General features: G+C 39.7%; 3 protein-coding genes across 5 annotated transcripts; 1 reads left to right on the top strand and 2 right to left on the bottom strand.

The window, feature by feature from the left end:
• Nucleotides 1-4148: 4148 nt before the first annotated feature.
• LOC309719548 (versican core protein-like) lies at nucleotides 4149-12388 on the bottom strand (the record flags this gene model as incomplete). Its single annotated transcript, XM_082555702.1, has 8 exons — nucleotides 4149-4154; nucleotides 4264-4871; nucleotides 7516-7809; nucleotides 9474-9601; nucleotides 9744-9918; nucleotides 10892-11275; nucleotides 12069-12147; nucleotides 12344-12388. The coding sequence occupies 8 exons, from the start codon at nucleotides 12386-12388 to the stop codon at nucleotides 4149-4151; spliced, it is 1719 nt and encodes a 572-aa protein (XP_082411828.1).
• A 21346-nt stretch (nucleotides 12389-33734) lies between these two features.
• Nucleotides 33735-59181, bottom strand: LOC309718951 (DNA repair protein XRCC4-like). Of its 3 annotated transcripts, XM_082554644.1 has the most exons (8): nucleotides 59023-59181; nucleotides 53379-53537; nucleotides 52402-52589; nucleotides 40879-41045; nucleotides 40245-40409; nucleotides 39221-39318; nucleotides 36961-37091; nucleotides 33735-35553 (listed from the first exon to the last, which is right to left on the bottom strand). In XM_082554644.1, exons 1-7 carry the CDS (start codon nucleotides 59174-59176, stop codon nucleotides 36964-36966), a joined length of 1059 nt encoding a protein of 352 aa, XP_082410770.1. In that variant the 5' UTR covers nucleotides 59177-59181; the 3' UTR covers nucleotides 33735-35553; nucleotides 36961-36963. The 3 variants fall into 3 exon arrangements, with proteins under 3 accessions (XP_082410770.1, XP_082410771.1, XP_082410769.1); XM_082554643.1 differs by lacking the exon at nucleotides 33735-35553 and having other exon boundaries at nucleotides 35588-37091; XM_082554645.1 differs by lacking the exons at nucleotides 33735-35553; nucleotides 53379-53537 and having other exon boundaries at nucleotides 35580-37091.
• On the top strand, nucleotides 59097-66733 carry tmem167a (transmembrane protein 167A). The gene is made up of 4 exons (XM_082554648.1): nucleotides 59097-59187; nucleotides 61659-61768; nucleotides 65914-65948; nucleotides 66067-66733. Exons 1-4 carry the CDS (start codon nucleotides 59185-59187, stop codon nucleotides 66135-66137), a joined length of 219 nt encoding a protein of 72 aa, XP_082410774.1. The 5' UTR covers nucleotides 59097-59184; the 3' UTR covers nucleotides 66138-66733.
• Nucleotides 66734-72089: the final 5356 nt, after the last annotated feature.

The following is a 72089-nucleotide window of genomic DNA, read 5'->3' as shown; positions in this document are numbered from 1 at the left end:
ATTGTGCACTTTGTTACCATGCATCCAGACGGCACACTCTTCCCAGTGCCACAATATTTTCCAAAAGCTTTTCCCACACAAACTGGGAGGGCAGAAAAGAGAGTGTCTCAGCTGAGCTACATCACATGATGTAGCAGTAAAAGTAGCTATAATCACCCACTTTGGTCAGGCAGCCTCCAGCTGTCCTGACAGAGAATGGAGACTGTGAGTTAGAAATGACATCATCTTTTGAGGTGGTGTCCAGTCTGCACTGAAGAAAGGCATCTGTGGTTACTCAGGTAGACTGCCAACACACCTCTGCTATTGCCAGGCTGGCTGTCAGCAAGCTGGTACGTGCACACACGAGGAGAGAAATACTGCAGCTGCATAGTTATTTGCAGTACAAATACAGAAGTACAGACAGAGTTTGTATTTCTTTCACAGAGAGGGCTCTCTTACACAAGCAATGTCATGTGCATTCTTGGCATCTAAACCAACAACACTGGATATACACAGTGCTTATGGCCACATTAGCACTTTCATTGTGTATAATTTGGAAAGCAGATCATTGCTCTCTCAGGTGGGCTTAGAACCTACCACAAAGTTATTCTCAGTTTCTGCAAAATGACCAGTTCATTCACTTGTATGCTTTCCAATTTAGCAGATCCCTACCCTTCAACACAGACTGCTCTCCAGGGACAAGAAATGAGTCACCATAACAATATTTGAAGCTCAGATGCAAAATTCATGGAGCAAAAAACGGTGCAGCTGCTGTTTGCATGTGAGATCATCCAATGTTGGCCCAATGAAGCCAGTATAGAGGAACACAGAAGTGCCACTGATGATTGCTTAATGAGTTCCCTGGCTGTAACTGACTCATACAACCAAATCACTGCTTGCTAAAAGATTTCACAACTAAGTGTAAGGATCAGATTTAAAGACTTCTTCATAAAGCTTTCATGTCTGCTTTGTGGCTTCTGATGTCCCCTGTGGTGAACAGCTCACAGCTCCTTACTATCATTCAGTCTGACTTTTGGAGCTTTATTAAAATAATAGACCATCATTTATCTTTAGAAATTTAGTTCTCTTGTGCTCGTGGTTGGGAAGTTATGCAAACAAGACCACCACTGAAAGCAACATTTAGTGATTTTCACGTTTTACTGTGACAAAATATATTTAAATTATTCCAACAATTTAAAACATAGTTTCAGTCTCAAACATTTGAATTATGCACAAAACCAGGTTATTTTATCTCACTATTAAATATAAACAGCTATAACAATAGAATTTACTGTTTTGGGAAATAATCCCATCAAAAACTGCAGTGAATCATTTATGATCAGCTTGTCCAAAGGCTTGGGCTTTAACTCACAGATGGCGCTGGTCACACTCTCTAAATGTCTCTCTTTGCTTCATATTATTATTATCTTTCTCTTCCTGTGTTTTTTTTTTTTTTTGTCAAAATCATCCTGAAATTACAGTGGGGCAAAAAAGTATTTAGTCAGCCACCGATTGTGCAAGTTCCCCCACTTAAAATGATGACAGAGGTCAGTAATTTGCACCAGAGGTACACTTCAACTGTGAGAGACAGAATGTGAAAAAAAAATCCATGAATCCACATGGTAGGATTTGTAAAGAATTTATTCGTAAATCAGGGTGGAAAATAAGTATTTGGTCACCTCAAACAAGGAAAATCTCTGGCTCTCACAGACCTGTAACGTCTTCTGTAAGAAGCTTTTCTGTCCCCCACTCGTTACCTGTATGAATGGCACCTGTTTGAACTCATCATCTGTATAAAAGACACCTGTCCACAGCCTCAAACAGTCAGACTCCAAACTCCGCCATGGCCAAGACCAAAGAGCATTCGAAGGACACCAGGAAAAGTATTGTAGACCTGCACCAGACTGGGAAGAGTGAATCTACAATAGGCAAGCAGCTTGGTGTGAAAAAATCAACTGTGGGAGCAATCATCAGAAAATGGAAGACATACAAGACCACTGATAATCTCCCTCGATCTGGGGCTCCACGCAAGATCTCATCCCGTGGGGTCAAAATGATCATGAGAACGTTGAGCAAAGATCCCAGTACCACACGGGGGGACCTGGTGAATGACCTGCAGAGAGCTGGGACCAAAGTAACAAAGGTCACCATCAGTAACACACTAGAACAGCAGGGAATCAAATCCCGCAGTGTCAGACGTGTTCCGCTGCTGAAGCCAGTGCATGTCCAGGCCCGTCTGAAGTTTGCCAGAGAGCACATGGATGATACAGCAGAGGATTGGGAGAATGTCATGTGGTCAGATGAAACCAAAGTAGAACTTTTTGGTATAAACTCAACTCGTCGTGTTTGGAGGAAGAAGAATACTGAGTTGCATCCCAAGAACACCATACCTACTGTGAAGCATGGGGGTGGAAACATCATGCTGTGGGGCTGTTTTTCTGCCAAGGGGACAGGACGACTGATCCGTGTTAAGGACAGAATGAATGGGGCCATGTATCGTGAGATTTTGAGCCAAAACCTCCTTCCATCCGTGAGAACTTTGAAGATGAAACGAGGCTGGGTCTTCCAACATGACAATGATCCAAAACACACCGCCCGGGCAACAAAGGAGTGGCTCCGTAAGAAGCATTTGAAAGTCCTGGAGTGGCCTAGCCAGTCTCCAGACCTCAACCCCATAGAAAATCTGTGGCGGGAGTTGAAAGTCCGTGTTGCTCGGCAACAGCCCCAAAACATCACTGCTCTCGAGAAGATCTGCATGGAGGAATGGGCCAAAATACCAGCTACTGTGTGTGCAAACCTGGTAAAGACCTATAGTAAACGTTTTACCTCTGTTATTGCCAACAAAGGTTATGTTACAAAGTATTGAGTTGTATTTTTGTTATTGACCAAATACTTCTTTTCCACCCTGATTTACGAATAAATTCTTTACAAATCCTACCATGTGAATTCATGGATTTTTTTTTCACATTCTGTCTCTCACAGTTGAAGTGTACCTCTGGTGCAAATTACTGACCTCTGTCATCATTTTAAGTGGGGGAACTTGCACAATCGGTGGCTGACTAAATACTTTTTTGCCCCACTGTATCTGGTTCCCTCAGGCAAAGCATGCCATTCAGCAGCAGTCACTGATAACACATAAACATGTGGTAGGGGTATCCCTCTTACTAAATGACTGAAGACTTACAACCAGTAATTTGAAACACCACAGAACCATGAGTACTCCCTCACTGTAACTAATTATGTTTGAGTCTATGCAAAGACCGTAGTTATATATTATCAAAATTCAGAGATCAAGTCCATTGAACCATAACTTAACCACTACTGTTAACGACCTTAATGGCTCGTACAAATAAGGACAGTAGATTTTAAGCCACCCATTCACCTGATGTAAACAAAATGCTAAAGAAGAAACCCTTTACAGTTGGCTTTGCTATATTCACATATCCGTTTTCTGCATTCTCTCCATAATTTTGTCTTTACAGACCCAAGAGGAACAACCAATTTGCAGCTACTCTACATCAGCAACATTACAATAAATGGGCCTAAAACACAGCAATGTGAACAAAGTGCAAAACTACACTTGTAACATCAGCCTTTCTTTTCATTTGTCACTCCTTTAATCTCACAACAAAACAGAGAAAAAAAACTGCACTGAACAGAAAAATTTCACAAGAAAGCTGAAATATTATGGTATTGTTGGAGCGTCTTACCTGATGCAGTCTGAATCTGCGTAGTGGTGGTCTGGTTATCTGTGATCACTGCAGCTGGATGGGCTGTTGTACTGGCCACCGTTGAAGTCGTTGGAGCAGATATAAAGAACTCTGTACCAAACTCTGCTGCTGTTTCGTCCTCCATCAAGGTGCTACCAATTCGCTCTGTCACCTGAGTGGAAGACTCATCAAAGACATGGACAGCTGCTGAAGATTTCACTTCCTCAGTTAACATTACACTGTCGATCAGGATGATTGTGCCTGGTGAAACTTCAGGTGTTGGTGGTGTCTCAACACTGCTGGCAGTATTTGGTGTCACTGTGGTGGTTACCTTCACCTCACTGACACGATGGGTGTTATTTAAAGGTGGAATGGCTGTGATTGTATCATCAATTCTATTGGTGTCTGAAGGGCTGGCTGAGCCATCTGGTTGGGATGCCCTAGTAGGTGGCTGACCCTCTAAACCTATTATAGGATAAATGTCATCGTAGCTCAAATTATCGTCTGTTGCTATATCACTGATTGAAGGTGATGGTGTTAATTGTGAGGAGCTAAGCATTTCCTCATGGCTAACTTCAGATGATTTGGTCGGAGTGTCAGTGAGATCAGAGATCGATGTGATGTTCCTAGGATCTATGACAGTTTCCTCTGTCTCCCCTTCAGCAAACATGAGCTCGTTGCGGAGAGAAGCATCTGGTATAGGGACGTCAGGCTGAATCGTGCTGACCTGAATTACTGATTGATCATCTGACTCATCATCAGACACTGTGGCATCAGTGCTTTCCACCGTGATCTTAGTTTCTGTGGCTGTGCCACCATGGGCAGCAGCAGTTTCCACAAAGGTTACATTTTGATCATCAGTGCGAGAATCTGGCGCAGCTGTTACATCATCATCGTCCTCATGGTCGTCTTTGATAGTGGGTGCAACTGTTGTGATTAACTCTTCCTCATGGCCTGCTGGGGTGGGGCGAGGTGGAGCCATGCTGGTTGAGAACATAGATGGAGGATCTGTAGAAGAATCTGGAGAAACGTCTGCCTCTGATGTTTTTTCAGATGTCGTAGTTGTCAGAATGGTGCTACTCTCCAGTAAAGGGATGGAGGTACTAGGACTGATGATGTTGGTGGTCATTTCTACCACAGATACATCCACAAAGGAAGTCTGGCTGAATACCATTCTCCTTCCTATACAACATACATAAGCACATGATCACAAAGTCAGAATGAATTTACGTATCAAACAGAGCTTTTGGTTGGCTAAAGTGACATTTCTATCACATTACTGATCTGGATAGCCAAGATTCATTGTTTCATTGTCAGCATTTCACAAACACCATATTGATGTACATTAAGAAGCCAAGATTACAAACAGTAATGTGATTCAGCAGGTCAATTTTAAGTCACCCTTAATAAGTTTGCGAGATAAGTCTAATGAGTCTGTTGCAGTCAATTCGCGATAGCAGCAAAAATAAGTGGCCACCCAATATTTAAATACCAAGTTTCCTAGAAACTTCCCTGTCAAAGGCTTCCTCTCTCATATCTAGCTTTAACAGTTATTCATTAAACTTCTTCAAATAAATTGTTGAAACCACAGTAACAAAGTTTTACTGTGCATTATAGGGCATGGAATCAGTGAGATTACCTCAATTTTATTTGAACAGCCAAGTGCACTTTAAATGTTTCTATGAGCGTGCTCTGTGGGAAAGGGCAACCATGTGTTTAACAGATGAATTAAACACCATATAAATCATAAGTAATCTAGTGTTGTGGTTTGGTCAAGAGCTACCCTGGCTTTTTTATTCGTGTATTCAACCCACCCGATTATCTGAAGAGCAGCCCTTGACTTGATCACTTGATTACAGTGATGGTGTTTAAAGTTTACTATTACAATTATTAAGACGTTCTTTTAACACTGGTTCTCCCCTGTCTTCCCAAGATCACTTTCATCAAAAGTTATTTCATTTACTCATAAACACCAGTGAAGCCGTTTTAGAAAGCTTTCCTCTGGGGCGCAGGCAGAATCTGTAAAGGCAGCTGTTGACCATTACGTAGCAGACCCCTTTCCTCATGAAACTATCTCTGATGTAAGGTGTGACATATGTTTTTCCCTTACAGGAAAAACTGTGCTTGCTCTCAGAGGGAGTGCATTATGTCACCAACGAGTTTGAGCTGTTCCCTTTATTCAGACCTTTGTTTTCTTTAGGCCACTCCAAAAATCAATCAGAGACTAATTTTCCAATTTTCCCACTGCACTACCTCTTCTCTCTTCGTCTTTTTGTCTAATCTAAGTAGAGTCGATTTACACAATATTCCTTTTATTAAGATATGATCAGGCGTGGGAATTCAGGAAATGATGGAGTGAATCCTGCCAAATTAGAGTACTTGAAAAGCACTTACGCTGGGAGTGTAAATACAACACGAGTGAGAGGGCTGACATGAAATACACAGAGCAGAAGCTGAAGGTGGCCCATTTGCGTGAACTCTGCAGGGACTTATCACCACGAGAGTTAGCATGGCCCAGGGGCAGTAAATGGCCAGGCAGTGGGCGGCTTATCTGTCCAACTTCTCATTTGTAAAGATGGAAAGGCCAGGTCAGAGGTCAGCAAGGATGACTGAATTTAGAAGTCCAGCAGTAGCTTTGTCCATTATCCAAACGTCTGCTCTGATAAGTACAAGTGAGAATGACAGACAGCAAACTGACAGAGGAAATGAGAGGTGAAAGATGGAAAGGTGGTAGATAGCGAGGCTAAAAAGGCTGACAGATGTGGCATTAGTTGCTTTTGGTGTTTCTCTAAATGGCAACTATCACCTGTCATTTTCTGTTGTTTTAAGAAAACCGATTAGTTAAGAACACTCACATTTTAAGGGATTAAATCTAATTCTGCCTACTTCCAGTCAACCATGAAACGTCACTATTTATAAAGATCTACAGCTATAATTCCTTTCCCTCTCATGGTCAGTAATTATCACAGTGTGCAGCAAGAGTTGGCGAAAAAAATTTTTTTTTTAAAAATCCTCATGATCTTATTTAGTGTTTAGGTTGATTCTTTGTTATAATGTGCAATTAATTTGACTTTATATATTACCAAGATTGATATCTTTAAATATTCAAAATTGCACTCAAGTGCATTAACTTGTTTTTGTTTGATTCACAATAACATTGAGGTTGTACGAGGGTAAAGCTTAAGAAACCTTGATTAGCCCAGCTGGAAGCAATAAAGAGTCAAACAGATATAAACTGTTCTCATTCTCTTAAGCAAACTTTTGGTCATTATTCCTCAATCAAGAAAAAAAAGTCAGTCTTTTGCTTTCAAAGAAAACAGAGTTTACCACTATGAATTCACTTTTCTCTTGGCTCGCTTTTTTGCCTCAGAAATGGGCGGGAGACAAACTTTGAGACAGTGAGGTCAACGGGATGCTGTAGTCTGGCACATGACATGCCGTGCTCAGAAGAAAATCCTCCCTCAGCATTGCTCATGTTGCTGTTACTGAAACTATGCAATCGCAAGGCGTGAAACAGACGCAAACTAAGAGGGAGGAAAGAGAGGCTTTCAGATATGTTAAAAAGGTCAATGTGATTCAGATATGGAAAAGTGTAATGTGGTGCAAAGACACAGAAAATCAAAGGGTGGAGAAGCAGGAGTGAATGTAGGAGATGAGATCATAGCTCCTTACAGTCAAGCATGGTTTTGTTAGGGAGTGGTCTGTGTCTTTGGTCACTTTCTGTCTCTTCTAACATATACGTCGCATATGTAGGTAACACTTTGTTCCATTACAAACTCCAAATGCAATAAGGAGTAGCAACAGGAATCTTGGAGTGAGTTTTTACCTTTAAAGCAGTAAGCCCCAAACTTTCTAGTTGGTTCTGGGAAGCCAGTCTGATTTCTGTAGCGATACATGGTCCTCACGCCGAGTTGGCCTCCGCCACACTTAGTTCTGGGGACTGCGACAGGATGCCGTACGCTGCCATCGGAGAGCCAGCCGTAGTCACATCTGTCCAGCCCCTGTCTCCAAGCAGCATGCAGCTGTCCGGGACTTGCCAGGACAGCTTTCCTCTTTTTACACTCTTCACTGGCTTCTTCAAAAGTCATCTTATGGGTCACGGGAGCATAAAAGACTTGACCTGATAAAAAATAATGAGAAACAGTGGCAAATGTAGATGCACATAGGCGAAATAGCAACAAATCATCTGTGGTCACAGCAACACAAAAAGAGGGTTTATTACCTAGTAGATCAGAAGTAATTTCTCCTTTAAAATGTATTTATTATTTTTAGATTGAAAACATACTGAAATAGCCTATACTTTAGATTTTTACTCCATTCTGACCTTTCAGAAAAGACCAACACAGCTAACATCAGTCACAGCTGTGCAGGGCAGAGACCCAAAACATCTCCCACCAATCATATTTAGGACAACAGTAGTTCTTTCATTATATTATTCTGAGGTGGGATAGCAATGCTGAAAATGTGCCTGGCCTGTCCATAAATATGTTTGTATTGCAGGACATTAGGTTTCCCCAAAGTGGGTAGAGCAAACACCTGCTGTTTCCTTCCTTCATGTTCATGTCAGAATCTCTGCAGAATGACCAGTGTGAACGTTTGTCTATGCTCACAGGATTATATAAATGAAAAGGGTACTAAAAGCCAAGATCTTAACTAAAACCAAACAACATTAAGAGACGATGGCAGACTGCCTATATGTTTTCAGTTAGTTTTGGGCGTAACGTTTCAAATATCCCTTGATGGTTTCATCCCATTGATTTACCATGGCATTGAGATTAGGAGATGTCGTTCACACAGGAATGTTTTCCCTTTTAAAAACAGATAACATACGTTATATCCTCAAAAAACCTATTTGATTTCAGTATTTTACACGGTGGTTTTACTGGACCCTTCCTGCTCTTTAGATATCATATTGATGACTGCTATAAGCATAAATGGAGTTCACATTTTGTTTAGCTATATTATAAGATCCCTGGAATTACATAACTATAGAAAAAAAGCAGTCAGTGTCTTGCAGCTCACTCATTAATTTTCATGGTTAATTTATGGCCAAGTTATTACACTTAACAACCTCGAACACATCAAACCACATCCGCCAAGCATGTCTGTTCCTAGATCATAAATGGTCAGAAAACTGAGACAATATTACAATATAATGGAAATGAATATTCAGGTTGTTGTGGGGTGCCAAAACTTTCCTTGTTCAGTTCCAGAGGAAGACCGCTGTAACATGTCAGTCATCTCTATCGATTTTGTCCTTTCATTTCTCGTCCATCTCTATTCTCTAATGCACACAATAATGATGAGGGGTGTGTATATGCATATGTGTATATGTCCTCAGTGGATGGGTTCACGTTTATGACTCGAAGACTGTGACAAATATATTTGAACATATATTGTGTTGACTAAGATGACTGTGCAGTACAAATCCTAAGGTAGCTGATAAAGCACTTTAGTAAATAACAGGAATAACAGGATGGACAGAGAAAAAAGACAAACTAAGACTTCCCATAAACTGGGCCAAAGACCTTTAATAACCCCATTATCACATTTTTGTTGGTGTCTCATTCAAAAACCACTGTAGAAAATATGTTTCAAGTCCCACTTATAAGGAAACTGGAAAAAGGTCACCCACATTCACCAGCTTTTATATTTAAACAAGAACAAAAGTGTGTTTCCAAACTGTAAAAATTAAATGTACTTAAGCACGGATGATGATTTGAAGGCTTCTTAAGTTCAGACTAAACATGGGTCAGTGCTACGGAAGGACAATCCACTACTTACCATCCAGTTTGCCTACATAACAGTACACATCGTAGGTCTCTGTAGGTTTTCTGGTTCCATACGACCTGACACCAGGTTTATTAGGAAGGTTGCCATGACAGCCCTCTCTTGGCCTTGTAATTGGGTATCTGTATAAAAAAAGAGAAACAAAGAGCCATTTTAAAGTCTTTGTCTTTCACATCACTCCAGAATTCAGTCGGACATATAGAGCATACGTGATTAAACAGCAGTGTTGTTGTCTCTGGGACAGGCAACTGAAATGCAGCTAACCTCACTGTCTGGTCAGCAATCCAACCGGCATCGCATTGATCAAAGCCGTCCTCATAGGCTGCTTTCAGTTGCTCATAGGTTGCAATGTTTGCTCCAACGTTTTCACAAGTTTGTACAGCTTTCTGGTAGTCCAAAGTGTACCTGCTGATGCTTGATCGGTAGTGAAAGACAACACCTAACGATAAGCAGTGAAAAATTAAAATTAAAATTAAAAACTCAGGCATAGAGTGATCTGGAAGTCATTAGTTTAACTTCAGCGCTGTAAATTATGGCAAACGTCCTATAAAGCACCCTCTATGTGTGATATAACTAGGTCACTCAGCTTCTTCGGAAAGAAGGATCTCTGCAATAAATGGAGGAGCGACACAAAATGCAGTTCACCACAAACAAACGAGAGAACTCCATATGATGCCATGGCCCTGAAATCCCCATATTTGTGGACAGTAAATAGACGCAAAAGATATGATTGATAGTCATAATTAACATTGCAGAGAGTTGGAAAAGAGGTTATGCAGATTGTAAACCAGTGAAAACCAAAACTATCTGAGTGTCCCCCCCCACCCATGTTTTCTACATGAGTTATATCTCCCAGCGTACTTCTCAAATGAGAGCATGTAGAATGCACATGACACTAGGTAAGGATTGATGACCCCACCCTCCACCTCACCACATCCCCTACCAGCATAAGGGCGCTATCATTTTTAGGATGCTGAAGAATACTGCCTCCCACAGACATACTAACGCTTCCTGTGTGCCCGTAAAATGAAATAAAAAATCTATACTGACACGGTGGCACCCAATATTACAGCAATGCACTGTGTTTGAATGGATAATGAACTGATAATCACTGGAACTAAGGCACTGCTGTGGCTGATATGGAAAATTACCAAAAAAAAGGTCATCTGACTCTTTTTCAAGAGAGCATCACCTCTAAAATAAAAGCTGTGGTTACTCTGCATGACTAACGGTTAGCTGCTGCTATCAATGTAAGCAAAAGGACGCCCATAACTTTCCCATCCTGTTTACATTTCTGTCAGCACTTGTGTGGCATTTCACTATTATTAAGTTTTGCAGCATCCCACCTCTACAATTTTAAAGTTTTTGTCTAATTCCACCATAATAGAGGAAGGATACTGGGAATCTCTTACCGCTGACATCAAGGTTAACAGTATCCTGGGTGTCTTCAATCCCGAACATGACCTCGCAACGATAAGTGCCAGCGTCACTGGCACGCAGCTTCACAATTGTGAGCGAGGCGTCACCGACAACTTCAGGGTGGCTGGGTACTGATACACGGTTCCTGTAGCTTGAGCCTAGCTTGATGATCCCATTTTGTGCCACCAGCACCGTGGACTCTGTTCGTCCCTGTATTTTGCTCCATTTGATCCGCAAGTAATCCTTGTTGTAAACGACTGTTCCACTGGGACTGATGACTGGTGCTGAGGTTGGGATTGTGGAAAAGTAGCAGGGAAGATTTACCTTCCCTGAGAGGGACCCTATGACTGGTTGGATGACTGATAATGCATTTGAGGCTGAAAGGCAAAAGGCCAGAGTTAGATGGAGTGCAAGTTCATTTAATGTTTCTATTTTAATGGCAACCTTCTTTATTGTTTTATTTTATTCAAAATGCACATATCTCCTCTTCAATTTTCACTCTTATCCTAACAGATCGAACCAGACAGTATGAAATGCACAAGTCATTTGCACTGATAGGGTGTGACCACTGCACCAAGCCTTTAAAAAAGCATCCATTATGACTTGACTCTTGGAAAGTTAAACCTCAACTTTAAAATGATGGGTGTGGGAACATATTCAACACAAGGGCAGTGTATGTGCAGCATGTCTGCATCAAGTTATAGATAATCAGGGAAAGAGGGAAAGTCATCATGGTTGTATTATTTCATGAAAGTTTGCTGCTAAGCTCTGTGCATGTTCCTGCTTTTTTAAAAAAAGGATAAACTAAATAAGCAAACCCACAAAAACAGAAGTATGTCAGTGAACAGTATTATGTGTATTCTGCATGTCAGATAAAGTTCTAAATGCAAATGGCAATAAGATGATTACAGTTATTTTGGATGGGGTAGAAAAGCATTCACAGGGAATAATGGGAGGAATGCTCCATGCGGACAGGCCAAGAGGTGTGAGTCTGTGTGCTTCAACAGAGGGTCTTATTAGGATGTGGGATGAAACCAGCTGTTCAGCTTCCAGACTGGAAGCAGAGTCTAATTGAAAGGTGTCCATCCCATACCCAGAGACAGAGACAAAGCTATGTGGACAAGTAGTATGCAGGTCCTAGATTGTAACCCTCAATTCCTCTTGACCTACCTCTAAGTAGAGTCTTGCAGGTTTCACACAGCAAAGACTGGAAGAAACTTATCAAACATGCTAAACAGTTGCTCTGGAGCTATAAGAAGAGTAGAGGAATACAAAGGGAAAAAAGGGCAGAGGCAGGGAGAAGAATGGAGGGAGGGATGTGGGTGGGGAGTGACTAAAAAAAAGAAAAACAGAGAAAATCCAAAACTTAGGCATGGAACCAGGGAGCAGGAGAAAGAGGAGTGACTAAAAAACAAGGGAGGAGAACTAACCCATTCAAAGCTTACCTGTTGCAGCTGCAGCTTCACAGAGGCAATATAACCACAGGACATGCTTTATATTCAGTATCATCTGTTGGAAAGAAGAAGAAAAAAGGAAAGGGAGTGCAGCTTAGGAAGCAAGAAATTTAAAGTTTAAATGTTAATTGCATCCACATTTGGCTTATGGAGAAATGCAACTCCTACAGTAGGTTATAACAGACAAGTCTGTTTAAGCACTTTTCTAACATTATGGTCTGTAGAGAAAAAAAATACTCCCCATTTATTAAGCATGTGTATTCGCAAAATATCCACATGAAAAAATAGATGTTCCAACGGGCTAAAGTGTGATTTTAATACGTTTAATACGTTGTGTTTATAATATCTAACATTACCAAGCATGATCTTTTATTCGTCTCTAACTAAGATGTTGAGCTTTGTATGTCTCGGGGGTTCAGATGTAAGACTCCCTGTGGGGTCGGAGTTGTGAGTTTGTGGAGACAGAAGGACAGGAGCACCGAGCCCCTCACCCTCATTTGCACCCCGCTGTATAAACACATGCGGTGGGTCGCAGTGCTAACTGAAAACTAGTATTGTTTGTTTTCAAAGGGAGACAATCTCGCACTAATGGCAACTGGCAGGTTCAAAAGATCATCCTCTAAAATACTGCAGGATGGCAGTCTGCGCCTTTAACTCCCACGAGCTCCACGTCGATTCAATTGAACCATTCTAACGGAAAATAAATGAGACTTTAAAAATATTTTAATACCATATATCGACGGAGGATATATTGCTCTTAGCTTAACGTGAAATAATTTAGTCATATTTACACAAAGACATGCATGACTTGATGTAATTGCTGAAGTTTTTTAAACCCTCTTTCTCTCTCTAAGAAAGCTGAAAAACGAACACAGATCAATACTGAAGCATCACAGGGAAACTAATTGGTTGCAGGCTTTTACAGTTCGAGCGCAGTTCAGGGATGTCCCTTGCTATGAAGCACAATCGTCCGCTTTAAGTACAGTTATTGATTCAAAACCTCACTTTTGGCAATAGCAACACTTTATGCGACGGTTCTTCTTCTCAGGAACACCTGTTGCTTCTGGACACTCCACAGAAATTATGACATGGGTGGCATGGTCACTCCAATTTCTAACAACTGACTGCGGAGTAATCTCCAGTCCACAGACTCGTTTTTCTGAATTGTTTGTCTTACTCGTCAAGAAACATCTGCACATCGGTGCAGGTTATCTGAGGACAACATCGTGGCGCGTGTGTTTGTCTTAAACGACTTGTGTTCTTAAAAGTTGCATTCATTTGATTTAATATTTGTTTAATGTTATAGCAAAATACACATTGAAAAAGCAACAAACCAACAATAGGAAATCAGTTATTTTGCAAAGAATTGTCTCAATTCTTCCTTAATTCAAAGATAACTATCCAAACAGAAATAAACTTACCTTTAAATGATTTTTATTCCATAAAATGTACAAAAATAGATTTACGTCCTTATACGGAATTAGTCCCGGTCCGCAACATGCGTGCGTAAAAAAGTGCCTAAATAGGTCTGTTCCACATTGGAAGCAGCACTTATCTTCCCCTTGATGCTCCGCAGTTGTAGTGTCCTGCTCTGGAATGATGGGCACACAGCGACTGAGACCGTGAAATGCTGGCACGGAACAGCTTCAATTTTACCTAAATCACGCGGTTATTTCGTCAGTGTCAAGAGGTGGGGCCCATAAAAAAAGTGAATGAGACAGAGTGGAGGAGGGAAAAAAAACTCTAATTTGACCGTGTGCCTTAGAGGTGTACCCTCTGCTTCTTTATCAAGGATCTTTTTGGCTGGTAACAAGAGTCCCATATGAGCGTCAGATAGCATAAAAGTAATCAAAACTAAGAGAATAGCAAATTAAAAGATATGTCATAGCTTTTTCATCTAAATATCAAGAAACAGATAAATCATCTACTGTAGGGAGCGCACCAATCAAGGCTGGGCGATGGAAACGGGGCGGTCCACACATGGATGGTTGAGTTTGAGTCACAGAAGATACTTCAGTCAACACTGTGAGGGAGTTTTCCCATCCATCCCACAGTCTCATCCGTCATGCGAGCATTTGGTGTGCTAGTATGAATGCAGTTTTTAAGGTGCTAAGACAAAAGTTCATGTGATCATCAAGAGAAACTGATGAGGTTGAATAAAAACGTGTCATTTCTGATCACTGTGCAAAACCGCCTAACTAAGAGTGAAACAATGGCGGTTAACTGAAGGCTTTGGTCTTGCTATTTTACATAAAGAGAGGGGGCAAGGCTTATAAAGTTGCCTGATGATCATCATTATTGGCTACTACAAAGCACACAGCAAAATCTCCAGTGTTAAATTAACACTAGAGAGTGTCTATATGGGTCCACACCTCTGAGTGTTAAATACAACACTGTTGAGTGTTAAATTAACACTTTTGACAGTGTTATATGTTTAAAAGTAACCGAGTCAGTTTTGAAGATTAAAATTTTCAAATTCAAATTCAAATTTTATTTGTCACATACACAGTCATACACAGTACGATACGCAGTGAAATGCTTAGACAACTGCTCGTGACCTAAAGAAAAAAAAAAGGAAAAAGCTATGAATAAGATAGGAAATAAATATGAAAAATTAAAAAATGTAAATTTAACTAGGAAGGAATAAAATATAAAAAAAATTAAGGTTAAAAATGAAATAACTGTACAACACAAATTAGAATGAAGGGTAAATTTAACTGGGAAAGAATAAGATAAAATATACAAATTAAAGTTGAAAATAAAATAACTGTACAACAAAATACACAATACACAGTATAGAACTATATAAGAATGTATGAAGAAATATAAATAAATAAATATATATATACGCACAATAACAGCAGCTGTACAAGTATTAACTGGAAATGAAGAATATAGTGACCAGTGTTGTACAATCCACATTATGTCTTGTGCAGTGCAAATATGCTTAAAGTGATTTAAGTGATGAAGTGAAAACAATGTCCAGAATGTCCAGTGTGTGTGTAAGAACTATATGTGTGGGTCAGTACTGTGTGGTGGTGTGATTGAGAGATCGTATCGCCTGCGGGAAGAAGCTCCTCCTCAGTCTCTCTCAGCAGTGCTGATTTTCTAACACTGGAAAATAACTCAAAATGTTAGAAATATTCCAGTGTTAGAAAATCAGCACTGCTCAGTGTTAGCCATTGTTAATCTTCAAAACTGACTAGGTTACTTTTAAACATATAACACTGTCAAAAGTGTTAATTTAACACTCAACAGTGTTGTATTTAACACTCAGAGGTGTGGACCCATATAGACACTCTCTAGTGTTAATTTAACACTGGGGCAAAAGTGTGTTACGGATTCAAATATTGGGGGTGGATACAAGAGGAAAAACCACAATAACAACACTGGTCCGGCCGGGTTGAGTCAAACGATGATTTTAATGATCACACGCGTGGGAGATGGACACCGTACGCAGACAGCATCAGATCTCAAAATGGTGGAGCATTGATCAAACTCTTATAGCCTCTAGTGGCCCCCACCTTATCATAAAAGCCTGAACATTCACATGCTTTCTCTCACTCAGCGCCTAAGCTACGACCTTGGCTCCCTGTTTATCTGCTCCTGCTGAGATGGGGCAGAAAACTCCAGTATGTTCTGTTCTCTTCTAATCAGACAAATAAGGCGATGACTTTCTGCGAACAGTATTTCTTATAACTCAGCAGTATAATGCATCATAAAACAATATCATTCATTCAAAATAAATCAGCAGTCTAATGTAATGCAAATCAGTTTAACAAAGGCAATAGTTATCACCTTCTAATTCAGGAGAATAATGCAAACTAAAACTACATAATAATTCACAATCTTTAATTAGGGGTCTAACATGGCATAAAATAATATTATAATCCAACACTCCCCCTGATGAGCTCTTTAGAATAAAGAGCTCACCTACACCCTGTAATCCAGTGTGGCCGGGTTCATTTCTTCTCACTCCTGAGGTCCTTTGTCCCCCTGTTGGGCGAACCATATGTGAGATGACCTCTGTGTTTGCGCAGTTCAGATGCAAGAAAAACTATTATTACAACAATAGCAGGTACAGATGACACTCCCCAGTTCTTCCACAGCTTTATTTTGGTGCTACCTTATACCCTTCAGACGTACTCAGACTAGAACCTCTGTCCGAGGAGCTTTTAGCCTTTATTTTATTGCTGCAGCCACCAGTGTCTTCCAGTTGGGTGATCCTCTGCTCTCCTTTCTTCAACCTCAGGGGTTAGACAACCCTTCAGCCGTGACACAGATCAGGGGATTATTCTGCCCCGATTTCCAACAACGATCTGTGTATCCTCGGGTCCTGTGTGTCCTGTGTATCCTCCAGAAAAAGGAACAGGAACGTGTCCCCCTTTTGCCCAAGAGCCTCTCGAACCTCGTTGGTCTGGTGTTCCTGGATTTCCGCCAACCCCTTCATGGTTATTGCTGTGTTTATGGGATCCATCCTTTTGAGGTGACTAATCAGAGCCCAAACGCCATGACACTTGAACCCAGTTGGTGTCTCGGCAGTCACTGTGTCTGTCTCTGCTGCGAAGGATCCTCGTATATCTGTGACCTCGTCTGGTGCCTGTTCCTTTCTCTGTAAGAGACAGAAAACCAAAACACCTCTCTTCCTAGCCCTAATAATCTAATGTTGTTATCTACTGATCTTCTGGTGATTCAGAATTGGTTTAGACTATTCAGAATGTCCCAGGGACTTATTCTAATCATATCCTATGTGTGTGTAAGCGTGTTTGCATTTAGCCCTCTGCACTCAAGGCATTTCCTACACTTTATCAGTCTGGACCATCACGCCGAACGAAGCTTATGACCTTCAAAAGACCGAGCGCCAACTCATTATAAGCACATTTGCAAGGTGTGTCTGGAAATTATTAAAACCACTCATTTTAACAAAAGACATCAAAAACAAATTAGCCATTTTTAATCCTAACATTTGCCCCCCCAAAAATCATGTGTTTGCTTCCGCCTACTGTCCCACGGTTTCCTCTCCAGTGTGGTACTCAGCTTCTCATGAACACAGGCATTTTATCTTCTAAACGCTATTCAGTTCACTTCAATGACTAATGCTTAAACATGGAAATAATGATTTATGCTTCTCACTGATTCTCTAAAAAAGTCCGGAAACCTCTTGGGTCACTATTAGCTTAAGCAACTAACCACTCTTATTAGATTGTATAGTGTCATCTCAATGAGAACAAATTGAGTTGTTGGATTTCGTACAGATCTTTAAAGCCTGAGGCAATTGTGTTAAATACACGCGAGATGCTTACGTAAACCCAAGGGCTGGCCCCTTTTTTCTTTTTTTTCTTTTTTCAGTGTGTTCCTCCTTCAATTAAATCTCAATCACAAAAATGTGGCGCTCCGAAATAAGGCTCACACCGTTAATTCATCATTTTCACTCTGTGCCACTGCTCCTTATCAGGCTATGTGAAGCACAGTAAACAATTCAGTGGAGGCCTTAAGCCATAAACAGGCATCACGCACAGACATTGTTTTCATAACCAAACTGCCTTAGACCTTGTCCCCTAAATCTACACAAATGCCCTCTGGGTGACATGAAATGCATTTAACCAATAAACAATCAATGGGTTCTTGTTGTTGTAACAGATTCTGTATTTGGATGTTTGTGTGCAGCATTTGTTAGTAAAGCGTTCTTCATTGCATCAGCGTGTGTGTGTATCACTCTTCATTGCACAAGCGTGTGCATGTGTGTGTGTGTTCATCACTTCTCAGTGAATTGAATCACCATTTCGATTTGTGTGCATGTGTGTGTGTCATTTCTCAGTGAATTGACTCAGCGTGTGTGTGTGTGTGTCAGTTCTCACTCAATCAACGAGTGCATATGTGTTCATATGTGTGTTTCTCTTCATTCTGAGTCAGTGTATGTAGATGTGTGTGTTTGTGTGTGTTTGTGTTCATTACTTTCCTGTTCTGGTGTTCTGGGTCCAACCGAAGAAAGTCCAACTTTTTTGTAATCAATTAACCAGTATCAGCCTCTAACTGTATCTGGCCTAATCTCTAAAGTCCCTAACTCAATTTAACAGTGTCCAAAAAAGCGCAGATACCGTTTAACACGGTAAGGAGCCTCTAACTCCTAGCTTATTCCAGGATGCCCTGTACCCCACAGTTAAGCCAAACTGAACTAACCCTGATCGCCGACAGGTCAAGGTCGCGCGTCCACGGCCAGGAGGGAGCGTAACCTCTGGGCTATGCGCTTCTTAGCAGCCTCTAACTGCCGTCCTATAATAATTTATAACACTTTGAAACAGCAGTCAACTCCTCGAAACAAGAGTATGACTGAGGCAGGTGCAACTTAGTGATCAATGGAGCCTCTAACTCACAAAATGACCAATTCCCTACCAAACTACTTGAGCCTCTAACTGCATTAATTTCTTAGCAGCCTCTAACTGCATTAACTCATGAGATTTTTTCATCAAAATCAAAACAGACATCTACCAGTAATTTCAGTGAGTAGACTTTAATTTTATCATGTCCAATTTGGCACACTTTGGAAATAGATTCAACAGGTAGTGCCTTACCTTTGTATAAGCTTGTGCCCACGCACGTCACACCACTGGCTCGTGCCTGTCCGTTCGACAACCTCGGACCGTCCAAACCTCCAACTTCCACCCCAATACCACAGGACGAGCCCCCAAACTGGAAGACACTGGTAGCTGCAGCAATAAAATAAAGGCTAAAAGCTCCTTGGACAGAGGTTCTAGTCTGAGTACGTCTGAAGGGTATAAGGTAGCACCAAAATAAAGCTGTGGGAGAATTGGGTAGTGTCATCTGTACCTGCTATTGTTGTAATAATAGTTTTTCTTGCATCTGAACTGCGCAAACACAGAGGTCATCTCACATATGGTTCGCCCAACAGGGGGACAAAGGGCCTCAGGAGTGAGAAGAAATGAACCCGGCCACACTGGATTACAGGGTGTAGGTGAGCTCTTTATTCTAAAGAGCTCATCAGGGGGAGTGTTGGATTATAATATTATTTTATGCCATGTTAGACCCCTAATTAAAGATTGTGAATTATTATGTAGTTTTAGTTTGCATTATTCTCCTGAATTAGAAGGTGATAACTATTGCCTTTGTTAAACTGATTTGCATTACATTAGACTGCTGATTTATTTTGAATGAATGATATTGTTTTATGATGCATTATACTGCTGAGTTATAAGAAATACTGTTCGCAGAAAGTCATCGCCTTATTTGTCTGATTAGAAGAGAACAGAACATACTGGAGTTTTCTGCCCCATCTCAGCAGGAGCAGATAAACAGGGAGCCAAGGTCGTAGCTTAGGCGCCGTGTGAGAGAAAGCATGTGATTGTTTAGGCTTTTATGATTAGGTGGGGCCACTAGAGGCTATAAGAGTTTGATCAATGCTCCACCATTTTGAGATCTGATGCTGTCTGCGTACGGTGTCCATCTCCCACGCGTGTGATCATTAAAATCATCGTTTGACTCAACCCGGCCGGACCAGTGTTGTTATTGTGGTTTTTCCTCTTGTATCCATCCCCAATATTTGAATCCGTAACACAACACAACATCATTTTCCTGTTTGTCTGTTTTTGTTTTGTTTTTGTTTTGTTTAGTTTTTTCTCTTTATGCTTGATTACAGGCTGCTTTGTCGGCCCTGAAAGCCGAGGCTGACCTGGACTCCTGCTCGCCCCTCTACCATCTTTGCTCACTCCTCTACCATCTTTGATGTGACCCTGACCAAATGCTACAGCAGCTGGACCCACAACAACAACCTACAAATGTCAACAGTGCTGCAGGAAAATGATCTCATGCAGCAGAGACGGAGAGCGTTAAATCCAAGGCCCGTTTCACTACACGGGGGAGATTTCCAGACAGCTTCAGCTGACAGAGCTGTGACGAGACGGCCATTAAGCCCGGATGAAAAGTGAGGCAGAGCAAAAGAATGCTGACCTTAACAACTCTGCATTAAAACTGTGCAGGACAGTGACGGACCAACACGGATGATCGGGCAGCAAAAAGGGCGTGCCAGAGACAGGAGGAGTAACTGAGGTCAGGAGGCACCTCAGAATGGACAAAAGCACAAGAAAAGAGCATGGCTCAGGAGGAGCTGGCTGATAATCGAACCCATCAGTCAGGCTTGGAGTCACAGACACAGGACTTGAAATCAGGCCGGAGCTTGCTGGAGCAGGAGGTCGCCAAACCTGACGAAAAAGCTCCAACAGCAGGAGCAAGCCCTGAAGGAGCTACAGAAGCAAAAGTGTCAAGTTAAGGAGGAGCTGGACAAGGAGAAGATGCAGGACACTGGAGAAAAGGACTGCCTCAATTGGGGCCACAACCAGTATGGACAGAACTTTGAGCAGCAGCACCAATGGATGCAAACAGGCTGAAATGGAGGAGGGCAGGACCCCAGGGCATGCTTCAGGCCGTGGTTTACCCAGAACACCAGAACAGGAAAGTGATGAACACAAACACACACAAACGCACACATCTACATACACTGATTCAGAATGAAGAGAAACACACATATGAACACATATGCACTCGTTGATTGAGTGAGAACTGACACACACACACGCGCTGAGTCAATTCACTGAGAAATGACACACACATGCACACGCTTGTGCAATGAAGAGTGATCCACACACACACACACACATGCACACGCTTGTGCAATGAAGAGTGATACACACACATGCACATGCACACGCTTGTGCAATGAAGAGTGATACACACACACGCTGATGCAATGAAGAACGCTTTACTAACAAATGCTGCACACAAACATCCAAATACAGAATCTGTTACAACAGCAAGAACCCATTGATTGTTTATTGGTTAAATGCATTTCATGTCACCCAGAGGGGATTTGTGTAGATTTAGGGGACAAGGTCTAAGGCAGTTTGGTTATGAAAACAATGTCTGTGTGTGATGCCTGTTTATGGCTTAAGGCCTCCACTGAATTGTTTACTGTGCTTCACACAGCCTGATAAGGAGCAGTGGTACAGAGTGAAAATGATGAATTAACGGTGTGAGCCTTATTTCGGAGCGCCACATTTTTGTGATTGAGATTTAATTGAAGGAGGAACACACTGAAAAAAGAAAAAAAAGAAAAAAGGGGCCAGCCCTTGGGTTTACGTAAGCATCTCGCGTGTATTTAACACAATTGCCTCAGGCTTTAAAGATCTGTACGAAATCCAACAACTCAATTTGTTCTCATTGAGATGACACTATACAATCCAATAAGAGTGGTTAGTTGCTGAACTCACGGAATTCACAACACCGCATAAGATTTCAAACTACAGGAAAATCACTGGAGTTATAAGAGGCAGACAACGACACACACACCCCATGCATGCTATTGCTATTTATTGTGGATTAACCTGTCAAGGGCAAGAACAAAAGAATTCTGCCTCAAATACAGGAAATCATAGCTTTTCTGTATTTCCTACATTGTTGGCATGCTGGTTAGTGCTGTTGCTTGACAGTAAGAAGCTCCTGGGTGCAAGTCCACAGTCTGGCTAGTTTGCAGTGGTTTCTCTTTGGGTATTCTGGTTTCCTGCCACAGTGAAAAGTCATGCAGTTATTAGAGCTAGGTTAATTGATGATTCTAAATTATCCATGAATGTAAGTGTAAACGGCTGTTTCTTTCTATCTGATAGACCGGTCAGCTGTCCGGGGTGTACCCTGCCTGGCAACCTATCACTTCAGGGTTATTTCCCAGCCCTGGTGCAACCAGGATAAAGATAGGAGGATGGTAGTTGTTGTAGACCCCTTCAATTTTTATGGTAACCAGAATCTAGACTTTGTTGAACCGCATGTAATATGAAGACAACATGTAGTATTTAAGTGACCAAGTAGTATTCGGATAAAAGTTATTGAATAGTGTTGAAATAAACTGACAGAATTGAAGGATTAAAATACTCCAGGAGCTCAACTTTCTCCATCTGAACATGTTTCAATCGTGTTTTATGAACACAAAATGCACAGGTTTACTGAATATGAAAAGGTTGTGTTGATTTAACTCAGTTGTTTAAGTTTCTGCCAAAGCAAAACATTTGTGTGCAACCAGTGTCCACTATTGAATTAAGTAAATCCAACATGTTTTTTGTCAGTGCAAAAAGGAGTTACGGTACCTGTATTCCTACACAATATTGTCCCGGGAGGGAGAAAAACTTTCTTGTGAAGTTTTGGTTGATTTTTGGGTTTTGCTTGACACTAGGTTGATTTTATCAGTGAGGTTTGGATTGTTTTCTTTCTCTAAGAGAGAGAAAGATGGTTTTATGCTTGGACATGTTTGCAATGGGCCTCAGTATTTGTTATTATATGAGTATTTTATTGGTTACGTTTGTTTTTGCTTTTGTTACAGTGCACTGAGATAAGAAAATCTGAGAGGTGTGATCCACCGGTGGTGATGTTTTGGTATTTTGTGAGTTCCTGATTTAACAAATCAGCTCTTTAATCCAGGCCTGAGAGATTGAACTTTAAAGCGCTATAAAATATTCTTACTGGAAACAGTTGCAAAGTATTTTTCTCCATGATTATAATGGGCTTGGGAGAAATTCACTTATATGGGACATTGATCACATGAGAAGTCCTGAGCCTAAAAGGATTGCAGCGAGTCAATCCAGTCCAAAAAACAAGGAACTGTTTTCCTTTAAAATGATGACGTCATCTTTTTAAAGGAAAACAGTTCCTTTTATATTATAAATATAATGTGCCAAACCACATGCGGATGGAGAGTTGGAATCGATAAGATGGTGAAATAACACGCAGTAAAATGTTGATCATGTTGATTATGTTTATTCCAGTGTGCAGAGCAAGGTTATTATTATTAACGAAAACAAATGAAATAACGAAAACTAGAAGTGAAAAAACATTTTCGTAACAAGTGTCAATGTGTAACAGCTGTTAAAATGAACATGGGGTGCTCTGTGATAACATGAATGCTGTTTAAACATGCTAATTATCACTTTATTTATTGAGAAATTGGATATAAGCATCCTCTAACACCCAGAGATCACAGTCTGTAGAGTCAGTGTCCTTTCCGGAGAATTTTCTCTGAACCACTCAAACATTATCTGCCTTAAAACAAAATTATTAAAACTGCATTTAGGTGCCATCAGTACTGTAGTAATAGCATTCCTTGACATGATCCGAAAGAGAGAACTATATAAGGTGAGTTGATCTAGAGTGCGTTTGCTGAAGCTAGAGAGGTTCATTCATTGTTCAAAATGATGGTGATGTGTGTCTGAAACCAGCTGAAGAGAGAGCTAAGGTGAAAAACCTCTTGTGAAAAGTCAGCCCCTGAGGGACCTTGTAAAAAGCTGTAAAAAAGGTGTATGTTCCATACCTGAGTGGACTGGTATTATCTCAGGGGCATTCAAACAGTTCCCCATAGAACAAATCTCTCCTGCAAAGTAGCAAAAGAAGAACTGAGCGAGTTGTCGAAGGAAAGTTGGCGGTAATGTGTTTCAATTTTAACTGATTTCTCTATCACACATCGACAACCGTCTGTGGAATTCTAAACATGGGAAGTCTGATGTTTAAACAGACCTGTAAAATTAACAGTCTGATAGCATGAAGAGCAAACCAAAGCGAAATTGATATTCTGACAAAGACAAACTGAAATAACTTTGATAACTTTTTATAAACTTTGTTTAAAGAAAAACACTGAACAAAGGGGGGGAATGCAACTTTATCTAAGCAGAATTAACATCTACTCAGTTGTAGCTGCAGGATTCATTTTACAGCTGAGTCAATGCTAAACTAAAATCTGCAAGTCACATAACATTCAACATTTCTCCTGCATGAGGTGCAGCTTTTCACTGTGTAAAAACCAGCGGGTTAAAGAGGCAATCAAAGAGTGTTTGATCCTGGTGATCTGTAGTGCAGGCTTCTGGGTGACCCACGTATCACATTGCCCGTAAAGGCAGTCGCCATCCGGCCCCATGCCACCTCAGACCGCATAAAAGCAGCTCCAGCCTAAAGAGATCTGTCTTACCTGAACTCAGAAATATGAAGGTTATAGTGACTTCATTTAATGTATATTTAATACTGTTTTCCATTTAAGTGTGTCTGTGTGTCACCAGAAAATGTGATTCCAGAGACATTTATAGAAGGAGGAATCACTACAAAGGCAATTTTGAGGACAAATCCTTTAGTTTTTAACTATGAAAGATGCAGTCGCAAAGCTTGTGAGTTTAATTACGATATAAATAAAAAGGCTCAGTTTGGAAATGGGTGTGAGCTGACCTATTAGTACTGAGTAAAGATCACCATTAGTGTCAGTCCTCATGTCCCATTTAGGGTGGACCCAGGCTCCATCCCATTTTACACTCCTGTCATACATTAATTGGGATTTTTAATGCAGTATGTAACTCCCTTTGTCAAGAGTGATTTCATATGCAAACACACACTATTGCAGTTGATGTGGTCTCTAGGATTGATCTCTTTCAATAGAGTAGCTATTTTTTTTCTGTTTCTGTGGATTTGACAAAAATCGTTCAGTATGTACACGCGTAAGCCGATAACAGAAAATCTGCATTTCTGCATGTTCTCCCTGTGAGTGTGCCTCCCACACAAGTACAGGGAGAACATGCACTCTGTCTTAGCCCTGTGTTGGACAGGCCTGGGTGTACACATGTCCTGTGATAGCTTGTATTGGCTCCACAGTGTGACCGTAACTTGGATAAGTTTAATGCAGAATGTGGGGTAAATGGAGTTGGCTCTGGACAAAAGTGAACCTTGATCCCTTGAAGTCCAGACAACCAAACCTTATCCCCACAGCTTTAGAGGCCATGTGATGTAAGTGGCAGTGCAAACATTGATTACAATGGCATTTCTTCAAATCAAAATAGTGTGAATGTAAAACAAAGTGTAAGAAGTAAGAAGAAAGTAAAGAAATAGGCTTTATTTCTTCTCTTGGATATCATTTGTAATAATATATGATATATAACTTCAAATATACGATATATTTGTAGTTCGATACTTCCCATCCTCTTTCAGCTCCACCTTCACCTTCCTGGTCTTGAACTGGTGCATTCAAGTCCAGGATGGTGAAGGTGGTGAAAGCGCACCAGCTTTCACATGTGTTAACCACCACAATATTCATGCTAAAAGCGGTTTTGTGTAATAAGCTTAACTTTTGCAAAAACTTTGTTGTGGTCACCTATCTTTTCATACTGCTAAACCAGAAGTGTAATAATATATTGTCTGATCCGGCTCAGAAGAAAGAAAATAGTTCCTGTGGTGATGCAGTGTTTAGCTCTGTTGCATCACAGCCTAATGGTTTGGACCTGTTGGCTGGCTGTGGCCTGTCTGCTTGGGGGTTGTATGTTCTCGCTGTGCCTGTATGAGTTGTCCCTGGGTGCTCCAGCTTCCTACCGCAGCCCAAATACATGCATGTTAGGTTAAGTAGTAATTCTAAATATGTTGTTGTAGGTGTGAATATGAGCATGAATAACAGTCGGTCGCGCTGCGTTAGCCCTGTTGGACTAGCAACTACTTGTTGTGTGACAGCTGGGATAGGTTCCAGCTCTGCATGGTCCTGTAACCGAGTAGGTATGTAAAAGGAATAATGTTCCCTGCTAACCACAAGTACTTCTTTCTATGACTTCTTAACATCTTTAAAAAATATAAAGGCAAAAAAAAAAATAAAAGAAAGAGCTGCACAGTAACAGTGAGAATGCCCGAATAATGACAGTTGTTTGGAGTAATCTGTTGTCACTCAGCAAGTAGGGTGTCAGTCACGTTGGGACAGCTGACCAGCTGTCAGTCACTCAGAGAGAAAACACAGATTTCCTCTTCTGTGTAACATTTGTTGCCTCTGGGGAAAACCACTGATCTACACTGAGTTTTGTGTTTTTTTGTCTTGGCTCCAGCTTCTAAAAGAATGTCTTTACCTCAAGTCTTTACATAAAGTTCTTGTGGTGATATTTTAAGAAGCCCAGCAGACTGGAACTTTATGAATGGCTGCATCTGGCACGCTTTTTCTTACACTGAATGGATGGCAGTGGAACAAAGACATAAGAAGCGAGTTAAAACCAGAGAGGGGGATGATAATCGAACACAAACCATCCCCGCATCACAGATATTTGCCAATTGCAGTTCACATAATGCAGCAATCTGGAAACCTTTTAATCCCCCAACCCCATTCTTTCCCAGCCTATGCATGACCTCTGGGCACTTGAGATTGCAGTGTTTCAAAAAAATGTTGGTGTCATGCTGGACAACTCAGATCCTAAGTGTTTTAAAACTGTGTGATCCTAAATATTTTCACTAACTGTGTGAACAGTCATTGACTCCTTATGGTAAACTTCCAAGTGGAGTTATGTTTCTTACTCTTACTTTAGCCACTACACAGATGGGCGTGTGAGACAGTCGGTTATTAAGCCAGGCAGAAATTAAGCCTACACAAGAGAAGGCAGTATGGGCAGCTCAGCAATTCTTTGGTCTCTGACCAAGAGGAAGTTAAGATAATAACATAATGCATTCCCTGTCATGAGAGAAAATCAAGTCAACTGTAGAAAGTCATTTTGGTTTTCTTGGTTCCAATTACCGTTTTAAAGAATGGTTTGGTAAAACTGGAAAACAAATCTTTTTTGGCCGCCCATTAAAATGTTTGGGTGGTATAGATGACTTTTAAGATCGCTTGGCAGTCACTGTATACTTCTAAGTAGAATCAGGTCAGGCGAGAACATGAAGAAACTACAAGACAGTGATAGAAAACACTTGCAAACATTATAAAACATTTGAAATGAAACAAATCTTTAAGTTTGCATATGAAATTGTGTTGAAACATCACTGTTGCTGCTTTCTCATCTGATTTTACCTATGCATGAGTAACAGCAAAAAAAGAAAAAGAAAATATATTTAGAGGACCTTATATGGCACCTTTTGAGCAAAGTTTAAATATCTACTGCACAACGTGGGGAAAAGAAAAAAGGCTTCCCCAAAGCACACTCTGCAGCAGGTAGCCATTATCACACTTAATGTTCAACCACAGTCCTCTTCAAACCTGAAGAACATTTGGTTTAATTCAAATAATGAGGCCAATCAGTTCACACCAGCATCTCAAAGAGAAGGCCCTCATTATTCGTGATTATCAAAAAGCTGTTTTAATGACTGTGTTGAAACAAAGCGAGTACTCTTTGCCACTGGCTATACTGCTCTACTGCCGAAAAAACATCACGAATGAGAGACAACTCAACTCTAAATGTTGTATGGAAATTTGTATTTCAATAAAGTTAATTAAGCAATAAAGTAAAATAAAATAAAAAAAATTTTTTAACATTCATGGGAATAACACAAGCAAACATGTAAGTAACTGCCAGGGTAAAATTGTACTGTGTATTTCTATTATAATGGTGAGAAAATGAGAAGGAGAAGACCAGCACTGCAAAGCATCTTACACGTGTGAAAGATTTGCTGGAACTTCTGCAAATGCAGGGCAAAACTTTCCAAACAACACTGTGTGTTCAGCTGCTGAATGATTTTAAAGTTTAAGCTTAGATTGAATATACCGTTTGTTTTTCATATTTATGCTTTTTTTTAAAGATTTACTTTCTATGTTTATTTTAGATGACACTGAGACATGTCACTATGTACATTTCAGTTATTACCTGGAAAAGTAGGTGTTCAAAAATGCTGGTAGTCTGCGTAAGTCTGTCTTAAGCCATCAAAGGTGCAACTGCCCTCAACACAGTGTTCACATATTTCAATCAAACTCTAGAAAACGGTCGCATGAGATGACAGTGTCGGTGCGTTTAGATCAGGACATCGCCTGATGTGATGTTGCCTTTTCTCACGATGCGTTACTTTCATTCGCAGTCCTGGAAATATTCTATTAAGTCAATGCAAAGGGGTTGCCTGGGAACACGCAGGAGCCCAGACACATGATGCCCCCTCACTATGAACTCACCCGTCAACTTCCTTTTCTTATTCTCACATTGACCCAAATCGGCACAACTGGACACACGCAGACAGCAGGTAAACTGCTTAATGTCGACTGTGTTGGACGTGTGGACCTCCTTCAGAGGGGTGGGGGGCAGGGCTGCAAGTTTAGGGCTGCAGTGCATGTGTGAAAGCAGGCTTTCAAAGAGCATGGCCTCTGCTTTACTTTCATATGCCCCACCCCCACAGAAACATCAGCACTTCCCGCTGTGAGCAAAAACAGCAGCAGGTAATTGAGTCTGACGTGTCTCCCCCAATAAAGCTGACTACACTTTTTATTCAGGAAAAAAGGGGGAAAAACAGGAGAAATAATTTATTGCACTAGCAATTTAATTCACTGTAAAAAGTATATAGAAATTTATATTACAGCCCCCCCCCCCCCCCAAAAAAAAATACACTGTGTAAAATGCAAATAAAAAACAGAATGAAACGTCAGAAACTCATATTTATTCACAATAGAACACAAAAAACAAATCAAGGTCACTTAGAGTTTGATGGCTGCAACATGTCCCAATAAAGTTGGTACAGGACCATGTTTATCAATCTGTAGCATACTGTCTTCTTTAAACAGCAGTCTGTAAACATCTGGCAACTGAGGAAACCAGCTGCTACACTTCTGGGAGAGGAGCGTTATCCCAATATCGTCTAATATAGCATTCTAGCTGCACAACACTCCCGGGTCGTCTTTATTTAAGTTTTTCCATTTTATGATACTCCAAATGTTTCCAGTTGGTGAAAGAGTTCTTCTATTATGAAGTCATGTTGTTAGAGTAGATGCATGCAGCTCTAAAATCTTTGTACATCTTTTAGCATTGATGGTACGTTTCAATAGGCACTAACAGAGATGCAACTTTTTGCACTGAGCGCTGAAAACAAGTTGGATGGTCCCTCTTTAGCCTGGAGACTAAGAGGGCACTGTTTCTGGATTGTGTTCACACATGGCCCCATTTTTTGTTTAATAGAGCATCATCATCTTACATTTGTGTATATCACAGTGAACTGTGTTCACGATTACATCTGGATGTGTTTCTGAGCCCATCCAGTGATTTCCATGACAGAATCCTGCCCGTTTTCAAAATTAGCAAATATTTTTCATGAAAAAATAAAATGCCTCAGTTTAAACATGTGATATGTTTTCTGTGATCTATTGTAAATAAAATGTGGGTTTATAGGGTTTACACATTGTTACATTTTTACACAGCATCCTTGCCTTTTCAGAAATGGGGTTGTGCAAGAATCAGCTGGTGCAGCATGTCTGTATCATAAATAAAGTGTAAGCATTATTTTTTTTTTAGTTTATTCAGGGATAACGTTTTGCAAATTAGATATAATAGTAAGTTTATGCTTATGTAGTGTGAAGTTGTTTCATATATTATAGTGTAGGATGGTGAATAGTGAGAGCCCAGCACAGGCAGATGACGGACAAAGACCACTCTGTCTCCCTGAAGCTTTGTGGCGGGAAACCAGGAAGACTCCTGTCACTTCCCTGGATAATGGGAACTCTACAGGTGCACTCTAAGTGAATAACGATGATAAGCAAGTGACTAAAGACATCATTTCAGACTTGCATGGCCATCGTTTCTATCTCACAAACAGTGTTAACCCTTTTAACACCAGTCCACTGATGTACATAGTGAGAATCTCGTGAAGTTGAAACAATTTAATTCAAAAGTTATTCCTTCAGTAACACAAAACGATGCATTGAACAAGAAGTCGGTTGATCTCAGCAAGCCCTAAAAATAATATTAAAGATAAAAGGTTCCTTAATAATATTTTGTTTTTCAAAATTGAATTGAAGAAATTAGCAAGTTAGCCTGCAGTAAAGCCTGCAGTAATCGTATGGTTGGTTATTCTATGAAAACTGATTGGTTTGTGAATCCATCTAAATTATTTGTTAAATATGAACTTCTGTTACACACTGAAGTTGATGTGTTTATGTGTTTACCACTGTTTAGCAACATCATAGATCAACCTTTTTGCTCTCATAATTAAACTAGTTTTAATGTCCCTGCTATATATGTGAGTTATACATATATACATGTACCACTACTACCACATGTATGACGTGTATTCTAATAGAGTTCTTCATTTTTCATTAGTGATTGTACATCACTTTTTCCATGTTTTTTTTTTATCTTTTCCCTGCCAACTTATTCAAGACCTCCCAGAATATTTTTGTTCTATGAATATACAGTTGTGGTCAAAAGTTTACATACACTTGTAAAGAATATAATATAATGGCTCTACCGAGTGTCCCGTTATTTCTAAAACTCTGATTTTTCTCTGATAGAGTGATTGGAACAGATACTTCTTTGTCACAAAAAACATTCATGAAGTTTGGTTCTTTAATGACTTTATTATGGGTTAACAGAAAAAAGTGATCACATTTGCTGGGTCAAAAATATACATACAGCAACATGAATTAGCAATTTTGGTGACTTACAAAGTTGTCAGTGAACTGAGCTTCATAGCATGGCCTCTTAACTTCTTGTGAGTGATTATGAGTGACTACAGCTGCTGACTTCTCTTAGGCCAGTTAAATAGGGCTCATTGGATACAAACGCCCACAAACGCTACAATGGGAAAGTCAAAGGAGCTTAGCATGGATCTGAAAAAGCGAATTATTAACTTGAACAAGTCAGGAAAGTCACTTGGGGCCATTTCAAAGCAGCTGCATGTCCCAAGAGCAACAGTGCAAACAATTGTTTGTAAGTATAAAGTGCATGGCACTGTTTCGTCACTGCCAAGATCAGGAAGAAAACGCAAGCTATCACCTGCTGCTGAGAGAAAATTGGTCAGGAGGATGAAGAGTCAACCAAGAATCACCAAAAAGCAGATCTGCCAAGAATTAGAAGCTGCTGGAACACAGGTGTTATTGTCCACAGTCATACGTGTTTTGCATCTCCATGGACTGAGAGGCTGCCGTGCAAGAAGGAAGCCCTAGTTCCAAAAGCGGCACCTTAAGGTTCGACTGAAGTTTGCTGCTGATCACATGGACAAAGATAAGACCTTCTGGAGGAAAGTTCTGTGGTCAGACGAAACAAAAATCGAGCTTTTTGGCCACAATGCCCAGCGATATGTTTGGAGGAGAAAAGGTGAGGCCTTTAACCCCAAGAACACCATGCCTACAATCAAGCATGGTGGTGGGAGTATTATGCTGTGGGGCTGTTTTGCTGCCAATGGAACTGGTGCTTTACAGAGAGTAAATGGGACAATGAAGAAGGAGGATTACCTTCACATTCTTCAACATAACCTAAAATCATCAGCACGAAGGTTGGGTCTTGGGCACAGTTGGGTGTTCCAACAGGACAATGATCCCAAACACACATCAAAAGTGGTAAAGGAATGGCTAAGTCAGGCTAGAATAAGGGTTTTAGAATGGCCTTCCCAAAGTCCTGACTTAAACCCCATTGAAAACATGTGGACAATGCTGAAGAAACAAGTCCATGTCAGAAAGCCATCAAATTTAACTGAACTGCACTAATTCTGTCAAGAGGAGTGGTCAAAGATTCAACCAGAAGCTTGTGGATGGCTACCAAAAGCGCCTAATTGAAGTGAAAATGGCTAAGGGACATGTAACCAAATATTAGCACTGCTGTATGTATATTTTTGACCCAGCAGATGTGATCACTTTTTTCTGTTAACCCATAATAAAGTCATAAAAGAACCAAACTTCATGAATGTTTTTTGTGACAAAGAAGTATCTGTTCCAATCACTCTATCAGAGAAAAATTAGAGTTTTAGAAATAACGGGACACTCGGTAGAGCCATTATATTCTATTCTTTACAAGTGTATGTAAACTTTTGACCACAACTGTATATACATGACCAACGACCAGGAAGTTATGTTTTCAACACTACCGCATGATGTGAAAACACTGATTGCTGGAAAAGTTCGTCACTGGCGGGGATAATGTTAAGCAGAAATTTTCTGTTTTGACTTGCCAGATTAAATTACAAGGAAAAAGCTGATAACATGTAATACTATGCATTTGCTAATGACTGTTGTCATTTTGAAGAAAAGGTTTCATTACTAATCAGTCAGGCGTCATTCTGAGGGTGTTAAATACTGCCTTTTTTTTTTTAAAGTTTGTGTCATCTGTGTGATTTGAACAAAGTGTCATGATACCAGTCCTCACACCTAACACTGTGACAAATCACTTCTCATCAGACTTAAACACGCCAGGTAAACTTAAGCATATTTTTTTCTATGTAAAGTGTCCAAACCACAATCTTTACTTAACCAAGTAATTTGTGTCAGATGCCTTAATCAAATAAAAGTGCTTTAAGTGTCTAAACTGACCCATTGGTGGTGACTAAACCTAATCAGGTAGTTTTAGATGCCTAAATCTAAGAAAATCGTCTTCAGTACCTCAAACTAACCTGTTGGTGAAATGATGATTTAGACCACAGACACACCAGTGCAGACAACCCACCTGCCTGCTTATCCTCTCTTTAAACAAATAATACAATCATCAGTTTTAACTTTATAATAGCCTTATAGACCAAACCAAACCTATTATGAAACCAGCTAATGATAAATAACAAGCAGCATTTATTATTCTATTTGAATTATATCAATTTATTAAAGAAAGTTATAAAGCGGGAATGTGCAAATAATTTTCCCAAGGGGCAACATGAGAAGCTGGTCCGCGTTTTTGTTTCTCTCCCTTGTCTCCTGGCTCCTCCCCGCCTGGGCATTACTTGGTTCCAGGTTTCGACCTTGGCCAACACGCCTGGTTGCAAATTGACTCACCAGCTGCCCATCATCCTTGATTAACCTGCTACTACTTAAGGCGGCGCCTGGGTGATGTTCTTCGCTGGATCGTTTTACTTCAGTTAGTGTAGTCCCGGCTCTCTTTGTGGTTCCTGTTTTCTCTGAATGTGTTTCCCTGGTTTCCTAACGTGTGTTTGCTGTCTGTGTACAGACCTTCCTGGACCCCTTCCTGTTTTCCTTCGGACCCTGTCGAGAAACTGTGAGTGAGAGTCGACCACAGCGAGTTGTGAGCTTCGGATGAGTGAATCACTGATCGTGTGAAGAGGAGTGTTGGATGTGTTTCCCTTCGCCTGGACTTCCCTGGAGCCCCTCTAACTCTCTTCACTGTATATATGTATATATCTGACCTAGTGTCGACATGTAAATAAACTTCCCTTTCATCGTACGATTCAGTTCTGCACTTGGGTCCTGCCTGTTTGACCGTGACACTGGGACTGTTGTGGAGGGCTCAATTCACAACAACAGTCCCAGTTATTCATGTGGCTCACTGGGAAAATAAACTGTCTAACCCTGTTATAAAGTATTAACCACACAATCAAATAAAACATGCTTATTTGTGTCCTATTCAATGATATATAAGTCAGAAAATACAAAAAGACAACCACGTTGAAATGCAAAATTTTTAATAATGATGTTAACATACATTTTCTTCAGAGGTATTTTACATACATTTTTAACATTTGAAAAATAAATCTCCTTTATGTGTTTAAATTACAGTAAATATTTAAAATCAAATAAAAAAAACCACATATTTAGACATTAAATGTGCACATTTACAGCAGGTTTTACCAAATTAAAAACGAATTATCAGCTTTTATTCCAAAAACAGAACGAGATCTTGCTTTGGAGCATTTTGAATCAAACAACTACCGGTACGCATTGTAATAAAGGAAATCCCTTAAATATTCAGCACTGTCTCCTTTTCAGCGTAAGCTCATTGTCCATCGCACGTTGTCATGCATTCATCTGTAAATTAACCTTTGATACTCTTCTTTGTTTTGCTTTCAGAATACTTTATTGATGAGATGTAAACAGGCAGTGTGACATTCCAGTGGGGATTACTAAAACCACCAAGAACATATAGTGGGATAATCCCGGTGGCCACCTGTGGTTTTCAACAGACATAAAGGTATCATCAAAAGCAGCAGCAAGAAGGTCCAGGATTCAGATGTAAAGGGTCAAATAATCCAAAGCTTCATTACTGTCTCATTGAAAACACACGGCGATGAACTAAGAACCTAAAGCTGATAGCAGATGTTAAGGACAATGCGGGCAAGTGAAGAAGCTTAAAGACAACATAACCTCATTAACCTGAAAATCAACCCTCAGGTAGTTTGGGCCACATAATATCTACACCATAGGTGTCAAACTCTGGCCCGCGGGCCAAATTTGGCCCGCAGCCTAATTACATTTGGCCCGCGAAGCCATACCAAATTATTATTAGAGCTGGCCTACTGGTATTATACAGCTAATATATATATTGTTTAGTATTAAGCTTTGCTCGTTCCATATTCAGTTTTTCAGCAAAACTTGTTTGAGTCCATAAGAAGAGATTCATTCTTAAATCTGGAGGAAGATTTTTTTTCAATAAATATTAATGTTAGCCCGCGACCTTGTTCCAGTTTTGAATTTTGGCCCACTGTGTATTTGAGTTTGACACCCCTGATCTACACAATAAAAGGCTGCGTGAAAAAGAGGGAAAAAAAGATTAAGGGCCAAATTATCTTTTGCAAAATGCTAGTTTTGAAAGTTAAAATGAAAGAGACGGTTTCGAGTTTGTTTTCATAATAGAAAGAGGGAGGAAAACATCAGCAGGACATTAAGCATTAAGAAAGCAGTTATAGTTCCCTGGTTGTGACACCCTTTTTTTCTGGGTGTAGCATGTTGACCCCCTTTTTCTTCACTCTCACACTGAGCTGAGATCTGACTACAGCTGGAGTCAAATTCAAGCTAAGGGAAAAGTGAGACTCTTCGTAAATTGCTTCCGTAGTCGTGCTCCAGATTCTCTACCGAGTTCTTCAGCTTATTAGCAGAAACACTTTTAGTTCCTGACATAGTCCCAGACAGTGTTAAGTGGCTGTTATCGCATGGCCACTGACACATCTGGGAAAAATCTTTACAGCAACACAGAATGGAGAGAATTTGGGAAATGATTGTATCAGTAACTGCTTTTCACCCCTTTACTGTAAAGCAACTAGTCTCTTAGGAGATGTGGTAGGTAATTGTCACGGTTAAAGCAATCCAGATGCTGTGATGTGCTCTGGCTTTCTGAATTCACTTTCACAATCTAGGATCATAATCTGGAGACACTTCCAGGACACTGCTGCCCGGCTGTCGCTGTTTTGGTCGTGTGTGGCTGGAACTAGCCTGCCACATAGCAAGATAGCAAGCAGAGAAAACCTGCTCATTAAAATGTTCGTGAATAGTCCCGGGCGCCATCTATTTCTTGAAAAGGAGGCTGAGAACAAGAGATGGAGAAAAAGAAGCAAATATTGTTTGAACCAGTAAAACATGCATCACATTTATATTTTATAGCTTTCCGTGTAATATTTAGCTGTACTAGAGAAATACAGTTCGATATAGTGTGATGACGCAGAATGAAATACATTAACTTTATATTCAACCCAACAAGTGAGAGGAGGAGGAGTGAAGCATGAAGCTCAAATGCTAGCCAACACACAAATATAAGCAGTTGTCAGATACTATTAATGTTTGTAGAGTTAAAGAAGTGCTGCTACCACAGAGGCATCATATATTAAATTAACTATATTTTATGATTTATAAAAACACAGAGAAGTTGATGTTATTATGACAACGCAATCCAAAACACCAACAGTAATCAGGTGACATTTTATTTCACTTATCTGCACCTCTTCTCACTGTGGACAAAGTCTGGAGAAGGTTGCTTTTCTCACTGCTGTTTTACATTAGTAGCATACAGGATGTAATATAAATCTGAGCCTCTTTATAGGCAGCAGTCCAACAACCTCAGCTCTTTCTACTGCAGCACATCAGCCAGAGAAACCACAAAAGATATGCTAGATTTCACTTTTTCAAATGTTTAGAGACAATGTTAAAAACCATTAAAAATCATTTTCCACAACTGATGAGTGCAAATAAAATGATGCCTCTTAATTAATCCTATTTATTAGGTGGAGACAGCAGCTACTCTATAGCATGTGTGGCCCAGGGCCACTTCTAAGACCGCTGCTGTCAGTGGCTGGACTCCTTTATACCTCTGTGGATTAATATAACCAGCAATATAAGAATACATATTTCATCTAAAAAATGTTCAGGCCTCAGTAGACAGACAGTTAGATGCTGGGAATTACACATAAGTGTTTTTTTTTTTTTTAAACAGATGATGACGACAAGACGATGATTTAATCCTCCTTAATTGGGTGAAATGGAAATAACGGGGAATAAAAAAAAATCAGTAGATCGACCCACATCTGTCACTGTAGTGGTTTTACAGAACCTACAAATGGGGGGAAAAAACTGCTGAATAAAACTTGAGGCTAAGAGGTTTCAAAGTGCAATAAAACTTTAATCCTGAAATGATTTCCATGCATCTATGTTAAACTTTGATTTGGGGTCACATGGAACAACTTATTTATTAACCGACACAGGACCGGAGACATTGTGTGTCATGTTGGCACCATCTTTACATGGTACTACTTGAAAATCTGCAACATATAACTGCACATTTTCTTAAAATTTAAGATCCAAATTCTTACAATTACACTTTTTTTTCCCTTTTACTACAACTATATGTAAAGAGCGGTTCCACACAAAATTAACTTTAAGCAACTATGGTATAAAATATGCTGCTCCATTAACTGCATTATTTCTCTGACAAACCTACAATTTAAAGTTGTTCAGAAGATCGTGGGCTCGAGGTGTGAAGCAACCTACGCTTCCATTTTGGTTGCTCATCTTCATCATCATCAGAAAAAGTCCGGTCAACGGGGATCCCTTCCCAGACCAGATTACGTCCTGCAAAGAGCACAAACTGTTGATACTTCACGTACAGAGAAACATACAGGCTATTAGAGTCTAATTTCATTTCTTTTTAGAATTTCATGGGTGGCTACATTGCAAAAGCCTAAATTCTTCAGCTTTATGGCTTACACTCATACTCTGTCAGTGTCACTTTTGGTGCATTTTTGGCAGTTCCAGGGCAAATTACCCCAGATTACCACTGTTAACCCCAGAGGACTCCACACCTTCAGAGGTGTGATCTTTATCGGTAATTAAGATCTGGCATTCCTAACAATCTTGGTCACGCTACAATAGTTTATATACAGAAGGAAAAACACACCTGTTTGCCCTTCAACACTGCTGCTAGCCCATTCAAACGCAAAGATCGACAGATTGAGGCACCACGTAAGAACAAAGACATACTTGGGCTGAACTGATTAAGAGCTAAAACTCAGTACTGTAATGGTAATGTTACTGCAGATTCAGTATTTACAGTTACCTTAATGAAGGAGGTGTGGAGGCTGGTATTAGAGACCCATTATTCCTTTCCCTCACAGGAGTCACATGTGTGCCCCTCAGGTGACATGCTTTTCTTTAACGTCCCTTTATTCTCCTACTGTCTCTATCGCTCTTATCTTCAAGTTATCTCATTGTGAGCGATTCTTCCTATGGTGTCAGATGCTAAAACTCGAGGTCAAAGAGAGCCTCCAGCTCTGCTCAACATGGAAACACAGCCTGAGGCACAGAGGTCAACAGGGGAAATGTTTGATCTGATGCCACGTGTGTGTGGACTCACCTGGAGTAATATCAGTGAGGTGTTTCATTATGTGTATGTTTCATGTTCATGGATCGGCGTAAAGGTGTCTATGAATTAATCGGTTGTTGTGGTTACGAATCTAATGCTAGCAGAGAGTGACACGAGCATACGGCTTTTTTCCACCACTGTGCTTTCGGCCAAGAAAAAAAACGCCCAAAGACTTTGGAAACACACCCATAATGTTAAAATGCTGAGAATAGAGACAGATTCATATGTAGGTAAAAGCCTGGAGATGTCACTGACAAGCTGAAAATACAAGAAAGCATTATAAGACTCTTTTGGGCCGCAAACAACCGACTGTGTGAGCCAAGCCCCACACGGGCTAATCTACCTCCTCCATCCATCTTCACTGAAGCCAAGACGGGACACAGAGCACAGAGCAGAGGGTGCATGTGCATGTGTTTGCGATTGAGAGCACAGAAAATAAGAGCCAAGCAACACAATCTGCTGAACGACATCAATGTGTTTTTCAACTGTATTCTCTCGGGGTGGTTTGAGTTTGGCTGCAACCACAAACAAAACCATTGATACAGTGATCTAGGTTTTCTCAGTAGATTGCAGCACTACAGTACAGGGGGGTATGACTCAGATGTGACGTTACTCCAGCACTGCGAGACGCAGGAAGGTGAAGACCACCTAATGGCCAGCAGTGCTGAAGCAATCTCAACAGACTTGTGTGGGTTTATGACTCAAGTGTTTCCCAGAACCCTTCGACCAGAGGGTATGCGCTCTGCTTATGTGTGCTTTTAAGTTTATGTTCAACCCCTCACCCCCTTGCTTACGTACTCACTTACATTCAACTGTCAACTTTATTGGACAGTAAAATCGGCGAGAGGAAAGCGAAAACTCAAGGGCTTCACTTTGGTCCGCATCATTAGAAAATAAGATCGTGACCTATTACGTCAGAATACTGGGAAAGGGTGTAAATTTGCCATGTTCAATACTTGCACAACCTGCTCCAAGACATGCTGCATGTGTTTTTGAGCAGCTACTGGAACACAAGGTTGTTTTGAGAAAAGCTGAAACAGCTTGTTTATACTTGTTGGAATACTGAAAAACCATTGCATTGGGCAAGATGGATTTGGGCTATGGATCATTCCCCCATGTTGTTACATACCCCATTAACCTCCCTGTGAGTAGGAAAGGTTGGTGGTTGTCTGGTGACTGTATTACATTTTTATGCATTCTGTGTCAGTAGTTGTGGCGAATAACTGGTCACTCAGAGGTTGAGCGTACAGCAGTCTCATCCTCGGGGAAACCACTTTTGATTGGGACTGTTGTTCCCTCTGACACAAGCAAACACACCCATAAACACAGACACACACACCTGTAATGAGGATAGTTGGCTCCAGAGAGGGTTGGATGCTCTGACTGGTCTCCTCTCCTCTGTCCGGACTGCCTTCACCTTGAGTTGTGAGATTGTCACTGAAAGAAATTACAGAAGACGAAGTGTTTCCTGTAACGCCCACAAACTGAATCCTGAGTCAGACAAGTGGATATGCTTTAGAAACTACAGCAGAGTATCTCATTTTACTCTGCTTTTGAGTACTCGTCTTTCACTGTTAAATATTACTGACCACAAAGGACAGTGTGAGCAGAAACTATGAGTAAAATCTTCCATGCTCTGCACCCTGTAGTGGCCTGTAATGATGAAAGCTATTTAACAAGCCTGACTAAAAACAAGTCAGCCAAAGCCAGAGGTGTGGCAAGCACACATGTGGCTCTGACAGCATTTTGTTGAGTTTCTTAGAAAACAAAACTTGCAATGTGGATGTAAAACAAAAGACGGGAACGTTTTGATTGATTCTATGTTTGGCCAAAATCTAAATACACAATTCCACGTATTTACAACACAGCGCACAGGGAGAGTACCCCTTTCAGGTGAAGGCTGCTCCACTGAAAATCAAAGGGTGAAATCATTTTAAACTGACTGAAAACTTTACTGGACATTACCAGACTAGGACCTACTTGTTACTGGTTAACGTGTAACTACAGAAATTGACTGAATGTACAAAAACCTGTCAATCAATAGAAAATTAACATTTTGTTTTAGAATGAATGATTATTATTTTAAACAATCACCTGATGATACTGGTTTCTGAAATTTAAAAAAGGATGTCTGTTTTTGTCCATCTTAGATTAAAAGTTAAATGAACTGTGGCTTATTCAAAACCAATCGTCAAAATTCTACGAATAGCTTTTTAGTTGCCTCTATTCAAATGTGCATTTTAGGACATTAGTTGATACGCAGGTAAAACCCTTCTATGGACATAACATACAACATTCAGTTGTTTCTGTCCTTAAATTGGACTTTTAAGGCAGATAACACTATAACAGCACTCGAAGCAGACCTTTGTACACCCTCCTCGTCGCTCGGATGGTCGTCCGAGTTTCGAAGCCTTTTGACAGCCTCCTGCAGACCTCTGATCTTGGCCTTCTTCTCGTTCAGCACCATGACAAAACGTGAGTACATTTCCCTCTCTAACGCTTCCTTTTTCTGAACCTGATGCTTGAGCCTGGTGAGAAAAACACATTCATATGACAACAATATTCTGCGTGGAGGTTTCATGCTCTTGTCGGCTATCTGATAGTAATTTGCAAAGGTGAATGACGCTAATCCCAAAAGTCCTGTGTGAACCTCATGCTGTACTCTGGAGAGAAATCAACAAGCGAATAAACAACAGCACATTTTATTTTAATTTTACATGCCAGGCATTAATAAAATTGAAGACATGTGAATCACTTGAAGTAATTTCCGAGAAATTACAAACCCAGCTCGCAATAATGGGTGGATCCCACAATATTCTCAGATGGGCGACCAGTGATGATGTCATACTGGGTGATTTTTGTGGATATAAACAAGCTGGCAACTTAAAGAGAAAAAGGAGTGTGCATGCAGACGAAGCAATCAACAATAAATACCAGCCCAGAACATCTTAAGAAAATTATGAGATTCTGTTGAATTATTTCTCTCATTATCCTTACTGTCCGAGTATTCGCTGGTGATCCTGCTTCAATTTACAGTTTTGCTCCAACAATCGCGAGTTTTCTGTCTCCAGATCTGTGCTGCGCTTTAGGGACTGTCCAATCATCTCACAGGTCAGCTCCAGAGGGTCTGGAGATGGCTGGAGCTCCACAGAGCCCAAGTGCACCTGAAACAAGGAGGAAAAGAAGCTCAGCGACAGAAAGTGAAATGAGACAGCAAGACAAAGTTTGGTTTGCAAGGCATTGGAGAAGATAGACTCAGTCTTTCTTCCTCTGCACTGAGAAGTAACTTCCACTTGCCTCCCTTTGAGGGCAACCAACAAACAGGACAGGTTTACAACTACCTCTGAAGTACCTGGGGATCCTCTGCTAGAAGTTAGGAGTGACCTGAGAAAGTCGCATCTGGCATCAAAATCATGACTACGAAAATGATCCATCACTAGCTTCCAGAATCAGTTCACTGTGAAAAATGAGTAAGCTTCACACTTCTATCATTACAATGAGTCTACAGTACAACGTACCACAAATATTACATAAGATTTTCTCTGAAGCAGGAGAGTTTTTTTCAGGTGATGAGGAGTGTCCTTCTGTCTGGGAGAAACAGAAGATGAATTCACTGGTCACCTGCAAAGTATGCGAGGGGAGAGCAAAGTTTCCTCTCTGTTGGTTTTTGTCGGTGAGTCTTTGGAATCGCAGGCAGGCTTCATATGTAATAAAACATTCCTCATTTGGATTGCATCTTGGCTCTTAGTCACAGGCCAGGGCTGAGGCAAAAAGCAGTGAGCAAAGAAATCGAGAAATTCTAACTTTTAGGTGATGTGTCGTTTTTTTAAAGAGGAAAATGTTATCCTAATTAACAATAGAAACCATGTTTAATACGGTTCATATCATATAGCTGTATTATCTTTGCTTGTTACCTTGGAGATGTTTCCATTTACACACCAACACATAAGTACTCCTCATAAAGAACTGAAAAACCAGAAGGTAATGAGGTGTTAAATCTTCACTTAGCTGCGTGAGGTCGCAGACCCACTGCAATAAAGCCACCATCTTCAAAAGCTCTCATAAAATACTTGTCATTTTTGTCCTGGGCTGATTCTGTCCTGGCAGGCTACACACCTGTTTTCTCCTTTTCTGTTGAACCTGAACATGTGTTACTGAGCAGACAGTGGCTTCATATTGCCCCCAGTTTTATATCCTAAGCACTACTGTGCCCTGGTGCCTTTCGTTCAGTTTCAAAACTTTCCGTCTTCTCTTTTCTCTTCTTCCATGGAAGTATTTCACACTCCCATCAGCACCAGCTGTACTCTGTGTTCAGTAGTGGTTGAATGTGGTCTCTTAGGGCCTTGAACACTAACTGTTAATGGCTGTTACAAAACTCTGACAATAACAAAGACATTTTATAGGAACAGGGCAAACTAGACGTGTTCTACAAAGCATGTTCGGCTAGCTTGAGAAAACCTAAGATCCCAGTCAGAAGAAAGTGCCATCAAGATGGTAGTTATCAGCTTTCTTTGCTAACCTGGAGTTTCTTTGTTAGGCTCCATGTGCACTCACATTAATTATAACGCATTGTTTGACTGGTGCTGCAAATAAGGCGAGCAACCAGGCCTAATGCGGCAGAAAAACATTGATTTATAATAATAATAATAATAAACGCTTAATAGCACGCAGTGTGATGAGCTTTGACTCTGTCCCATTGTTACATGTTCCAAGAACACGTAGGAATTGCTTTGGTTTGTTGCCAAACCAAAGTGAAATGAATTCTGTTGCTTGATTTAATTCTGGGTGGTAAATTGCTTACAAATGAAACTGATCAGTTTTCCGATCCGTGACCTAGTAGCTGTAATTCCAGCAGTGTAAAAAAAAAACTGCAGCTGTTTATGACTAAACACTAAAACTCTTACATTTTCTGCTTGACCATCTGAACATGAATGCATGCAAACAAGAGTGTACTCAACTTTCCTCGCTGACCCATCTCACTTTGTAGTCAAACCATCTCACTTTGTAGTCAAAAGCAGGAAGTACAACATCAAAGCAGAGGCCCTTTCATAAAATGACCAAAACACAGACGTTATACATTAAACATGACAGGAACATCAGTGAGTACACCCCAGTGAAATATCACTTAAATATAAATCGGCTCCAGCGTGTATCGCCTATCAATAACAACAGTAGAATATTTCCTTATTCAAAGACAAACAGAACATCATTTAATGTTATGCAAAATTATGCTTCATATAGTCTAACATAACACTGACATAAAATGGCCCCAAAACACTACATTTTTCTCAGTTTTGGGCCTTGGACTTGGAAGGGTGTTTGTCTCTGTACATCCATATCAAGGCTCAATCAGTGTGCAAAACTTCACAAATCTGGAAAAGACTACAGGGAGATTGATGACTACCAAAAAATCCGTGGCAGCAGTAATCAAGCCATGTAAGCCAGCTGAGTGTAGGCATGGAGTTCCATTTACCCCGCCTGCGTCTTATTTGGTGATTTGTTCGGATTGTTATAAGCTTTGCCAGTTTACACTTGGCACACTGCTCTCCTCTGGTGTCTGCATGGTCTGGTAGATGCTGATTTCCAGACCATGTTAACGCACAGCTGTTTTCTGCCTGCGATGGCCTGACGACAGTTCTCCAGGGTGGACCCTCCCTCTTGTGCTGCGATGGCTGGCATAAACTCAAGCACTGTCAAACCATCTGGTTCTGTGACTGCACTATTAAATTAAAGCATTATTAAATGATTAGATTTCAAAATCTTGTTCAACTTTACACTTGTATTCTGTATTACTGGTGACTGTCACACACAAGGAGCTCTTTTAATATCATTTGGCAATACATTTATTATACAGTGATAATTATTTAACTTGCACAAGTTTTGGGAGTGAAACTGTAATGCTTAAGTTCAGCTTCGTCAGCGTCCATGTCGACAGTGCTCAGGCTGATCACAACAAATGGAATCAGGACTCAGAGAAGACCACCCGGATACTATTCCCAAGAACTCATAAAAAAGTGGAGCAACACCGGTGATCCAGTGCAGCCTCTTCTAGCAGGGGGAACTTGTGTGAGCATTAGAATTTATCAACAAGTTGACATAGCTGTGATTCAGTTATTGTGCAAGTTAAAGTCCACTGTTAAGATCAAACAGTGAGATGTGTGTAGATAGAGTAAGAATGGGAATTTTTCTGCAAAATGTGAATGTTAACAGAGGGAAGTGATAAAGAGCCACTGTGACGATGTACCAACTTGTATAGTATGACAAGGTACATGCAGACGTGGTCAAAATTTTACACTAATGGGCATCATGGGAATAAATGTCATGGTAATTTGGGGCTTTTCATGATTTATTGGTTCCTTTTTCAGGGTAGAATGAATGTACAGGATACATTTTCAATGCTTTTGGTAGCCATCAACAAGTTTCTGGCATAATTCTGGCTGGATGTTTGATCACTATTCTTGGCAGAATTAGTAAACTTCAGTTAAATGGGTTTGTTTCCTGGCATTGGCCCAGTCTTTAAGCCTAGTACACACATTTTCAATAAACATACAGTCGGAGCTTTGGTAGGCGATTCCAGAAGCTTACAAGAGTTGATCTTTAACAACTGCAGATTCCAAGATCATCAGTTCAAACAATTGTACGTGCATATTATTGATTGTGATGTGGAAAAAGAAGAGTTTGAAAACATCATTCAAAGCCCAGATAACTGACAGCAAGTAAAGACAGAAGGGAAGTTTGAGAAAAGATCAAACTCCTCCTTGACTTGCACTCTAGAGGAAAGGCTCCCGCAATACATCAGCTCCATGATAACAGATAATATAAAGGCTCTGTTGAGTAATCTAATATTTTTATGTTGTGTTATGTTATGCTGAAGAATGTTGTCCCCTAGATTTTCTCTCAATCTATAATAATGCTGAACTTTATCTTCGATGTTTTAGACACGGACTCACAAATCTTCCTAACCAACATGTCAACATTGTATTACCCTAATAAGACACTAGACAGAGACATCTAAAGTGCTGGAAGAACAACCTTTATTTACAGGATTAACTTTAGAAATGGAACTCAGCTGCTGTTTATTTATTCTCCTCCTTTTTTTAAATACCAAAGGTAGTGTTTTTTCACTGTCTTTAGTCAAAGGTTATCTGAGAAGACCCACTGCAGTAAACACATCACCAAATATTTAACATTACTCTATGGAAGTCATAAGAAGTATTGTACACTAAACAGAGGTATAAATATGAAAATGCAGTGAAGCAAGATACAAATATCTACATATCAGTGACAGACAGAAAGAAATATTTCTGTAAGTGATCAACGTTAAAACACAGCAATGGACAAGAAGTGCTTTTTTTTCTTATTTTCTTGAGCTTGGGCTCCTCTCCTGGGAAACAGAGATAAAGTTAAAGGTCAGTCTGCACACTGCTGCCAGCCACTGCAAAGATGTGGGAGGTCAGACTGTTTGTCTGTGATGCACAACCCACTACCACATTTTTGTTGCCGAACTGAAACAACACTAAAATAAGCAAACTGCTCACAGCAGTAGTTTCAGCCTCTAACAATATTCAATATATGTCTTATAACACTTAACTTTCTGGACAGAGAGACACGGATAAATTCACTCAAATTAAATGAGATGCTTCATACAGCTAGTTTTTTCTGACATTGCAAGCGATGAATAATCTATATACTGTGGATGTACAATCTTCTTCTATGTATGCAAATTTGTCCAACATTTCAATGTGGTCCAGTGTGTGTGGTCTAGGTGTTTGTTTATGTTAGTCTGTGTGAGTGTGTGTATGTCTCCAGCTTGCAAACCAGACCATAAGGTCAAATGTTGACATAGGTGTGGAGGACAAAGCCAGAAGAACACAGTCCCACTGGAAATGATACCATAACACACTGTGGCCACAGAGGACTGAAAGCTTTCCATGTCACTCCATCTGGCACACCGCTGGAGATCTAAAAGGTAATATGGCCCTAAGGATAAAAAAATACCTTGGTTTAACAACTGGTGACCAATGATACGAAGAAATGCAATGCAAGGCAAATGCACTCATGTTTATCTAAATCCTAATAAAAACACCGTGAACATGTCCCTGATAAAAGTTTTTTTTTAAATTCTTTATCTGGAAATAACTATTGTGTCTTAGGGACAAGGGAAGTGAGTGGGTGATCACTGAGCACACGATACAAAGAGACAGTGTACAAGAGTGGGCACGGACACTGACGTCTGGGCATCGAAGCAGAGATCCGTTTGTCCCATCGGTTCCCTTATCCGCTCTGCAGAGGCGTAAGGCCAGATAGAGTCCAGGAAGTGGAGGGCGAAAGCAATGAGTCCATCCCGATAAGACACACTTTCACATACGCGGCAAGGACGATGTGGCGCGGAACTAACTGGAGTGCAGATACCGTAGGAAAATACTTAATGGTCACTTTGGGTTGCAGCAGAACAGGAACAGTCGTTCTAAGCACTGATTGTCATTCAAATTGTAGAGGGTACAACTACAAACCTGACTACGATTGCAGAAAGCTGCAGGTGGCACCGGCAGGAGAAACGTGTTGGTGGATCAGACTCTTCTGTGTGGTCGGTGTTCAAATCTGGCTTCCAGCTGTGCCACAATTTCCCAGACTTCAATGGGACTGCAAAAGCTAAAGATGCAACCAATTTGTCCTCATTTTTGCTATTTGGTGTTTGAGTCAGTGCACTTTTTGTTTGTTTTTTTGTGTGTTTGTTTTTAAACTCAAACCACAATAAAAGCATTTGGCCAACTTCGTGGCAATGAAAAATTTGCAATTACAAAAATGAATTTAGGGAATTCTCTGCTCTAGCCAAACAATTCTATTGTTAACGTTGTATACAATAATGCAGCGCTACGACAAACCCATTATGTACACACACATACAAAAAACTATCAGTTATCCAGGGGCTTCCTGTGATTTTCTAAAACCTGTCACTTTCACTTTAGGTCGTATTTCAGCGCCAGCCTCGAAGCACCGGGATTTGGACCGTAATTTTTGACAGCTGACAGAAGATGATTGAAGCCACAAGTGAACGAATGGGACACAGATGTGTCCATGTTTTCTGTTTGTCAAATAAAAGTTATCGAGTATTTCACTGGGGACTCAAGCAGTGCAGCTTGACACCAACCACAAATTTCACTGGAGGAGCCTAAGTTCTGTTATTCTTTAGTATAAATTTATCCATTATGTACTTGAACATGACAGATTAAAATTGTCAGCAAATCATGTACATGATCATTTTTTAAGAGATGGGTACTTGGAATGAAAATCTGAATTCCAAATTAGAAAGACGAGCCTGTAAATGACCAAAAGTGAAAGCTTCATAGATAAAAAAGATAACAATCCGGTTGTTCAGTCTGACGTCACTAGCCGTGTCTGGGTCTAAACTCCGCTGCAGGTCCATATATCAAACGATCACTATGGCATTACTGAGAGTTGAAAAACTGTCTAAAGTCTTTCATCTTTAATAAAATGATCAGCGTTCTGCTCTACCAGGTGTAACAATTGAGTTTAGCATCCAGGCATCCATGAAAACGGAATTTATGACATTTAACGGAGTTAGAAGTTAGCAGGGAGTTAGCTCGCTAGCTTCTATCTAAATACAATATAGCATGTCCTGACTGCGGGGTTTTGGAAACAAATTAAAACGTACAGCTCTGCTATCACTTCCAGCATAAATGAAGACAGAAAACTAAACAGCAGTGACGTTTGTAGGGTTACTGAAGTTGGGCTAGCTGGTATATAATGATGTGCTACGGGACCGCTAGCGACACAGCTATGTTAGCATAATATAAACAAGCTAACTTTTTTCCCACTCGATAAAAGTTACCGTGAGTGTTCTCGGTGGTCAGGAACAAATGTAATCGCATGACAGGATGCTGTAAAAGGACCAAACTTCAGTCAGGAGAACAACTGATCCATCCACAATACGAGGTTAGTCATTCATATACTGCTGCATGGGCTGGGCTGTAGTTACATCCCAAGGTTTTAAAAACTGAGCTTAAATAAATGATTAGCGGTAATAAAAGCCGACGGAGGTCAACAGTGATCACTGACTGTTTTAGGAGCTTTTTGAGATCAAATAGAAGAAAATATATAACATTAAACATGTTAACAACACAAAAGCCATATTAAACGCAGACTACTTTAGACCCGGAAGTAGGATTCGTCGCGTCATCACTGAACAACCGGATAAGTTAACCATAGTAATTCTTCCATAGTTAATCAGCCATTCATTAGCAATTTTTACACAGCTGTTTGTGTGCTTGACTTAAGTTGTCCTTGGCTTTATGTTCAAAGATTTTTAGCATTTTTTTTATTATTATGTATCTTTTGTCATTGAGAAGCTTACAGCTATATCTGAAGAAGAAGCAGCAGGCCTAAAAAACTATCTAGACTAGATTAGAAGTATTGGAAATTTATGTCCTTAAGAATCATTTTAAAAAATATCCAGTGGAGATCTGACACAGGGCCTGAAAGATGCATTTACCAATTGCCAAAACACCAATATATAAAGAGGAGATCATGAGAGAGGTACAACAGTGAGTGCCCACAGCGATCTGTAAAACATGTTGGAGGCTCTGTCGTGGTTTGGGGCAACATTTCAGCCAGTGCAGTGGTGTCGAGGAACACTGAAAAATACTGTGAGATTTTGATTCACTGCGCAATAACATTTGTAAACCACCTGATTAGCAACAGCTTCATTTTTCCAGCATGAGAATGATCCCAAACACACTGCCACAGTGGAGGACCATCAGTAATTGATTGGCCTCCCCAGAGCCTGGACCTCAAGATTATTGAATCAGTGTGACATCATGTCGGCAGAGAACAGAGAAAAAGGCAGCCAACATCCAAAGAAGAGCTTTGCATTTCCTTCAAGAAGCCTCTCTACTTCAAGATTAGGTTTCAGATTTTCCTTTTTGATAAAGCATGTGGTTAGGGCTGGATCAAGTGACCTTGAATTCTCCCTTAGTCGTGTTGCAGCTTGCTGGGGACTTCCCATGATAGACTGAGCGCTTCTTCTTCACACACCTCTTTTCGTTCACTACGTGTTTATGCACCATTTTGCATTTAACCATTAGTTATTATTAATCTCTGGCTCTCTTCCACAGTGTATATTCTATCCTGTCTCTTGAAATGGAATTGAATTAAAAACTACTACACTACCACTACTACTAGTACATGTAACACACACTCCTATTTGTAAACGTTCACTGCATGTACAAGCTTAGCGTGAGAAAATGTCTTTGCGTGGAGAACTTTTAAATGAAGTTGTTAAAAAAGGTAGTTTCTTATGATATAAAATAGAGGCTATGAAGAGATCAATCTAATAAAAATGGAAACAACTTACTGTAGCACAGAAATGCAGCTGACTCAGGCAGGTATAAAATACACTAAAATTGTAAAAACAAAAATCACACTCTTAGATGACAGTAAATTAACAAGTGACCTATCCAAAATCTTAGGTTTGTGGATTTAACACATTTGCAGAAGACTTAAGTTAGAGTTCAGTGCTGGATTTTTGACAGATGTGTACTTAAACAGACATTAAGGAGGAGATTATGTCTAATTTATGTGTGTAAAACACCTGCTTAGCTGTAGTTTAACATGAAACAGCCGACTGTATTCATCATTACATCGTCTGAGGTCATAATCATAAAATATTAACGTCATGTCAAATCTACCACCTGTTGAGTCTCCACCTTCTTTTCTTCTCTTTCTAAAGGAAACTTGCACCCTCAAATTAGCCGCGAGAAATATGTTAAACTTTTTAACCTCTGACATATAAATAATGGGGGCAGTACGAAGGCAGATTAGGAAAAAATACTATGAATAGAAGGCGTAAGAATAAAATGTGAATTTGCACGTTATATAAAATTTGGTCATGATGGGTTTTCTTCTGCACATCGTGAAGATAACTGCAACCATGGAGAATTGATAATTTTTTTTTTAAGTATACAGAGGACTGCGCAATTTTAGGCAACTGCCAATCATTTTCTGTGGTCCTGCAAGAATCCTGCATGAATTAATTCCAGTAGCCATTTTCACACCTGGAATCCAGCACTAAATTTTTCTCTACAGACGCAGGTACATGTAGGAACGCAAATGTCTGATGTAGATCATACACAGCAGCTCCCTCACCTCCATCTCTAAACAACGTCCCGAACTGATTTACCCAAAAGATCACGTTTGAAAACAGCTGGTGACTTAATGAAGTGTAATGAGGCATTTTTAATGGAGAGCATAAGGTGTTACAATAATCGAGGCATCTTAAAGTATGTGTAAATTACTGTTAACATCAGTAATGTACTGTAGGATGTTCTCAGTCATCCAGGTCATGGTAAAGAAAAGCGACTTGACTTCTTTAAGTTTCTTGAAGAGGTGAAAGGTTATTGTAGGACCTAGTATCCTTACTACATCCACAATAATAATAAGCAAGACATTGTTAATTATGTTTTGGTTTTTGATTTTAAAACTGAGCTACATGTGTATTTCTGTGTCTGAATGAGCAACCACTTGCTCAACAGCTTTGTCAAGTGTGGTACGCAAAGGCTGATGGCCTCAGAGCCTTTTTTTTTAACCAACAGTATGTCTGTACATGTTTGGACATGGACACATGCATGCAAATGGCCCTGTTGCCCACAATAATAGAGATAAAGAAAGCCAAGAGGATCTGAAGAGAGAAAAGGGGTCTAATCAACTGTCTTTTAAAATGGCTGGATGAGGATGGCCCTCTCCATAAATCTGGGTTTTATGGTTACTACAGTGTTCCTAACCTCCTGGGGTTCTTCATCTGCCAGCACAGCATTACAAGATCCCAAAGTAACCTCCTCAGAGGCAGAATCTCACAGTTTGAAAAAAATAACATCAAAATCAACCGCCATGGCCTGCGCTTCATCGAGCGTGTCATTCCTGCCTGCCTGAGCAAAGCATACAACATGTGTTTCTAAACTTTTTCAGTATTTGTCAGTAACTGTTGCATAAATTTAACATTGCAACAGTGTGAGCCATAATTATCTTTCCTTGTAACAAACCTTTAGTGAGAAGCCTTTTTCTCGTTTTCCAGCTACAGCCATTACACCACTAACTAATAACACTACCTTTGGATGACTGGTAACAAACTGCACTGAGTACTTCCTGTCTGTAGCCTGAAGGCCACCAAGCCTTTCTGATTCTCCTTTAATGTGGGGAAACTATAAACCTTATCTTTTCAACGGTCCCTTGTAAAAACCAAAAAGAAAGAAAAAAAGGAAAATCAAGAAAACTTCCTTTCGATTTTGTTGTGTGTTGTTAGATGTCCTCAGGGAACAGTGACAAGAGGGGAGTCCATGGTGCTGTGGAAGATGGAGTACTGATAATACATCGTGTTTTACTCCATAAGATTGGGGTCTATCGTTGAGCCCCATCACTGAGGCCTGTGCTTCAAAGCTACAGGCAAGGAAAATTACAACTGCTGCACTTTTTACACTTGTGCCGCATCCATTCAATGCATGAAACAGCAGCATTTTCTCTTCATTTGTTAAGGACATTTACGCTGAAAACAACCCTGCATTAAAATATTTATCCCCGTGTCAGGAGGACTACATAAAAGACTGACATCTCATCAACCGTCATTCAAAACAAACTCTCTTTTTACTTGCTTTCACAGAACGAAGGGTAGTTTAGTGCAGCACTTGCTCAAGTTAAGCAATTAGTTCCTGCCTCACTATGAAAGATATATTGATTCCAAGATTTCCAGACCATAGTCAATGTAAAAGATGGATATAGCTTTTGTGTCTTTAAAAAGTGAAGCCAACATCGAAAGGTCTTAAACAAACCAGCATGCATGTGATCGGCCACCAGGGGGTGTTTCCTGTGGTTGCAAAAAGTTTTTCAATTCCACAGAAGCTTATATTTAAGGATGAGGGTATGCTCTTTGGTTCTTAGCCAACAAATATCCTGTTCATTCCTCCCATGTCTGTCTTTTCTATTTGCCAAAAATCCGGCTGCTTCATCATTAGTCTCTTAATAGGTGGAGACACAACCTTGAAAAAGCTTTCTGTGAGTTTTAGCATTCATCTTTTAAAACCTATCATTTATGTAAGGCAAGACCCAAGGGCTAATGTAAAGACAGGCTAGGAACCTTCTCTTATGTAACATCCAAAGCATCAGCTGTCTTTTCAAAAACCTATTGTCCATATTGCTTGACATTGCTTGAGTGTTTACTGTAACCATCTGCAAACTAGTCAACTTGCAGTTTACATTATTGTCTTCAATACTGCCAGAAACAGGTTTTGTAAAGGTCACTGCAACCTTGACCACTAAATTCTTATTAGTTTATCGGTGACTCAAGATTCATTTTAATACATACTTTTTACAAAAACCTTATCCTGATTTATCTCTAACCTGGTTACGTACTCATTTTCTATGCTTAGCACTTTGCACCATAAAATGCTAAACATAATGAATGATTATTGTAGCAAACACTGTACAAATCCACACAAAACCTTTGCTTACCGAAATATCATTACAAGTCTTCTCATACAAGAGATAACGGCGATCAGGAGAGAGGCCAAAGGTATACATCTCCTTGTCTTCGCTTCTTCCTCCTCCACTTTTTGTTAGGGCTTGAAGAAGATCCTCAACATATCTCTCTCTTGGGACTCCTATGTCATTGGCTTCCCTTGTCATATCATCCTCTGAAACTGACAAAAAAAAAAGCATTGCTCAAACATCTTATTGTCTTTTAAAAGGCATTTTTCTCATATTTAAAAATTTTTTTCAAAGCTGTACACCTGACAGAAACTGGATAGAGGGGAAGGAGCAGATTACAGAACAAGAAGTGTAAACATTTATTATGTAGTAACCCATGAATGCACGTGAAAGCGGATTTGAAAGGAAGCATGCAGAGAAACCAAGGGGACTGTCATCAGCTGCTGCACAGCTGCTAACGTTGGCTTGAAAGTCCCAATTAGCACATGAAACAGAGAAATACTGACGAGCTACAAGCCTGCACGTAGCTGTCACAAACTCATCTCCACCTGTCATCTCTCCAGATGGACAGCAATGGAAAACTAGAGAGCAGTTATGTTCCAGATGTCCTTCCAGAGTATGGGCATTCATGTACAGACACACACAGGCACACACAGACACTCACTAGTGGCTTACTATATACAAAGACAAGCCTTGTAGATTTTAATCTGCTTTATACACCTGTAAGCTGCAGCGTAGGAGTGAAGAAGGATGATGAAACGAGGTCACGTCTGTCCCTCTTGTTAAAAGACCAACAGTTATAACACTATGATAATATGATAAGGGGGTCGGCCAGGTGCCTAGACAGCTTGGATGAATGGTTGCCTGATGAATAGCAGCCCTGCTAACCACTCAGACTAGGTAATTAGAAAAAAATGAAAGTCTTTCTATTACACTTAAGCCTAAATTTAAGGTAATTTTCATCTATTCTAAACTATTCTTCTTACATCTCAAATATTTACCTTCTCCAATCCATGCTGAGCTGCCATTTGTAAGAGCTAATGTGAAACCAGCACCCAGGTCTATGGCCCAGTCCATTCGCAGGAAGTACGGAGTATCTGGATCATCACTTAGTCTAATTTGACAAACTGTACCGCTCATGTTTCTCACATATCCGAGACCTGCAGAACACCAAAAACAGAAATTCAGACACTCTAAACAAGAAGAAATTAAAATGCAATTTTCCGGCAACAATTCCTATGAGTGTTTATAACATTTTGTAGGTTTGTTAGTTTTGAGTCCTAAGACCTCCTTCGAAGACAGTGCTCTAATCAATCTGTTTTCGTGGTGTAAGATTGTGTTAATCTTCCCTTTGCATCAATGTGGTTCATTGTTTCACTGCTTGGATTTGGTAATAAAAAAACGTTCCTGTGTATGCCTTCAGTGGGGGTCTCTCTGAGTCAGTGGGACCACACGGAGATTAACATGTTTTGGCAGGTTTTTGTGTCTGCCTTGAAACCACCAGGAAAGTAATTACATGCTGTTAAAGATAAATAGAGGAATATTACTGAAACAAACCAGTTGTTTCACTGGTTTTATACAATTAGTACATTATCAAATTTATACAGTAGCGTGCAAATGCATCCAGCCAGCCCTCATTTTTTTACATTTTGCTTCCAAGGACCCAGACTCACATTTTCAAAGTGATCTTGAGCAGTAGTTCTCCAGGCTTTCAGAAGATCTTTCAAAGTTATTTTTTATTTTTGTTTGACATTGGCTGCTTTTTCACTCATTTTCAGTCCAGTCTTTATATGCCAACTCTACACATAATATGCAAGTTAGGAAAGAAGTGATTTTAAATTGTATGTTTGGGCATTTTGGTACTCGTAATCTGTTGCAAAACTCATAATACATCCGCACTTATTTAGATGAATTTACAGAAAATGTCAAAGACGACAGGCATAAAATAATATTTTTTATACCAGAAAAAAAAGTGATTCCCAAAGAGCTATACGGGAAAAAAACTGTATCTGAAAGTCATGTCCATAAAAAATAGGGGGAAAAAATCAGCAAAGAGATGCATCTGACCCTTCACTTGATTCATCTACTATTGAAACGGCCCCAAGTCTCAAGGACAGCTTTCAAGAAGTTATACTTAAGGAAGGGAAACAGTGAGAAAATGCTGAGATATGCCAAATTACACAAGAACTGGACTGAAAATCAGTGGCAAAAGGTCTTTTAAACAATGATGCAAATTTTGGTTCAAATCATCATCAGTTTGTACGAAGGAGATCAGGAAAGAGGTACAGCAGTGAGTGTCAGTATCCATCAGTAAAACACAGTCTAGACTCTTTCACGGTTTGGGTCGTTTCAGCCAGTAGTGTTGGAGATCTTGACAAAATGAATGTAATTATGGATGCAGATAAGTTGGTCGTTGGTCGTACCAGAGTTACTTTTAAGCTTGTTATAGTTGTTTTTGCTTTTTACGCTGTAATTCATACATGTTTGCTAATGTTTCAATAAATCACTACATCCATTTCCCACTTTTTAAGCACAATATGAAATAAGGGATGCTTTTACACAGTTCTGTATTTCTTAATGGGAGCTTAAACTATCCTACTAATGCCAGAAACAGCCTGTTATTAGTTGTGAAAAAGTTGGTCTAACGATTACAATAACTTTAACGTAATTAACTCAAAAAAGGGGGTGGGGGTGTCTTTGATTGCTAGTAAACTTTTACTTGATTATGCATATCTAGGTCAGAACATATGATTACTGTTTCCACATCGAGTGAGAGGTGAGCTGGACAGTTTCCCTGCTTAAATACAGGGCAAAGTGAGTGGAGACGGAGGAAAAAGCAAGACAGCTTAATTGGCAGTTAGCCAAGCTGAACATGTCTGAAAAAATGAAAATGAGTGCCTTTGGACATTGTGCTTTTAGTTATGATGTGACATGTATCCCCCACCACATATGCTGACAGAGCAGGTGGTCAAGGTTATTCAAAATGAGACATGCTCTGCGCAGGGGGTACGCACACACCCTATTCACACACACAAACACATGCATGCACAAAGAACTGTGCAAAAAGATTAAAGTTGACCCTTTGTGCCTTACGAAGGGGTGTGGTTAGGCAAAGGGGCCAACCAAGACTAGGGAGCTGAAGGCATCAACTTTAACCTCATAAAGTGAGCCCGGCTACTCATTAGTTACTGTAACATCTGTTGTTCAGGGACGGTGACCCTGTGGTAATGACAGAAGGACTTCAATTAAATAAACAGCACTGCCTGTGAGGAATGGAGAGATACTCAGAATCATCAAAGCCAATACTGATTTCTCACTGTTAGCATCTGTTCAGTAACACAGCCAGCAGAGGCAATCATCTGAATTGCTTAAATCATCAACTAAAACTACCCTAGAGATTCGACACATAGCTTTTACATTCTTTTTCTACTCCTTCTGTAATTTTTTGCTCAACCTTTTCATTGTCACTTCTTCTGGATTGCCTCATTCGCAAACAGCAAGACTTAATTCTGTTTAGAGGAAGTACCAGGCCAATGAGTCACAAAGAGGGCCTGTAATTATGCATCTTGTGCCTTAAACAAGGAGTTCATAAGGAGTAAAGAAAAAGCCAAGATAGCTGACTCTCTCCCTTGTGAGCCTTGACAATTAGACCCATCCTCTCACTGTACTTTCACTGGACTTCTCCTCCTGTTTTCTCCAACACAATAGGCTCAAGACGAAAAGGACAACTCTTTGGCAAATCCACTGCTTTTATGACCAGTTAGGGATTAAAGCAATGCTGCCCTAAACAACAGTAAGTGGGGCTGGGGCCTTTTGTTCGTTATTCTTTCCAGGTATTGGCTTCAGCCACTGGGCACAGTTACAGAAAATATAATATTTACTATAGTAAATCACGGCCTTAAAGCTAAAACATCTGTCTGAACTGGGCTACACCCTGATCATGTCAGAGGCAGACTTTGTGAAATGTCCCCATAAGCTAGCTGATAGATGCCTCTGCATTAGAACCAGGGTTTTAAAAAGTACTGTAATTTACCAAGATGCTTCGAACATATATTATTGCTGTCTGAAGGGGAAAATGTGATGCAGTGGTAATGGGAAACAACAAAAAAGTAGGACATGTTGCACAACATGACACGCCTTCACTTACATGCAGAAATGTATTCTGAACTTTATTATAGATTATAGATGGAAAACTTTCTTTTCACCACTGGGTAGGAAAACAAGCTGAGATTGGTCACAAAATAATGAGTACCTACAGTACTCCTATTGCCTGATAGGAGGGAAACCTGCAGTCGTAGTCTGACTTGGACAGACTGCAATCACTCTCAGAGAGATTGTTGAAGGTTTGCAAATTATTGCTGTCTAATTTATAAATGCAGACAGACTGCCATAAGTTTGAATGAGTTTTTGTCAGAAAGCACAACTCAAGGGGACTCAACTCAACTGGCTGCCAGCTGGTTGTATTCTGGTTATATTCCTGTAACACAGGAAGGTTACTGAGTGCAAATGTAATAGCTAAATGCAAATTTCTGTCTATATCGACAGCAACAGATTTGTGATTTTTGACAACTTATCGCAGCTAGTTGCTGTATTATCAGAAACACATTGCATGCAATTGCCAACTTGACTCCATTCGACCGCAGACTGATAGCAGACTGCCTCTGTCTTATGGCAGTGACAGTGTCTCATTTTGCAGCTGAAAAATAACTGAACTAATAACTTTATCTTATGAGATAAAACAGATGAGTACATAATTAGCAGTTTTAAAAAGGGGATTGCAATATATGTTATTATAATACTGCATATTGCAAAATGTTAAAAATCGCAATAGTATATCGTGAGTGAAGTATTGGGAAAATATCGTATGGCAGTGTGTCCGGTAAGTACCACTTATATTCAGTACTGTACAATAGTTTTCCTATACCAATAGCCCAAACTCTACTGATCTCTAATTCATTTTGCACTGTGAAAATAACCCTAAACCCCAAAGAATCATAAAGAACAACTATTTCTTCACTAACAAGAATTTAAAAAAAGTCCTGCAACAAAAAGTATGGTCCCAATGGAGCCCTGATCTCTACATCAATCAGCCACTTCAAGATAAAATGAAGAGACAGAAGAAACTAAAAAATCACAGATCCACTAAAGAATAGTAACTAGGGCCATAATGTATGTTAATGCATTTACTTCTCTTTCAAGTGAACATACTCACTTGAAAGAACCTGGACTAAGAACTGTGCTCCTACTGCTGGTTTTGATGACACTAAAACCATGGGAAGAATAATGAAGGCATGACAGATTCTTCATAACAGAAACCACTACTGCAAGCAGACATTATATGTTCAAAGCAAGCCAGCCTCCATTATCACAGAAAACGAGTGCAGTGGAGTTTTTCAAATTTTCTTTTGTTCATTTTCTGCTAACTTAATAATATGGTTACAGAAAAAATAAGTACTATTACAGTAAACCACTTGTTTTATAACAGAAACCTCAACACAAGTGGTTTGCAAAAGAAAGGTACTTTGTATTCTGGTGAAATTAGCCGGATCAGGTCGGAGCAGACATCAAGCACGCTGATGTCAGCTTGCTGTAACACTTCCAGTATCCCGTTTCAAAATAACCAAAAGTCAAAAACATCTTTAAAAAAATAAAGCTTGAGGACTGTTTCACTCTTGCAAATGTAAATATGGCCTGATTTTAGATCTCACAAACAGAAGGCCACACCAAGTCTTGATTTAACTTCAGTAATCAAATGTGCATGTATTGTACTGTAGCCAAAATGGATCACTGTAAACTATATAAAAGAAAATAAATTTGACCACATTAAGAGGAATGTAAGCCTACATGTAAGCCGGGCCCATCTCTTTGTCTTAGGAACACATCTGAAGGCAGACATTGTCTTAGACAGCTAAATAATTAGCAGTCTAAGACAATGAGCAAACAAATTTATTCTTCTAATTTCTAGGAGTGCTGAGGAGGGAAATGTCTGGGGGGAAATTTATGAAACACTGTTTGAATGCAATTAAGATGCTGCCATGGCTGGTTAGAGAGGGAGGGAACATCATTGTGAAAACTTTGAGAGAAAAGTGGACCACAAAAATTTCTCTCTTACATCACCAAGAGAGAAATATGAGCTATATAATGTAATTTTTTGCACATTAAACTTTAAAAACAAAGACAAGCACACCACGAATGATACCAATTAGCAAAGTATAGTTTTAACACATTTGTCTGTAGACAGTCTACACTACTGTCTACAGACTTGAACAACTCTCAAGTATTTTCAAGCTAGTACTCAAGTTTGAGGGTATAATATCTAAATATTGTATAATAATGTTCATTTCTATTTTTCCTTTATATGTTCAGAATAGATTTTATCATTAGCAACGAGCTGGCTCTGCAGGTGCCGACGTCTTAGACTTCAAATAACTTTATGTGTGCATTATTATAGAACAAAGCACAGTGGCATAGGCGCTATGGCAAGGCGCCGAGTCATTAGCGTGTTATAGACGACTCGAATTTTCCTCTAGTTCTTACAAATGAAGTACAAATTCTTCTTCGAAAACTTAGCACTATGTGGACCAACAACTGCGATGTGAAAATGAAGCAATTATTTTATGAAACTGATATCATTGAAGCACTCACTCTTGACAGCTTCGACAGTAGTTTCAACCTTCAACTCTTGTGCTTTGAGCCAATCAGCGACAGCGCAGTGCGTCCTTACGTCACGCAAACCGTGCTTCGCTTTCGTTACGTAAGTTCCAGGGAGGCGGAAGTGTGATGTGGCTTTGATTCCCATTTACAAAAATGGTAAGTTTGTTTTGCTAAAGCAGATCTTTTTGATCTTTTGCAGCGACGTTTAAGCGTTATTTATCGCACGTATTGGAGATATGACCTGTATCAGTGATAAACTGTGATGGCAGCTTGTGCTTGTAGAACATACAGTAAATGTTAAACTACCGAGCTAATAGTGGTTAGCTGAGTTAGGCTAAAAGTTTAGCAAATCTAGCCACAATGTCACGTTTCCGTTCATGCTATTAAACTTTTATTTCATCGAGTGCGCGCACTGATGTGTCATTGGGAGTCGTTTGCTAGAAAAGTCAAGTTATCTCTGATTTTTTAAATACGACGAGTGCTAGCATCGTAGTGTTTTGAGGCGTATGCCACGTAGCTAGACAAGGAGCATGGACTACTGCCTGCATGCGTGGGTATTTCGAATTAAAACTCGTAAATGAATATGTAACCAGTGAAATTAATTGTTTCCATAAAGTAGAATTTTAAAGACGAGCGTTTATTAAGAGGGCCTAAATGATGAATAATGATGAAATGATGAACCAACAGAAACAGGGAACGTGGTTAATTATATAACATTTCATTTTTAAAAGTTAAACATTACGTGTACGACACCAGTTAAGTCGTTGTAAAATGATGCTTATTTTCTGTAACAGCATTACAGTTTGAGTTATTGAGGGATATTATAAATTCAGCAATAGAAGCAGTTCATAATCTCGAAGTTATTTTAAGGTATAGACTTTAAATACCCCTGTTTAAATCCTATGTTAGTTCTTAAATGTACTTGTAAACTCATCATGCTCACTACTTGAGCAATGGAGTTGGATTAGAATCTATTGCAGAGTCCCTTGGTTGCTTTGGCGTGCCATAAGATTAAGACAGTTATAAATTAATAACAAAGTCCTTCCTTTAGATTTACCTTTGATTTGATCATAAGTGCACATGCATTGTAAAATGAGGTGCACATGGTAAATATTGCCATTCACATTGCGAAAGACTGGCCAATATGATCAGCAGTTTTTCCATTTAGTTTCTCATCCTGCAGATGAACGCAAATTCCGGTCTTGGTTCTTGCAGCTGCACTACCAATCTGGTCTGTGAGCTAGCTAATATGAAAGGCTTGGACTAGCTGGTTAGCACCAACTGAACAAAAGAGTGAGCTGTTGTTCTCTTGTAACTCAGTGGTAGATAAAGTTCTTTCAAATGGTTGAATACAAAGATCAAAATTACTGGCAATATATAAGGTGAAGATTACTGGATAATTACTGTGTGGGTGTTTAATAAACCAGATTCAATTCCAAAACACCTTGTTTCTTAGATTAGGATGTGGACATGAGTTGCAGTTTGCTGGTGAGTTATGAACAAATACATAAATATTGATCGACCTTGCTTTTTTTTTTCCAGGGAAAAATAATCAGGATTGCTTCCACTAGTTAACCTTTCTAATCTATCTAGGCCAATCTCCAAGGTACATTGTTCTGTAGAAGGCTAAAGGCTCTTTTGCAGTAGCAAATAAAATCACTTAGTATCTGAAACTAAGTTTGATTCATAACTCGACCGTCTTTCAATTCTTACATCGGTGCAACGATCTGTGCAGACATCTGAGTGCCTTTCAATTTGTTGTGACAGTGTGGATTTTTCAACTATGTCTACAAGTGCACCAACTGTAAATGTTCCCTCCAAGCAGACTAAAAAATGGTAGGATAAGAGCACTCATGTGTCCCTGGTGTCCACAGCTGTCCAAAGTACTATCTGTGTGGTCTACAAGGTTTCATGTATTGACTGCCAATTCTTCAACATGTTTGACAAAAAGTGTGATCAGCAAGAAGAAGTGGGTTGGCTCACAGGTTGTGTGTGAGAAAAATACAGTCTCTGGGGAGCTAATTTTGTTTTCTCCCCATTTATGTTGGACTGTGGGCTCGGTATATTCACTGACTGTTCGATCTATATATGTGGTAGAACACTGTAGTAGCTATTGTTTTAATGCAACAGTTAATTATTCTCATAAGTGGCATGTCTGTTTCTAGTTTTGTTATTCATCTTTTTAATGTCTAAAACAGTTTTGAAGTGAAAATCTTAAGTGTTGCACCTTTTGATGATAAGGACTAACTGAGTCCATTTGGACTTTGGTCTTCATTTTGGCAAATCAGAGTACTGTATAAGATATTGATTGTGAGGGAGGTCATAATACCTTCTAGGCACGTAGTTGATTTTGTAAGTAAGTCTACATATGCACTTTCACTGTGTAATTCTGAATATGAGATTATAAAAAAACAGATTTTAAGTTGAGTTTTTGACAATATAATAACTCTAAAGCGTTCTGCACAGTCAGTCAGCACCAAAGTGAACAACTGGCACAACAGCTATCTTCTCTGCACGTAGCTGAAGATCAGTATTACAGAAAACTGTCACGAGTTCACTTTTTTTAAATTGTTATGACATATTGTATTATGTCTGTACTAAATGTATCATTCTCTTTCATCTTGCAGTCAGCCATTTTCAACTTCCAGTCACTGCTAACTGTGATTCTCCTCCTGATCTGTACCTGTGCCTACATCAGAGCAATGGCCCCCAGCCTGCTGGACAAGAATAAGACTGGGTAAGATGGGCTACTTAAAAATCACCACTGACATGATTAATTGGCTTCCCATCTTTGTCTTTTTGAGCAGTATAAATGATCAAAATGACTAAATCATTCATCTTTTCTAAGTTCATTATCAGCAATAATGGCAAATTGCTTGATCACTCTTCATTTCACTATGTAATAATTCAGAATGGTAATCTGTATGTAAAGTATATTATTGTGGTTCTATAACATTATAGATCATCTTACAAGAAATTAAAGGTAAGGTTAAAACAGTAAATTTCAGTCTAATGCTTTCAGAATAGATGGAGACATTCACATGCATATGACAACAGTTAAATGTGGAGCCTTGGAGCAGTGTAGAAGAGTGAAAATTCAAATCTAATGATTCTGCAAGTTTAATCAGTGCTTGCTGAAATATTTCTACACAGCAGTCACTTACAGTGTTTCTGCTGGTAAAAACAGGAAAATTGTGGCTGGAGACAACAGTTATTGCGACCAAATGCCATGAATTTGCAAACTCATTATCTTTGAAATCAGAGTCAGTCTGCTATCAGCTTGCAATTAAATGAGATCAAGTTGCCTATTTACATGCTGTGTCTGTGATAATACAGCAATGAACAGTGATACATACAGGGAGTGCAGAATTATTAGGCAAGTTGTATTTTTGAGGAATAATGTTATTATTGAACAACAACCATGTTCTCAATGAACCCAAAAAACTCATTAATATCAAAGCTGAATGTTTTTGGAAGTAGTTTTTAGTTTTAGCTATTTTAGGGGGATATCTGTGTGTGCAGGTGACTATTACTGTGCATAATTATTAGGCAACTTAACAAAAAACAAATATATACCCATTTCAATTATTTCTTTTTACCAGTGAAACCAATATAACATCTCCACATTCACAAATATACATTTCTGACATTCAAAAACAAAACAAAAACAAATCAGCGACCAATATAGCCACCTTTCTTTGCAAGGACACTCAAAAGCCTGCCATCCATGGATTCTGTCAGTGTTTTGATCTGTTCACCATCAACATTGCGTGCAGCAGCAACCACAGCCTCCCAGACACTGTTCAGAGAGGTGTACTGTTTTCCCTCCTTGTAAATCTCACATTTGATGATGGACCACAGGTTCTCAATGGGGTTCAGATCAGGTGAACAAGGTGGCCATGTCATTAGTTTTTCTTCTTTTATACCCTTTCTTGCCAGCCACGCTGTGGAGTACTTGGACGCGTGTGATGGAGCATTGTCCTGCATGAAAATCATGTTTTTCTTGAAGGATGCAGACTTCTTCCTGTACCACTGCTTGAAGAAGGTGTCTTCCAGAAACTGGCAGTAGGACTGGGAGTTGAGCTTGACTCCATCCTCAACCCGAAAAGGCCCCACAAGCTCATCTTTGATGATACCAGCCCAAACCAGTACTCCACCTCCACCTTGCTGGCGTCTGAGTCGGACTGGAGCTCTCTGGCCTTTACCAATCCAGCCACGGGCCCATCCATCTGGCCCATCAAGACTCACTCTCATTTCATCAGTCCATAAAACCTTAGAAAAACCAGTCTTGAGATATTTCTTGGCCCAGTCTTGACGTTTCAGTTTGTGTGTCTTTTTCAGTGGTGGTCGTCTTTCAGCCTTTCTTACCTTGGCCATGTCTCTGGGTATTGCACACCTTGTGCTTTTGGGCACTCCAGTGATGTTGCAGCTCTGAAATATGACCAAACTGGTGGCAAGTGGCATCTTGGCAGCTGCACGCTTGACTTTTCTCAGTTCATGGGCAGTTATTTTGCACCTTGGTTTTTCCACACGCTTCTTGCGACCCTGTTGACTATTTTGAATGAAACGCTTGATTGTTCGATGATCACACTTCAGAAGCTTTGCAATTTTGAGACTGCTGCATCCCTCTGCAAGATATCTCACTATTTTTGACTTTTCTGAGCCTGTCAAGTCCTTCTTTTGACCCATTTTGCCAAAGGAAAGGACGTTGCCTAATAATTATGCACACCTGATCTAGGGTGTTGATGTCATTAGACCACACCCCTTCTCATTACAGAGATGCACATCACCTAATATGCTTAGTTGGTAGTAGGCTTTCGAGCCTATACAGCTTGGAGTAGGACAACATGCATGAAGAGGATGATGTGGACAAAATACTCATTTGCCTAATAATTCTGCACTCCCTGTAGTTGTAAATTGCAAATCTGTGATCTACACACATATAAATTCACATTTTCTTCTTGGATTCAGATTCTAGCCTGAAACCCATTAACAAAAATTCAGAAATTCTTCCACAAATACTGATGTAGTTGCAGCAGGTCTGCAATTAAACTGCAGATTGCCATAGGTGATCAGCAACCATGCTATTATATATAACTGAGGGCGTTTTCACAACTATTGTTCATTTACTCTGATCCGATCAGTTGATGAGTTTGTAAACTTGTAGCTTTTCCCCGTGGTTTTGGTTTACAGAGAAAAGTCCAAGAGAACTCCAGGCGAAGTGCAAACTGTGAAAATATTCAGTCCATTCATTGGCCAGATGTGTCTGGGGCAGGAGAGGAGCAACAAATTAAATATAGGAGGAAGATGCAGTGTGAGAAAACTGAGAATTTACATTGATTTCTTGGCTAGTTGCTAGACCGTACAGACCTGCACATATATAAAACCTCCCCACATTAAGAATACAAAGAATGCATTGCAAACTAATGTTTTTTAGTTCAAACTTGCAGCATACAGCTGGTGGTTGGTCCAGTTTGGGGTCAGATCACGCTCGCACCATAAACAAACCGCTCTGGTGCTTGTTTGGAAATGCACCGAGACCACCTCCTCCGGTGTGGTTGTTTTGAATGGCACCCAAGTGCGGTTACTGTCTTCACAACTGCACAAACAAATCTTACCAAGGGGGAAAATGAACCTGAGCTCAATTTAAACAGACTAAACAGCGCAGGTGTGAAAACACCCTAAGACGACCAATTGAGTCAAGCAGCCCATTGCAAAAAGATGTTTCACAGATGAGTTTGCTCATTGCTACAGACTGCGATTGTTTGGAAACAAGTTGCCTCCTACCAGGTGAGCTTTGCAATAGACTTGGAATCAAAAGGTCGGTGGGGTGACCACTTGGATACCACAACTACTTGCAATCAGTTCCAGATTTTTCCTAGTCGCAAGGGGATTGCTGTCCTCGTCTTACTCTGTCCACACTGAGCAATGGCAATTGTTGATAGACACACACCACCAATGATAAGTGAACATCCTTTAAGGTTCTGACGCCGTCAGTTTTCATAATAGAAATGGTGCACTTCAAGTAATTTACGCCTGTATTTTTGCTCATATTAAAGTCGTTCCTATATCAAGTAAGGCTTGTCTGTCCAAAACACTTGGTTAATAAGAAGCTGCTTATTAAGGCCAGTAAAGTAGCAGAAGTAAAGCAGATTTTTATAATTTCAGGATCAACATTATTCTTGGCTGTATAAGTTCTGTAATTCATTTCTAATAAATCTGGCAAATCCCAGAAACAGTTTCACTCACATACACACAGCATTGGAAAAGGGAGGGACATTCTGTTCAGACAAGCGCTTGAGACTGAGAATGTCATATGGGATGATTTAATAGTTTTCCCCCTTGATTGATTTGTTGACTGAGGCATGAGACATTATTTGGGTTGATTTGATGCCACACATTTCGCAGATAATTCTTGTGTGGTAGGGAAAGGCACAAAATCTAAGGGGAATACCATCTCTAAGAAAATATGTGTTTTATAAAGAAAAATAGCAGTACACTCAAAAACAAATCTTAGCTTCAAGTGTACAAAATGTAACCGTTATACAGAGACAACTTTGAGGAAAAAATTGTACAATGGGATGCTGACACCATCTGGTGAGAATGAAAGTTTAAAAAGTTTGCTTTAAATGCAGAGACACACAGAGCTCTCAAAAGAAGTGAAAATGTCTCATTTGCCTCAGTGCTCAATCCATATGAGATGTCCTGCTGTTCGTCTTTTCCCTCTACGTTGTAAATTCCTCACATGGAACTTGACATCCGATGGCTGCTTGGGTTTTGTGGAGTACCTCTGTTGCTGTATGTGCACATATCATCACAGGTCTTTGAGCTTTTAATATCAGAGTTCCTGTTTGTAATGTTTGTAATTCCTTTACTTTTTAGGCTTCTAGGAATTTTTTGGAAGTGTGCCAGAATAGGTAAGCCTATGACTGCCCCATATAGTTTTTTTTTTTACTTTGTCATATTGTTATTCATACATGCATGCAGAAATGTTTCCTGACAAAGCCTAAACACTGCACTATTGCATTTCTCCAGGTGAGCGGAAGAGTCCGTGGGTGGCCTGCTGCTGTGTCATCATGGCTTTTAGTATACTGTTCCTACAGTAGCAATCTAAAGAAACCCACTAATGGAAACATTGGAGAAATGGAGAGACACGAAGACATGGACAGGATGATCCTAGAAGCACAATAAGACCTCCTTTGCTTATCAGTTAGATAATGTAAAAAGAGAGACCTGACATCACGTACTGAGTCACGGAGAGCCCGTGTATGGAGGAGGGGGTTAGCTGATAGCATTTGTGTGAATCCCTCCACAGACTTCCAGGTCTGTACGTTTAAGTGTGTGTGTGGGAGGAACAAGTGTACCGCTTTTCTGTTATCTGCTATTTGTGGGATCAAATGATACAGTTTGTCTAAACATTTCAAACAGATTTTTTCCATCATTTTGTGTCACTATAAGGAGCTGATTAATCTGTTTGAAATTCTTCACAAAGAGGACCCCAATAAATGTTTAATCTGTTTACATGCTGACTTATATTTGTTACCTTCCTGTTTGTTGAGTTGAAAATGGTGGGTACAGCAAACAAAATGGTATTAAAGCTCTTCAGGTGTCTAGTTGTCCTACATTTTTGCCTCAAAGAGCTACTGATGTTTTTAATGTCAGTTGGTTTGCAGCTATTTATTAAAGTCCCTTTTTTTTGGAAGTGTGGTTTTAAGTTTTTCTTTTTTAACAAAGCTTATGATTCATGTTTTCTGCCACATTGTACAAAGTGTCAGTAATTATGACTTCAAACATGGTAAATACGTGTTGATGATAGATTTGTGTCATTCTTTACTATTTAAGTACTTATTTATAAACATGCAAGAATCTTTTTAGAGCTGTTTAGAGGGTCAAGAGTTCTGCTTTAAAAATCTGGAGAAAATTTAGTAGCCTCTGAAACAGATCCAGAATATGTTAGAAAAGTTACAACTATGTGTGATTGCTTATTTAGACAAATTCTGGTAATTTCATCTTTGAACTGTGTACAAGATAAATTGCATGAAACCAAAATTCCACATGTGACCACATCATAAAACTGCCTGCAACAGGCTTAAATTATAAAGTCCTTATGAAAAAGCCTTGACAAGTTTTGTCAGCCACAGAATTTGACCAATTGGTGAAATCCTAAGAAATGCTGGCCTGGTATTGTTTCAGGAAATAGTACAACTGCATTGTGGGTTTCTCATGAAAATATGAAGGGGGGGGGTTAAAGTTATTCACACATTTTCTCCCTGTTTATGGGTACAGAGGATGAGACTAAAGAAGAACACTTGTAGTCACACACCCCCTTGATGAGTATCCAGATCCAGACTCCCTGTTAGAGAACATAGATCCTATATTGGTGTGCAACCGTTTTAGCTCTCCTCGGTTGAGATAAAGCATCAAGCCTTCTGGTAAATTTGTGATTATCAGGCCATGACGCAGATAGAGCAGACACAGCGGAGCAGTCCTCCGTTTCTATTTGGGGGAACAGAGATACTGGTACGAAGGATATCACTGGGTCAATGAACTGAGCTAATGTCTTGGGTGATGAAAGGAAGACACTATGGAAGAACTGATGCTCCTTGCTTCAGCTGATGATAGGAGCTGTTATCACTGGTTCAATTACATGTAGGAAAGATGGAAGAAATAACTCGTAAACTGGCGGTAGGCAGCTGCATACTGCTCTGGTAGGGTAATTTGGGGACAAAAATCAAACTAAACATATAATTGTTCTTTTCTTTTTGGGTCAAGATCATTATTCCTAATCTCCCATAAGCTATGGAAACATTTGCCAAGCAATGAGCAATGAACATCTGGCAGAAGTGCAGTGAATTGATGCCTAAAAAAACTTTAGGACTTCGCTCACTTAATGCATGCTCTGATTTTTCTGTTTGAATTGGCTGATCAGGATTGATTAAAGGGGATGCCAAATGGCAAAGGGCACAAAAATAGTCCTGTTTCTTATGTCAGAATTCTGTTTTAAATGTCATCTGCTGAGCATCATTGCCTCTGTCCTTAAAAGTTATGTTTATTTCTCGGCTCCACCAGCCGCGGCATGGCAACCAAACAGTCTAAACTAACTGTGCTTAACAATGTGAAGCAAACTCATTTAACTGACTGCTAAATAAAATGTGATGTTATGGTGACATCATAAAGCGTCTCTGTCTGCCATGTGAACAGAAGAAGAAAAAAAAGATCCAAGTATTGATTCCCTCATGATTTGATGTATCGCTGTTCTAATTAGAAAAAATAAAGCTTTTACTATAAAAGGCCAGGATAGTGAATTCAAAGTGAGACTGTAAATGTCAGACATCTTTTTTTAGCATTTAAACAATAACAATTTTTGGGAGCTGATTCTACTTTTCAAAAGGCACCTTGTATCTATTTACAGTGTCAGAACTGAACGGATAAACTTTTAACTCGTGCCCTCAGTATTTAAACAATCCTAGTTACAGACTTGCTATTTCTGTATATCCTATACAAAGTTACAGTTGTGGTCAGAAGTTTACATTCACTCTTCATGGGCATGAATGTCGTGGTAATTTCGGGGTTGTAATGATTTCTTTGAACTGCTCTTTTTTCTAGGGTGCAATGATTGTAATCACACATCTTTCATGACTTTAAAAAACAAGAATTTGGTATACAAGTTTGGATTTACATTAGATTTTCTCTAATTCACACAGGGTCAAAAGTTTAGATACAGACTCACTCACTTAAATCTTTTAATAAATGATGCTGAAGGTTCTATTAAGAGTGTTATTTTGACAAAGCCAAGGCATATTAACTTCACATTGGTGATCATGATTTATTACAACTGGTGCTTTCTGTTTGCCAGCACAAAAGTGATTTGTTTTGACGGTACTAAGAACAATGGGAAAGTCCAAGGAAGTTGATATAAGAAGAAGAACTGTGTATTTTACAAGTTGGGAAGATCTCTTGGCGCCATTTGTTAATGACAGGGTATTTCAAGATCATCAGTTTAAACAATGATGTGTAAGTATAAGTTATTCAGACCTAAACTGTCACCCTCCCATGACAAGAAATGTGTTAGGATGTCCAAAAACAGCCCAGGAACCACCAAGGCTCAAACATGCTGTAAACTGCTGGAACACCAGCGTCACTGTCTACAGTCACTATGGACTGAGAGGGCGCTGACCAACAAAGAACTTTTTACTGGTCAGATGAGATTGAGCTATTTGGCCACAATAACAAAAAGTATGCTCAGAGGAGTAACAGGAAGGCTTTCAGAACACTATACAAGCTTTAAAGCACAGTGGTGGTAGCATCATGCTCTGTGGCTGTTTTGCTGCCACTGATGCTGGTACATTGCAAAAAGTGGATAGAATAGTGAAGAACGAAGACTACCACCAAATTCTTCAACTTCATTTCAAATCAACAGCTAGACAGTTGAAACTTGGACACAATTGGATGTTCCAGTAAGACAGTGACCCAAGACACATATCAAAACTGGTCATAGAATGGATAAAGCAGGCTAACATTAAGCTTCTGGAATGGCCTTCCCAAAGCCCTGAGCTCAGCACTATTGAGAATTTGTGGACTATGCTTAAAAGTGGGGTGTGTGTCAGAAAACCAACCAATTTAAATGAACTGTATCAATGCTTTCATAAACAGTGGTCAAATATCCTACCAGACTTATGCCAGAAGTTTGTTGATAGCATCTGGTTACTGTGCAGTTTACTAAGTGACGTTTATCCAAATATTAGTCTGGGTGTATGTATATATTTGAGCCTGTGTGGATTACAGAAAAACCCCATTCAACCTTTTTGGACCCAATTCTTGCTTTTTAAAGTCATCTAAGATGTATCCTGTACAATCAGTCCACTCCAAAAAAAAAAAAGAACAGTTCAAAGAAATCATTGCAAGCCTAAATTTACCATAACATTCATACCTATGATTATCGTATCTTAACTACACTTGCATATTAACTTTTAAAAATATATTTAACCTTTGTAAACCGGCAAAGTTAGAGGAGTAGCCAGAGACATGTATTGAAAGGCCATTAAATTTAGACATCTATTCCAAAATCCCCCTTCTACCTTTCAATGGAAATGAAGTTAAAATGACTGAAAATAGAACTCACTGATTTCTGGTTTTGCTTGTTTGTTTGATTGGTGAGGTATTTTTTTCATTATAATGTTTCTGGGCAATGTAAAATTCATATTAATATACTATTGTGTTTTCCAGAATTTTCCCTCAAGAGAATTTTGTAATAGTTCACATCATAAGTACTTTTTTGACATCATTAGTCAACAAGGAGAATATTCAAAGCACATTACTCTAATTGTGTTGCCTCTGTCCTCCTTTGATCATATTGGAGAGGTTGCTGTCATTTTGTGGACTTCAAAGGCAATCAGGCCGTTAAAGTCTTTGCCATCTCCTGCTGAGCAAACCAGAAGTGTCCAAACAGACCTTGACCCTTAAAATCTTCAGTGGAGCCTGTTTGAATCAGTTCTGTAAAGGAAGGTAAAGATGAATGGAGAGAAAGAAAGCTGCACAGGAGATGGCCGGAGGGTGAGAATGTCAGCAAGATAATGACAGGGAGTAAAGGAGGGAAACATTCACGAGTAGTGGATTATTCCTTATTGGTGTATCTCTGTGATCAGTCTCCCTTTGGCCCTATATTTTCTTTCTTGATTATATATCTAAAAACCTGAGGCTTCTTGGTTTACTGATACCTACGGGGGTAATTTCTCTCTTGTGGCTGCTTCTAGCTTGAGACACACAACCAAACTTTTAGACATAAAGGATTACAAAGGCTTCATTATTATGATTAAAAATGCTTGACATCACATTCTTTTTATAAACCCTTTGTTCTGTCCTCACTTCTTCATTAGAAAGATCCAAACTGTTTTCTGCCCACGAGAGCACAAATGACAAGTAAACGACTTTGGTAGCTAAAGGACACCAATATCCTCTAAGTAGGGCAAGTCTGGGTCAGTCACCTGCCTGATGACAATTTGTGTGAATGATCCCATTGTGGACGCTGGATGTTTTAATCAGGTATGTACTTGAAACTTTATTTTATGTAGAGTCAATATTTTTAATCACTCTAACGTCTTCCACATGCAGTCATTTTTACCAGCAATGCTATAAGGAAAATTTTTAACTCACTCCTGTGGCCACTGTGGCCAATATGTGTCTCCTTTGAAGGTGGCACAGTTTCTTCATTGGGACATCTCAGCCTGGCTTGTTAACCTGCAGCAGGAGGAGTCTCTGCACGCCAAGGCAGTTCCACAGATCTGGAAAGCCCAACATCTTTGGCTGAGTTAATAATGACATGAAGTAAACATTCACTGAAAAGTGACTTCATAACCAGCCAAATTAAACAACAGGAGTTTGAAGGTTTACAGTGTGGTTTTGACCACTTGTGTCCACATTTTGATTAAAGTGTTCCCATTTGCAGTGATACTGGCTCACTTGCGTGAGTCTTTGCATATTAATATAAAGTGGAAACACTGGAAATTATATGTAGCCATTTGGACCAGTTATTTACACCGTTATATATACATACCTATACATTACTTTTACACTGTATGTGTAAGTACCTAACACAACTTGGTAGTGACCAAGGCTCAATTTTTCTTGTTCAGAAAAAAATGGTTTTGCTCTACATATTCTGGTTATCAACAATGAATCAGTTCACTTCATCAAAGTCACCCTTTTTTGTACTTTGCTATAAGCAAAGTAAACGTTTTATGCTAACTGTTCAATTAATATTTTGCCCATAAATCTATGTGCAAATGTGGCAATCTCAAGGCTTTAGTCACTGTATTTTTATGAAGTATGATGCATTTTATTTTGCAGTGAAGGTGTATTCAAAATCACAAAACCATGAAAGCATCTGAAAAATGTCCTGTTCATTCCCACCGTGACTGTTTTTTTTTTCAACATTCTTGTATTTACATTTTAAACTGAATATTGAGCATATAACTCCAGTTTATAGTACCACCATTTCCCCCGGGATAATGACCAAACTGTCTGAAAACATGTAAATATGCTATGCTTCAGAAACACGT

Source organism: Aulonocara stuartgranti, assembly GCF_965226115.1.
Source record: "Aulonocara stuartgranti genome assembly, chromosome: 12".
Classification (NCBI taxonomy): domain Eukaryota; kingdom Metazoa; phylum Chordata; class Actinopteri; order Cichliformes; family Cichlidae; genus Aulonocara; species Aulonocara stuartgranti.
The sequence above is the reverse complement of the archived record's forward strand: the minus strand, read 5'-3'. Positions and strand labels throughout refer to the sequence as shown.

Bases quoted from the DNA above. Each gene is read 5' to 3' on its own strand.
- LOC309718951 (XM_082554644.1), bottom strand. From the start codon at position 59,176: ATGGGAATCAAAGCCACATCACACTTCCGCCTCCCTGGAACTTACGTA. The intron at 53,538-59,022 runs GTGAGTGCTTCA...GGTGTTCTGCAG, and splicing joins TACTGTCGAAGCTGTCAAGA to GTCTCGGATATGTGAGAAAC. The intron at 52,590-53,378 runs GTAAATATTTGA...TTTTTTTGTCAG, and splicing joins CTCAGCATGGATTGGAGAAG to TTTCAGAGGATGATATGACA.
- tmem167a (XM_082554648.1), top strand. The intron at 61,769-65,913 runs GTAAGATGGGCT...TTTACTTTTTAG, and splicing joins CTGGACAAGAATAAGACTGG to GCTTCTAGGAATTTTTTGGA. The intron at 65,949-66,066 runs GTAAGCCTATGA...GCATTTCTCCAG, and splicing joins TTGGAAGTGTGCCAGAATAG to GTGAGCGGAAGAGTCCGTGG.